This window comes from Apodemus sylvaticus, chromosome 2, assembly GCF_947179515.1.
Source record: "Apodemus sylvaticus chromosome 2, mApoSyl1.1, whole genome shotgun sequence".
Lineage (NCBI taxonomy): Eukaryota > Metazoa > Chordata > Mammalia > Rodentia > Muridae > Apodemus > Apodemus sylvaticus.
In genome coordinates, this window is record NC_067473.1 from 145,660,148 (window position 1) to 145,732,236 (window position 72,089).

Consider the following 72,089-nt stretch of genomic DNA (forward strand, 5'->3'; position numbering starts at 1 on the left):
TGTGCCCCCTTCTCAGCTTGCAGACCTTTGCTCTAGTGATTATAATACCTCAGTTTTTCCATTTTCCCCACCTGGGTTGTATTTGAACAAGAGATAGGAAAATTCAAACCTACTGCTATCAACTGGAAAACCAAAACCAAAATCAGCCCAACTAATTTAGAAACAGGCTTGCCCTGCTCTCTCTCACAGGTGAGGAAGAACAACCTTTGGGAGGACATCAGAATCATGGACCAACATCTTATGTGGCCTCAAGGAATATCCCCCAGGAAAGTCAGTGCCACTGGGTAGGAGCATCTACATCATTCTGCCTGTGAGTGTGACAGACTGGAAATCTCAGCTCCCAGGGCTAAGGACCTGGTCAAAATGGGATGTTTGTGACGCCATCTCCCTCCTCCCAGAATGGTGCCAGTGCTCCTGGGAAGCCCTCACCAGACTGGTAAAGAATTAGCAGCTGCAGATTATTTTTATGAAACACACACACACACACACACACACACATACAAAGTTCAGTTAGAATGTAAATGACCTCACAGAGACTATCCCTAAGACAAAGGTGCAGATGGGGGTTGGGGGGGGGAGGCAAGGAGAAGCACAAAGCCTAATTAACTGGATCCTTCCCGAGTGTTGGAGCCAGAAAGGGCTTGAGTTCGATACTGTGGTGTGCTGGTGCAGGGACTGGGTCTCCAGAGGCTTGACCAACACAGGGCCATAGAAGGTCGATATGGTCCCACCTGCCTAAACCTGTGACTTCCCAAACATGGTCCTGAATATCTGGGCAACCAGAGAACTTGGGAGAGTTTCTAGAAGTGGGAAGAAGGGGGATAAGATGGGGTGCTAAGCTGGAAACCTCACCCGGACTTCTTCAGTGGTGTCTGTGGGTAGAGAATGGATGCTTAAATGTAGCTCTCCACATTGTGCCCAGGACACTTGTCACATACCCTGATTGTTTATGAGTCAGATCCTTTTCTGTCCCTCCTGTGACTAGAGTCAAGAGACTGAAATGCTTGTGTGTCCCTCTCTGGTACATGGCACAGGAGCTGGTGGGTCCCAGGCAGGGATTTTGAACACTGGCTTTCCCTCAGGATCCTTCTACCATGAAGGCTGAGGCCCTGAATGTGAGTAAGCAGTCCCTAGCGTGACTCCCAGTTCATATTCAGAGTGGCCCGGTAGGTTTTGCTGTAACTCTAGGATTTCAGTTTATAGTTCCTCTAAGAACACCCTCTAGAAGAGGTCAATTAGAGTTTATCTTCTACCTAAAGGAAGTTCACTTGCCAAGGCTAGACTGGAGGGTAAAGATGGGATGACCCATATTTGGCTCCACTTCCCTTGGCTGAGCCACCCCAGCTTGTGTCTAGGTCAACTGTGTACTCAGAGACTTCAGTCTTAGTCTGCCAGCGCTGAAAACTCCGTGTTGGTCTCATAGGGCCAAGGTCGCGTCATCCTCAGAGGCATCCCAGTTTCTTGGAGCTCTGGGAGAATCTACTTGGGGACCTTTTCCACACTGTATGTATGCCCTCCTGACTTGTGTCTCCTCTGTCTGCAGAGCTAGCGATGCCACACCTCCCTGACACCCCACTCCTCCATGGTCCCAGCTCTGGGCCACGGTTGGAGAAGTCTCTCTATATCGAAGATACAGCTTGGGTCAGCCTTTTGCCCCCACACCCATTTCCTCAACCCTCGACATACTGTGAAATCCCCTCTGTCACTTAGGTTCATGGGTTCCAAGGGTCAGAGTGCTGATGTCTTTGGAAGATGGTAGTCTATAGCCTTCATTGTGTTTTCTTTGCTTCTGTTTCTTTCCCCCCTTTAAAATGGTCTTGGGGTGAGGACTGACTTGGGGTGCTTATCACAAGCATAGTGTATTTACTTACTTTTCAGTTCCTGTGGTAAAATGACAGGACCAAGACAATTCATCGAATTTGGTTTATTTGGGCTTATGGTTCTCAGGTGTTAGAGTCCGTGATGGTGACGCGCAGGTGTGCTGGCAGAAGCAGGAAGCAGAGATCCTACACCTTGAGCTGCAAGTGTGAGGTAGAGGGTGTGAAGCTTCCATGACAGGCAGCTTTGGAACCTCTGAGGTGAGCTCCGGTGATATTTCCTCTAGTATGGCCACACCTCCTAAATCTAGCCAGGCTGGACCACCTAAGGAACTGAGTGTTCAAATGCCTGAGCCTCTGGGGAGGGACTTTGTCATTCAAACCATCACACATAGGGTTTCAGGTCATGTCTGGACTTAGTGGCAAAGTGTGCATCTGTAAGGAAATCCCCAGGAGACAGAGGTGCACAGTGCATCGGGGATGAGGACTCCATATTGGGATTGAGAGATTGACCCTGTGGGCACTCATCCCAACTCTGCCGTAATTTACTGCGAAGTCAGAGCTGCCTGTGCATTTTCTGATCTGATGGCTGAGGTGATAATGGGGATAATCAGGCACTCTCTAGTTGCATCAGAGAGGGCCCCACATTCCCATGGACATAATGAGCCCCTGGTCCATTGGTTCTGGTTTTTAAAACCATACCCACAGCAGTCTGACCTGGTTTGTCATAGGACTGATTTGCTGCTCCTTAAACAATGGAGTCATTATGAATACCTTTACTAATTTTCCACAATTAAGGGTGGGTCTAGAACAGCCACTCCTCAGTCTCTTTGGCTAAGTGAGCTGAACACGTGGCTTGCTTCGTAGTAGCAAAAGAGTGCCGTGGAGACCCCCTGCAGTGTTGAGTAATGACACTCAACACATGGCAGCTCCCTGGAAGAGCCTGGACTCAGGAGCTTCTGGCCTTTGACCTGGCTGACCTCCCTTAAACATGGCCTCAGCTCCTCCAGTGCCATGATGACTCAGGCTTGAGTGGCTTTGCTTCCTACCATGCAGAGGCACATCTTGTCCCTGAGCCCTGCCCCCCAACCCATCACCAAGATAAATTCTACCATAACTCTAAACCCTATATTGAGGTTCAACTCTATATTCTGTACCAGTGAGTTGACCATCTTCATCTCCATAGACCTCCCTCCCACCCCCAAGGTCTGAAACAAAAACAGGGAAGCCACTCCTCATTTTTATTAGTCTTAAAGCCCACACTGGACTCAGGTGCTGGAGAGGGTAAGGTGTTCTAGAAGTTTCCTTGTGCTATGGTCATTTCAGCACATGCTTTCTACATGGATGTGTGACACTGCTTGAGTCTCCAGCTCCCCCAGGTGTGCAGAAGTTGGACCTTGCCCTTGCCTGGTTTGATGGTTTGTATATACTCAGCCCAAGGAGTGGCACCATTAGAAGGTGTGGCCCTGTTGGAGTAGGTGTGGCCTTGTGTGTGTCACTATGAGTGTGGGCTTTAAGACTCTCGTCCTAGCTGTCTGGAAGCCAGTATTCTGCTAGCAGCCTTTAGAGGAAGTTGTAGAACTCTCAGCTCCTCCTGCACCATGCCTGCCTGGATGCTGCCATGTTCCTGCCTTGATGATAATGGACTGAACCTCTGAACCTGTAAGCCAGCCCCAATTACATGTTGTCCTTATAAGAGTTGCCTTGGTCATGGTGTCTGTTCACAGCAATAAAACCCTGAGACACCTGGTGGTGTCTGGGATGGGTTCTTCAGCAGGGGTGCTGGGGCCTGTGAGAGCAGAGTGTGAGACCAGGGGCACTGTGCCTGGTGGGGTCTAAAATGACTGATGTCTTGAAATAGGGTCTTCTGCCCTGGGTGCAGGTGCCTGAGAGGTGGTGGGTGCAAGGCAGGGACAGGGTGTAGAGAAGACAGACTGGTAAGAGTCTAAGCCTGCCAGGGAAGGTGCCCAGGGAGGCTCAGGACCTCAGCAGCACCTAATGCCAAGCTGGAGGTTCTGGAGAGTTCTACGGTGTAAGAATGGTGGGCACTGCTGCAGTCTAGAAGACTGTAAAACTGAGACATGTCTTGTGCTTTCCCGGAGTCCGCCTGCTGCATGATTGCAGCCGTTCCCTTCAACATGGCTGCCTCTTGCCTTGCGACTTGCTTTTCCTAATGGAATGAGAGTGCCAGCAAGAATCCAGACCTCAGCTGGTCAGGCGAGGGCAGGGTCCATCCGCCCTTGGGCTTGGATCTCACCATGAGAACAGCTTCACAGTGAGCCTGTGACCCTAGGCAAAGGTTGGGAGATGAAGGAGGCTGGCCTGGCCCAGCCAATCCCAGCCCTGCGTGGTGGAGACTTGTGGTGGCTCACGCCCACCATCCTAGCACTTCAGGCGGCTATGAAAAATAACTCTTCTAAGAAGCCTCTTACCCCAAAGGGCAGTCTACCTCAGTGTCTCCTGAACCTCAAACAGTGACTTTCATACTTAGAAATAGCCCAAGTGTGAAAATTGAAGTTATGTATCTTTAACCATGATTTAAAAAAAAAATCACCCAGCCCAAAGAGCTTTCAAAGTGTTAGTAGTGACCAGGCAGCTAGCAGTGTGGGGCCACCATATGCCTTACTACAAGGAGAGACTATTTATGATTAAAGGGAGGGCTGTGCTGCCTGCTCCACCCACATCTGTGAGCAGAAGGGCAGGGCCACTGTGCTAAGAGAATTATGTCTGAGTTAGAGGTCTTTGGGCAGTGTCTAGCTACAACCCCCTCACTGTGGGAAACTGAGGCTCAAAGAGGCAATCCAAGATGGCCCTGTAACCTGGTGGTTGATTTAAAACGTAGAATGTGGGCCCTGGCTCTTGACTGTATGCACTTTTAAATCCACCACAGGCAGTCACACCACAGCTCATTCAATCGTAGATGGTGGAGGTTAGACCACAGTAGGCATGTGGTGGAGGCTAGACCACAGCAGGCATTTGAAGATAGCTTTGGGGACTCTGAGAATATCTCAAGCCGTGTGAACACACACACACACACACACACACACACACACACACAGAGAGAGAGAGAGAGAGAGAGAGAGAGAGAGAGAGAGAGAGCAGGTCCTGCCTGTGGGTTTCTTTGATGCAATGATAATGAGAAATCAACTCCCATCCTACTTCCTCCTCCTTTTTAAAAATTAAGTCAAATACATTGCTGCGTGAAATCTTTAGTTTGGGGTAGGGTTAATTAAAAGAAAAAATACATATTAAAAGGCCAATTTGATTACTGCTGCACATCAGTGAGGCCATGAATAATTGATTGAACATCTATGTTAATTGCTTCCTGAATTTGTGATTTTGCCGCTGAATATCGAAGAGCAATTTTGAAATTAGTAATGATTTCCTTGCACCTGCATAGCCCAGCCTGGCTTGCCACTGTAAGAATACCGTCCCCACGTCCCCACGAGTTTCAAAGCCACCTCTGCTCTCTGTCTGTCCCCCCGCCCCACACACACCCAGCTAGCTCCCTTCCCCTGAAAGCCAGCATCTTTCAGGGTTTTCTGTTGAACTCCCCAGAGCTTGCTGAAATGCTCCTGCCTCTACCCAGACTCTAGGTTGGCAGGTCCAGGTGCCTAGCTCCACACACCAAGGTCAGTGCCTCCTACTCCATGGGCTTCAGTTTACTGTGTCATTTTGTCATGGCTGTGATGGGTTCGCATCCTGGGCAGACTGTTCCTCTAGAGCACAAGTCACCTACACGAATCCATCGCTTTCCTCTCCGTGCTGTCAGCCCAGCAAAGGTGGCCTCGGCCCTGGCCCTCCGCTTAAATAGCCACCAAGAGCCACATTTGCTGGCTCTAATTCTAAACCCTACCAAGGGTCCTTTCCGTGACTTTCAAATGTTTCTTTCCAAGAGCTCTTCGCGTTCTCGCAAGGGGCCTCTTACCGCTCGGCTGTTTCCTGGATGGAGCAGCGCCCTGAGATATTAGCTAATTACTCTGGCATTTAGAACTTATCGTTTGCATCTTGCACGGGCTCTATTTTCTACCAGTTTCTTTTTTTGTCTGTTTCAGTCCCCGTGTCCCTCAGACAAGGGCACAGCTATCTCCTAGTCACCCACTGGAGCTTTGCGGGATCCTGTGCCACTGGGTGCTAGGCATCCACTGAGTGGGTAGCAGCTCTGGCCTGGGCGGCCCTGGCAGTGACCATAGGTGTTTCTGTGGGCTTTCCCACGCATCTGCCTGAGCCCACACAGAGCACACTGGAGAAGGCTTTCCTTGTGATGACCTCTCTTGACCTCTCTCCATCTCAGTCTGCCTGCTTTGAATAATGTAAAGCTTATGGTTCATTTGAAAGTAAACAGGAATGGGCAGGTGGAGAGGGGGAAAAGTGGATTGCCAGGGATCGGAGAGGCTGGATGTAGGGGCAGCCTGAGGAGGAAAGGGGCTCAGATGGGATTCTGAGGCTTGTCTGATTCCTGGACAAGGAAGAGAGAGCCAACTCAGGGATAAGCTATACTCAGTCCCCACGCAACAAAGCCCTGAATTAATCCTCCATGGAGTCTCCTGGTCTGGGGTTACTTAGTGCCTGAGATCACAGTATAAATGATTCTCCCTGGGAGGATCCTGCAAGGAAGGGTTAGAAAAGGGTGGGTGAATCCTCTAGGATCCAGCATCAGGCAAAACCACCCAGCTGCTGGGCTGAGGGAGGGCTCTTTGTAAGGCTCAGGAGCCTTAGGAGATGGAGCCAGGCTGCTGGAGGAGGGTCCCTGGGGACACGCCTTTGCTGTCACATTCACTCCTGGCCCCAGGTTGTTTCCTCTGCCTCCTTCCTGTGGCCGTGTGAATCAGCTCTGCCTCTCGGTTCTGCCACAGGAGTTACAGCCTCCACTTGCTGCCCCTTCCTTATAGGATTGATAGACCCTGAGCCTGTGAGCCCCCCAAATACCTTCTCCACTTTGCATGTGGATGTGTGTTTGGTGTGCATGCAAGTGAGCTATCCCCACTTTTTCCCCTTCCCTCTTTTTTTTTTTAATTTGTTTATTTTTGAGATGGGATATAGCCCAGGTTGGCCTCGAAGTCACCATGTAGGCTAGGATGACCTTGAATTCCTGGACTTTTGGTGTTTTCTTCCTGACTGCTGGGATCACCATCATGTACAACCGCACCAAGTGAGCCAGGCCCTTTTCTCCCTCAGCTTCTTTTAGGATTGACATAAACACAGGAGTTGCTCATACGGAGAGGGGACGCTGACAATTGGGCATCCTGAACAGCCACAGGCCAGCAGCAGCCGTGTCTGCTGGGAGCTGTATAGGAATTTGGGACTTCCAGACACTGCCCACAAAGTCAGTGCTTATAGAAGAGACCCAGATGAGAATCAGATGCATAGGAGAATATGGGTGTGGTGGCCAGGTTGGGGTTGGGTGGGTGGATGTGAGGGGTGGCAGTCCCAATGTCATGCCACAGAAAACCCAAGAGATGACCAGGGGCTCCCAACAACAGCCTGCTTCTTCTCTGTGTGCCATGGGTAGTGGCCAGGCTATGAGGAGTAGAAGGGCAGGGTGTCCTCCTAGGGCAGCATTGGGGCACAGTGGAGAGCAGGTCTCAGATACTGATTTCTGGTGTCTTCTATCCCAGCCTAAGCCCCTGGCACAGCTAGAGGATCCAGAGCTAGGGAGGCCCGAGGCTGGACCACAGCCAGGCCTGTGTCCCCAGTGCCTCCTTGCTGCCCTGACCTCAGAACAGGCTGTTTCCCCGTGGAATGTTCTCAGGCTTGGACATTCTGGGAGGGCCCTAGCTGTGCAGTGTCTGTTCTGACAGCCCACAAAAGAACAGCCTGCCAGGCCCAAGGACATGTGCTGCCAGGGAAGGGCAGGGCAGACCTGGGATACTGAGCCACCGGGAGGGTGCCCCAAGCTGAGAGCCACTGATGGCTTCCAACCTTCGATCGGCTCCTTCATTCTCAGGTGACAGTCACAGGAGTTCCTTCTATCCTGTCGTTCCTTCCAGTTCCGACAGTCCCAGGATACAGAACTCCTAGGTTTCATCCTGCGCTTTTATCCGACACTGTGTGACCTAGGGTGAAGGGCACAGCCTCTCTGAGCCTGTTTTGGCTACTGTGGAATGAATGAATGCTATCATAAACCTGGCGGAGCGGCTAAACTGAAAGCAACCCGTTGTGCCAAGTCTGGTGAGGCCACGAGGAATCCCACCACAAGAAAGAATAAGGAAAGGTATGCGCACACCAAGACTTCCCACAGGAAGGCATTGAGGCACCAGGAGTGTTTCCCTCCCCACCCCCCACAGGCGCCTCGGGTTCTGTCAGCCCTGCCAGTTGATCGGGTTGCCCTAGGTATTGGGGTCTGTGCTTGCTTCCTGTGATCCCAGCACACACAACACAGGACATGGCACACTGAGTTGCTCGATGTCATGGGAGGCAGTCTGCACTGATTTTGTGCAGAATTCAGGGTCACTAAGGGAAGTGTGATCTGCATGATACTTCTCAGGTCCCTCCCTATAGAGTGGCCACCCTCCACCTCCCCAGTCTCCTCATCCTGAGCCCTGCCCCCATAGCTAAGCTCCTCCTCAGTCTAGCTGTCCCTCTCTCCCTGTGCTGTCCGGGCTCTCTTTCTCCCCGCCCCCACTTCCCACTCCCAGTTCCCTGTTCTCTGTCCTTCTGTCCTCCCTCTTGCTCATCTCTCTGTCCTCTCCTCTCATCCTCTGCCTCACCTATGGAGCAGCACAGGAATGAATGTTCATGACAGGCTGGGCTGAGAACTTTGTCTTTTTCTAATCTTTCTTAGCATTCCAAGGAGGCTAAAACAACAGGCCACTGCATGGCGCCCACAGCAAGGCCTGCAGAGCCAGCTGCCAGGAACTTTCTGAATGAGGCTTGCGTAGTGGCTGTGGGTATGCCCTTTATGTGTGTGCTTTTGTACGCCTGCATCCAGCACCGATCTAAACCGCTCACTATCCCGATTTTCCACAGACAAAGCTTCCTGACCTCTGCCCCACACCTGTGAACTGTCAGCCTCCACCCTGCCGTGGAGCACCCAATGGCAGCTCTGAAAGTGCTGCCTCACCCATATCATGGAGGTGGGCACAGAGGCCCAAGGCCATGTCACTGGCTGCCAGCACCAGGCCTGGTGGCCCAGAGCCAACTCCAGCTGCAAACTGAGAGTGAACACAGCAGCTACAGCACGGTGACATCTTGGGAGGAGGGTAAATGGGGCTCCTGGACCAGGTGGAATCCAAGCTGAGTCCCTGAGGAACAGATAAGCCATCTGAGGTGGGCGGGGACTGCAGAGCTGGGATGGTGACACCTGGGTCATGGGTGCAGGGCAGGAGTGAGAACCAGCTGTAATGGCTGCCCACAACTGGGGACCCAGAGACTGCAGATGGATACGCTGAAAATGACGTTTGTGGGTCACAAAATGCCAGTGAGGATACACATGGGAGATTGTTCTCTGGCATTGCCAGGAATCAAAAAAAAAAAAAATTCCACAAAGGACCCATGTCCCTCATTAGATGAGGAAAGGGCAGGAGGACTGGCAGAGCAGGGTCTTTGCTGTGACCAAAATGTCACCGAAACTCCCCTTTAAGGGCACTGCTCATCAGAATTTGGCCAAGCCATTGAACTCTTGACCCTGGAGTTCCTGAGCTCTGAAATGGGGAAGGTGTGCAGGGCTGTGTGTGTGTGTGTGTGTGTGTGGTGTGTATGTGTGTGTGTGGTGTGTGTGTGTGTGTGTGTGGTGTGTGTGTGTGTGTGTGTGTGTGTGTGCAGGCGGAGCTCTGATATTTGCAGAGCTGGCCCAGAGCTGGTCTGGGGAGGGGTGTGCTGGGTAAATACCCAACGACCTCAGCAAATATCAGTTCCCAACTTTTTCACTCCGAATGATTCACATGTTGCTCGGAATCCGCCCAGCGCACATTGTGGTTAATTTAAACACTGCGGCGGCAGGCGGACCTGAGCGGCATCTCAATGCGCACAGACCTTATTTTTAACAAGACATACTTTGGCACTCGAGAGAACATTTAAAAATACCTTCTCCATTCTGAGGCTGCAGTGTTCTGTCCAGGGGGAGGAATCCTCAGTTTGAGGTCATTGCTATCCCTGGGACCTGGACCTGGACTCTTGACCAGAGCCGTTGCCGATGCTACCTTGGCTTCCAGAGGCAGGAAGTAGACAGATTGCAGGCATGGGACCAGAGCCGGGATTGACAGCCACCTCTCTGTTTGACCCTCTTCAAAGAGGGGTCTCAGGGAGGAACTGGGTACCTCTCTCAGTCACCACATGGGGACACCTGTTTCTGGCCTGTGCTGTGAACACAGGGTAAGCATGCTAAAAGGAGGGTCATTGCTCCCAGGGTACATGTCCCGGGGGTGGGGGGACAATGAACGTGGCGTGGAGATGAATGAGCTGTCTCCTTATTCTGAGATCACTGCTCAGGTTTTATGCATGTTGCAGAAAAGAATACAGTGGGACAGAGGGCTGAGCATCTGAGGCAGACAGGGAAGAAGCAGCCTTTGACTTGACCTAGGGACAGGGCACATGAGCCAGCCATACAAATTTGGGGAGTGTGTTGGTGAAGTGAGGAGCAGCAACTGTGATGCTTTGGAAGGGGGGACGTAGAGCTCAGTGACTTAGGGAAAGGCTGATCGTGCGGTGTGACCGAAGAGGACCAGGCTGAAATGCAGTGTGAGAAAGAGGCAGGGACAACCCTACAAGCCAGACCCACCTGGAGGTTCTGAGTGGCCTTTGTGGCAGTATGCGGTGCAGAGGGACAAGGACTAGAGGGGGACACTATGGGATACAGGTGTGCTGGCACCATCTGTGTACCATTTCATGGGAACGAGGTCCCTCGATTGCTGGAGCTACACTCGGCTTGCAGCAGGTGATTCATGAGCGTTTAACGACTATACACAGAGCCCAGCAGCTGCACCTTCTCTTAGCAGACATCTGGGGAACTGGCTCCAGCTGGCATTACAAGGGTGGGCAGAGTCGGAGGCCTCATTCCCAGTGCTGCACCCAGCAAGGCCACTTCTTCATCAAGCAAGCAAGTAAGCGCTTCTTGCTCCTTCCTTCTTCCCCCTTGGCTCGCTTTCATTTGCTCTCAAAACCCACTTGCCTGAGCATTGGCCTAAAGAGCATATAGTATACAAGACTCGAGGCCCTCGCAAAGAGGCCCAGTCCTTGCCCCAACATGGCTGGGAGGGTTGCATTTGGGACCATGCTTTGAGTAGCGGTGGCTGATGGCTGAGCACTGAAGATATGATAAGAAAAGAGCGCCCTCTAATGAAGGGTTTCTCCTGGAACTTTCCATACCATTCAGCCAGGTGCCTGGGGAGTCCCTGACCTTCCTAGCAATAGATCCAAACAGTGCACAGTAGAGCCAACCCCATGCCTTCCACCCCAAGTCCTGTTTCCTCTAGGCTCAGTTCAGTTGTTCATGGTGACAATACTGGCTTCAGGGGTATCTACACTCCACATTTCTCCCTAACATTTGGCATCCCAAGTGGCTGACTCTAAGCAACACACCTTCCTCACAGCAGCAGTCTAAGTCTGTGTTTCGGCTCGTCTAAGGTGCTTCCCAACACCCCCACGATGGATGAAGAGATGAGGCCCCATTAATAGATGGAAAAAAATGAGATCTGGGCCAGTTTAGGGAGGAGAGCACCTGAAGGGAAAATTACAGAGTTATATGGATCTAGAGGACACCGTACAGGGCAGGGACCCAGACACAGGCCTTGCCAGACACAGGCTGGAGGCCACAGTGCCACCTTGCTCAAAGACAACCCCACAGCATGTCCAAGTCTGTCACTGCTGGCTGTGTGCCTGCTGTCTGCTAGGCCCTGAGAACACTGTGACAAGATAGACAGATGCAGCTATGGCCTTCTGCAATGGGTCATGTGAGTGGGTAGTGGCTATGGAGCCACAGGACCCAGTCAAGCTGTGAGGTCTCAGCTGGGACTGCCACTCAAAGCCAGGTCGGCACAGTGGGAGACTAGAAGGGACCAAGAAGGCCCAGGGAGATCCGTGGGAGGGATGCCAGAGGGGTGGGTGAGGAGAGGCAGGGAATCCGGTCACTGCCCTCTGATGGGAGGGGTAGGTATATTGATTGGGCCCAGGTCATCCCTGAGCTGTGAGGTCGGAATTCAGCATTTGTTCTTGTTACTTCTGTGGGTCGCACAGGCATTTGAGCCCTTTGGAGGCTCCATGAGGGAGTGCGCTGATCTCTCTAGGTGATTCCTAACACTCACAGGCCTGTGACACAGGGGCCACCTGCATGGACTTGAGAAGGACAGGCTTGGCTTTGTCTCCTGTGCAGAATCAGAGTGGCCACTCTCTGGACACCGCATATGCCAGATGCTGAGAGTCATAGGGCTGTTGTCCCCATATCTCTCTGTACACACTCCATGCTGTGATCCAGTAAATATCTAGCAGACCTCTCAAAGCGACAGTATTCTTCCCTCTCTACCAATGCAGATGGCCACCACTCTTCCCAGGAAGTCTCTCACTCTCTGGCTCCCTCAGCTTCTGCTTCCAAGCTGCCAGTGAACCTTTCTGCTGTTGTGTCCTGACAGGATTTGAATCCAAACCCTAGGAGGTCCAAACGCTGTTGTCTTTCAGGCTTGCACACTTATCTGGCTGTGGACCTCAAGCATGGATGAAGTCGCCCCTACCATAGTTTAGAAATTCAGCTCATTTATTTGGTATATCTGAATCAGAGAGGCAGGTGTATTATATACAGCCAAAGAAGGAGGCAGGCTTAGTGTGAGCAGTAGGGGAGCCATTTGGGGTTGTAATCATCCAGGAAGAGGAAGGTGCTGTGGACATTTTCTGCACACACTGTCAAGGCCTGCACATGGGTCAGGGCATGTCCTCTGACATCTCTTGGTGCTTGTCCTGGGGAAGGCTCTGCCATTCTCATGGATGTGAGGCTCTGGGGTCCTTGACATGGCTGGATCACGTCAACAACATAATCCACTCAGGGCTTCCTCTGTTTCCCACACTCTCCAGTCACACTCCATACACATCCTAGTGTTCTCCAGTGGTCCCATGATTAGACACTGAGATTGTCGATGAAACTCTTTCAAAGTCATTCCCCAGGACAGCTGACAGGCTCTCTGCCCACCTCCATGCCAGCATGCCTAGCCTTTGCCCCTGCATCACTACAAATTCTAGAGTGCGGGATTTTGGCCATGTGCTCCTCCCCCATATGGTTTCCTGGGGCACAGGTGTGGGTGGCCCCACTGCTCTGAAAATGACAGGCATTACTGCACTGAATCCCCAGTATGATCTCAGTGGGGAGGAGATGGCTTGTCTCTACAGTGACCAGGAAACTTGAAAGGTGATAGAATGTTCATACCTTAATTAGGCACAAGTTTATACTCATACGTATAAAATATGCCAAAATTCATAGAACTGTACATTAAAAAAGGTGACTTTTACCACATGATAAGAGATATAGGGCTGGAGAGAATGTGCAGCAGTGAAGAGGGCTGACTGTTCTTCCAGGGGATCTAGCAGCTCACGATCACCTATAACCCCAATTCCAGGGGATTCAATGCCTTCTTCTGGCTTCTGTAGGCTCCAGGCATGCATGTGGTACACAAGCATACGTGTAGGCAAAACACTCATACACATAAAACTAAAGCAAGTCTGAAAAGTTTTGAAAGAAATACAGTGATTTGGAAGCAATTCTTTCTGGTGCATGCTGGGCTGGCTGAGGACTGTAGCCACACCATTCCCCTGCTGCCCTGGCTGTCCAGAACAGTGAGCCTCGCTTCCCTGAGTGGCCAAGGAAAAGAGGCCTCTCAGTGCCTTGTTCCTAGGGGGAATGTCTATGGCTACCAGTGTCATGTGTACCCCAGGTTTGTGAGTTCTGCTCACAGCCCCAGACACCTCTCCTCCATAACCACACCCCATCCAAGGAAGAAGGTGACTGAGTTCCACTGTTGAGGTGTCTAAAGCACCTACCCTGTGACTGTCTTTCAGCCTCAGAGGTGGGGAACAGTTTCCAAAGACCGGTGAGCTCCTGGGGACCCTGGCTTCCCAGGCCCAACATGCCATAAGTCATAGAACAGTGGCCCCAGGCAACCAGGCTGTACTGTGGATGGATGGGAGGGTCTGAGTGCTGAGCACAGGCAGGTGACATGGGAGTGTGCCAAGACAGGAGTCTGCTGTGCCCTCATCCAAAAGCTGGTCACTGTGGCCAGCCTAGCGCTGCCTTCAGCTGTCCCTCCCTGTGCTTGAAAAGCCCTACGAGTCAATGTTGAGAGGCTGGGGAGATAACTTAGTGAGTGAAGCGCTTGCTAAGCAAGCCCAAGGAGCTGAGGCCGAGCTTCAGAAACCATGTGAAAAAGTCTGGCATGATGGTACATGCTCGTAACCCTGTCACCAGGGAGGTAGGGGAAAATACAGCCTAGGTATTCACTGGCCAGCCAGCCTAGTTACCTTCCTGAGTTCCAGGGTAGTGAGAGGCCTTGTCTCAACAAACAAACAAACAAACAAACAAACAAACAAACAAAAACAGAATGGACATCAATTGAAAAATGATACCCAAGGTTGCCTCTGGCTTCCCCACATATATGTGTTATACACACACACACACACACACACACACACACACACACACACACACATGACTGCCTAGGACATTGGTGCTGAGCACAAGACTCGGGAGCAAGATGCTCCCTGACGTAAAACACACACAGATCTGAGGCTCCTGAGAAAAGAGGGCCCACAAGCTATTTGGCATGCAGAGATATGGTATGGCTTTGGATAGGGTTGGCTGGCCTGACCTTAGGAGGCCCCTCATTCAGCCCATGCTCTTCTGGTGAAATGTTCTAGGCATCCAAAGATCCATGGCTTCATTCCTTTTCCTTCTGAATGCAGAAACTCAAGGAGTGAATGTCACTGCTCTTTTTCCTGACACACTCCAGGGACTCAGCCCTCCTTAGAACAGCTATCTGGCTGGACTCACGACCATGACTGTGGACCCTGAAGCCCAGAAGCATCAGCCTTTAAAAGAGCATGTACGTGTGCCACTACATTGGCTCCTCCAGTGCTTATTAATCCATACCGATGAGAATGAGATATCCATCCCCATAAATAGGTAGATGGAGGTTCTGGGGACCAGATCTTAATGTTGGGTCAGAGTTATTTTCAACGTAATACCTTTGCATACCTGTGCTCCCTCCAGCTACGGGACCACAGTCAGTTCTCTGGCAGTGGCTCCAGGAGATAGCCATGTATTCTCGCTGCTCCAGAATGCAGACTGGTCAGGACCCTGGAGAGCTCTAGGCAGCTAAATATCGATTGGCTCTGGGATGCTGATCTCAGCACTCTCTGAGCAGGATTCTCCTATTCAAGCCAGAAGAGTTGGCATCTTCTGCTATCCTGGGCCTTTAGCTGCCTGGCATTGTTAAGTAGCTTGTGCCTTCTTGGGAAGGAGGGGAGCTAGAGAGGCAGAATGCTGGATAAGAAAGTAGAAGTCGGGGCACTTCAAGGTTGACTTTCCGGGCCTAGAGAAATGGCTCAGAGGTTAAGAGTATTAACTGTTCTTACAGAGGATCCTGGTTCAATTCCCAGCACCCACAGGTTGGTTGTCAACTGTAACTCCAGTTCCAGGGGGATCTGATGCCCTCTTCTGGCCTCTGCAGGCACTGTCTGCATATGGTATGCATGTTTAGGCAAAGTATCCATACCAATTAATAATAATAATAATAACTCCATTTTACTTTATTATGTGTGTGCTTGTGGATGCATGCTCATGTGGGTGCACATGGTGTGTGTGTGTGTGTGTATAGCGGTCACCCAAAAAGGCATCTAGCAGATGCCTCCTTGTTTTCTGTTAGCTCTCTCACTGGGATCTGAACCTTGCCAAGTAGGCTGGGCTGGTTTGCCAGTGAATCTGAGGGATCCTTTTGTCTCCCCCTTCCCAGCGCTGGAATTGCAGACCTGTACCCCACGCCTGGAGTGTTTTGTGGCTCCTGTCCATCAAACTCAGGTACACAGTGCTTGTGTGGCAAGCACTTTATTGACTGAGTCATCTCGCCAGCGGGCATGCCTGTTTCTCTCCCTCATCCTCCTTTTCCTTCTTCCCTCTCTGCCTCACTTCCCCCTCTCTTCCCCCCCCCCCCCCCGTCCTTTTTAACGATTATCTCTGAGCCAGCCCTTCCTGGGTGTGATAGAAGCTCTTATTAGCAGAACTAGCGTTGGTGGAGAGTTCTTACCAGAATCACCTGGGCTGAAGGCTGGGGTGGCTTGTCTGTATACAAAATACCTTATCATGACATTGCCCTGCTCCATCCTTGAGAGACCTTGAGTGCAGCCAAAGAAGGGACTCAAAAGGAATAGATGATTCTCCCGAGGTCACACAGATAAGGTGTTCTCGAGCTAAAACTTGAACCCAGGTCTTCATCACATCACATTTCTAAGATGCATTGGAAGAGACCCTTACCACCCTCCCCCCATGGCTGCTGGTCTCTCTGAGCTGTGGTTTCATGTCTATCCTCCTGGGGATCAAGGACATCTGATATGCTGTTGTCGTCCCTGTGCCCTCAGTACTATCCAGTTTGGGGACCTGCATAGACAAGTGCCACTCAGGGAAGCTCTGAACACTGGGAAGCTCTCCAATCAGAGTTAGCATGGTGTGAAATTCATTTGTTTGTGTTGAGAGTGGAACTCAGGTTTTTGTTACCCGCTAGGCGTGCTTTCTACCACCAAATCACACCTCCAGGCAGGTCACATTTTAGATAGAGTCTTTGTCACCAGCTACTACAAGAGTATTTTCCCCACCATGTCTGGAGCTAAGCAAAGGTGAATAAGGAATACAGAGTCTATGTCCTCAAATGACACATCGCACACAGGGGACAGGGGGTGCGCAAGAATCCAGATAATTACAGGAGATCATTCTAGAGCTGTGTGCACAGTACAGTGTTGGGTGGGAAGGAACAACATGGATTTCATACAGCTTCTTGGCTCCAGGAAGGCATGATTATCTCAAAGCCACAGACTCCGGGGCAAAGTGAGACAGGTGAGGAGGGTTTTGCTCCCCACAGGCCTCTGGGGTTTGAGATCGGCCTGCTCTGCTTGGGTAAGTGGTGTTTGGGTTCTGTCCGGGGAAGCAGGGAGTGGCTGGCAAGGAAGATGTTCTCAGAGAGCAGAGGGGCCAGGGTCAGGGGGCTCTACAGATGTCTGTCTTGGGAGTAAGCAAAAAAGACACCCCCAGGATAGCACCTACAGAGTCTCTGCTGGGTTAGGGATGCGTCAGAAGAAACATCTTTCTCCTGCTCCCCCAGGTATAACTTCCCAGGCCCTGGGTGATCTCATGCTCTGCAGGGGCCTGACATAGTCCCTGAGTCTCCTCAAGTCAGAGGACCAGGACAGCATGTTCAGCCCCAGCACTGCAGAGTCAATTAAAATGGAATCAAAGCACGCCCTCGGATCAGAGGTAAAAACAAAAGGCCCTTTCACAGCGGGAACTGGCTCCCTTTACAGCCCTGCAGTGGATTTATTCTCAAGCCTCTGGTTTCAAACTCCCAGGTCCAGGGCAGATTGTGTTCTCCATCAGACAGTTCTGATGCTGTCTCCTTCTTGCCTGGCCACAACAGCTCTGGCCTACAGGAAAACCCATCTGTGTCTCTGTGCAAGGAAATGGGGTAGGAGCTGGGAAAACATGCTGGGGTGACCACGGGGCGCGGTTAGGTAAGATGATGTGTGCCTGGCTAGGAGTCCCAGGAGAGAGGCAGGGAGAGTAGAGTAGTTCACCCTGCAGCTGAGGATCCCAGACCTCCACCCTCCAGTCCTACAAAGGCTCAGAGATTCTCTGAAGGAAGAGGTACCAACCCTGCAGGGAACCTGAAGGCATGAGTCTCCTTGTGGGCACCATGTACCCACTCTACCTACACAGGTATGGATGGCACTGGGATACCCTTCCCTACCAGGCTGATGTCTTGCCCAGGCTCAGATGCTAACCTTGCACACTGAACAAGAACTCTGAGAGGAAGCCTAATGAGGCAGGGGGCCCAAGAGCTCTGCCTCACACCTCCTCTGAGACCCTCCTTTTACCCTGTCAACTGGAGGTCACTGAAGCCCTGGCTAAGAATCACACTGGACCGGAATGTCTTCAAGATCCTCTCAATAAAACGTCTACTTTGTCATTCAGAATAAATCTGTCTATGTATCTAGCAAAGTCCAGTGGGAATGTCCCCTCACAGGCAAGGAGGGACATTTGCAGACTCTGTCTGCCTCCAGAGCTCACACAGGACAGTAGGGAAGATCACATCTGTGTGGTCCTCTGACCCTGGAGACTGATCAGGGAGGAGGACCCACCCCAGCTCCCTTCTGCCACACCTTCCTCTCAGGGAGAAGGGAACTGCAGCTTTTCTCCCCAGCTAAGCCTGCTCATGGGCACATAACTCATTAATATGGGATTAAAGGGATTCCAGGCCCAAGCGCTGGTCCTTAAAGTGCCCAGGGCTAACCTGAGGTCAAGTCCTGCAGGGAGGCTAAGGGGGGATGGGTGAAGGGCTCCTTTGACACCCCTTCTTTCCTGCCACCCGGCATGGTTTGAATCTGCCTCCCGTTCTCACCAAGGGGCATTCCGGAGGCATCCCCAACTGAAAAGGGACCTGAAAGAGACCTGCTCTAGAATCCAGCCCACTGCTGCCTTCCTCCCGTCCTCTGGTGGAGTTACAAGCCCACTGCTGGCCTTGTTTCCCACACAGCCTGCTCCTGCACCGAGGGTGCTGAGAGGTGACTTGGTGGCGCTCTCATATCTCTGCCACTGCATTTACAAAACCCTGCTGCAAGGTTCTTGCTCGATGGCACATTCAGGCCTGAGATTATGACCCACAGTGTGAGACCTGGATCTAGGAGGAGAAGGGGCTCCAGGGACAAGTGCCCAGAGAGCCCCCCACACTGACTGGCCCTCCCCTGGAAGCAGGAGGCAGAGCAGGCGGCAGGTGGAGGGGACTCCACCTCTCTCCCTCCTTAGCCTTGGTTTTGTTGTGTAGCTTCTATTTGTGATAAGCAATCTCACACCCTATCAAGAAGCATCATAAAGAGTTAAAGAGATGCATGGTGGTATATACCAACATTTGGGAGGCCAAGGCAGGAGGATCACTATGGGTGAGTCTGAGGATAGCCTGGACCTGGTCTCAAAAGACTAACAAATAAAAATAACCAACAAAAAATTGTAAAATTTAGTAGAATCAAATAAAATGGAAAACTGATTAAAACAAAAACGTGAGTCCAGATTGGCTTACTGCAGCTCAGCAGTGCGGCCCTGAGACTGATGTCTGATGCTCTGGGTTCACCCTCAGTACCACAAACACAAAACCATGAATAACCAGCTGGGAACCAGTGCAGGAGCAAGGATGTCACCTAGGTGCTGGTGGCAAAGCTGGGAGGTGACCCAGGTCACACCCACAGGTAGCACCCCACCGCACTGCCTTCCTCCCCGTCTTCTCTCTGAACTCTGCATTGTCCCAGCCTCTCCCCTCTCTTTCCCCCACCTCCCCTCAACTCCTTGTGCCCTATCTCAAGGTCAAGGGGCAGAGACCTACCTCTGTGACCCCCACAGCCACCAGGGTCTCTGTCCCCATTGAGTGACACTTCACAGTAGCTTCTCTTCTCTGGACCCACTATCTTTCGTCTATAAGGAGGTCACAGGGTCACAGGCTGTGGCTCAATTTGTAGAATGATGACCTGGCATGCATGAAGCCCTGGGTCGATCCCTAACACTTTATAAAGGGTGCTTGGTGGTGTGCCTCCAAGAACTGAGTATCACGAGTACTTTGAACTGAGTATCACTGAACTGACTGTTGTTTCTAATGGGGGAGTTCCTGGGTTCAAATCCAGTCTCTTCCACTCTTCAGCTTTCCAAGCCTCAGTTTCCTCTTCCACAAAACAGGGGACGATGGGCCTACTTCCACAGTAAATGTTGTATAAAAAGATAGAATGGAATGCCTGGCCCACGTTTAGCATTCAGCCCATGGTAGCAACTTGTGGAGCCCTGAGTACATGCTTGTACACAATTGTGCACATTCTCGAGCATCCAAACAATTCCATGACACATATGTAAATGTCATGCCTTTTCCCCAGTGTCCACTGTTCCTCACATGTGACCCTGGTCTTGAAGTATGTGGAAGAGAGAAGGAGACCAAACTCCCGGACAGATTACCTGGTGTGGTCACACCCTGGCTGTGTGATTGTGACGAGCCGTTTCACCTCTCTGACTGCCTGTATGAGCACTGGATAGGCCTGGTAGGAGAGCATCCAAGAGAATTCCACAAACTAGGAGCACTTGGTTCGCTTCATATTATGGGAGATCCCCACAAAGATGGCATCGCAGGGCCTCAGAACTTTAACCCCAACCCTAGGTCTTTCTCAAAGCCAAGTGGAAGCCCTGACTCTCTGAGGAAAGGGACAAAGGTAGCTGAGACATGCTAGACCAGCCAGCCTTAGGTGAGTCTCCTGCCTACCTGTTACCTTGCTAGGGCCTCTGGCAAAGGCTCTATGCTGCCAGCCTGCTGGCTCACCACCCAGAGATGCCTGCCACTGGAATATGGGACATGCGCCCTTGTCTACATCTTCTCCTCTGCTCTTTGTGTCCTGGCAGTGATGTGGAGTGCCATCTTACTGTGGCTGGTGGCTGGTGGATGCACGAGGGAGCTGGAGGTAGGCAGGTGACAGCCTTATATTGATTCAACAAGCCCAGGGGTGTGCCATGGAGTCCATGGGGGCTTTCAACATTCTGCCTTCTAAAGGCCAGATCCAGACTCCCCACTCCATACCCCAACTTGTTTCTCCTCCAAGGTCCCAACTATTCTGGAGAAGCCCCTAACCAACCAGGGCCCCACTGTCCACTGAGACCATCCAGACTCTTCCCTTCCACTCACCACTGACCCTTGTCACCCTCAAGCAGGTCTGAGATGCTGTCCCTTCACCTCCTGACCCTGCTGCCCCAATCCCTCATGAAGGTGGAACTGCAGGTTTCCCTCCTATCTTTATCCCCTTTCATAGCAGTTTCTATGACCCACAGGCTGAGCATACAAATGGATTGCTGTTAAAATCTGCTTGAGTAGCCACCAGGATTGAGCCCAAATATCTGGCATTGGAGACCCTTTGTGACACAGCCTTGTTAGTCATCCCACAAGCCTGCTTAGGTCTGCCTAGCCTATTTCCAAACATTGTCACATTCTGTTATGTCCAAGTATTTTTATGTCACACCCACAATGTCTTGGCTTCCTCCTGTTCTCTTCTAACAAACTCCTACTCATCCTCGGCGGCTCAACTGAAATGGCCCTCCTCTGCAAATCTTTAGCACTCTGAAGCCTAACTGGCCTCCATGCAGACCCTTGCCTATCCCACTTCATGCTCGGCACCACAGCTATTTAAGCAGCCATCCTCCTGGTAAGACCAGGGGCATGCTCTGGGCACATGCTGTGTGCTGATCTTTCTTGAATCCCCTGATAGTTTACAGAAAGGCTGGTATGTCTTAGCACCTCAGTACACATCTGGCAAAGACTGAAGGAAGGAACTCGGGACTTTCAGGGAAGCCCTATAGTGGCCTTGCTTTGGGTACAAGCCAAGAACAACCTTTCTTCCCCAGAACTTGGGCACCTTGTATTAGGTAGAGCCAAGTCCCAGGCTGCTTCGCAGAATCACCAGGAACAGTCTATTTCCCCCTTCAGTCCCAGCAGCAGAAGCCCTCACACCAACAGCCTTATCAGCTATTTCCTCAGAAAGTCTTAAAGCTGGTGGGGCTCCGCATAGCTCACTTACCCTCCACAGTGTGCCCCAGGTGCGCTTCGCCAGACCAGTCGACGATACCCTGACTGAGGCTCTGGCCCAGGGGTCTGCAGGGCCTGGAACTGTGAGCTCTGGCTGCTGGTGGCAGAGGCACTCAGAGATGCTGCAGAGATTGCAGCCGCCCCCACCTGGGACTGCGGCTGTAGCAGCAGCCAGGAGCCTCGCCTCCCTCCCTGCATCCATCAGTCCAGCTCAGTTCTGCCTCCTGCAGCCTCCGTGATGGCCAGCCGGCCATAGGGCTTTCCAAGTGCAGGAGAACAAACAGCTATTAAAGGTCCTAAAGAGACCACACATCACCAGCAGCCAAAGTGCCTCTAGAGGGCACGGGATGTGGTGGCAGGTGGCCAGCTCCCAAAGGCAGCCTCTCCACCAAGAAGGACCTCACTATGACTCTGGTGTCTTTTGGTGGGTAGATCTAAGAGGCTACAGGACTCAGTAGATGCTTCCACCGATTTGCAACTGACAGGCTGTTTGACCTGACACAAAAAGATCCCCTGTGATATCTTAGCCCCCACCATCATGGACTACCTCACGGTTCGAGTGTCGATCATATATCTGTTTCCCCAACCCCACTCAAGCATTGGACACCATTTGTTAATCATTTCCCCTGAACCTTTGGTTCTGACACCGGCACTTCCAAAGTGGAAGATTCACTGGTTCATTTGGGGGATATTTCCAGGACCTTTGGGGCCTTTCCTGTCTTTGAGGCCAAAGGATTCCCAAAGTGAAGCAGACATTGTTTTGCTTGGGACACCCAGATCTAATTTCTTCTTTCTGTATGGCCCTGGCTTCTGAAGAACTGCCCTTAAAGCTGTCAGTTGAAGGTGGCAAGCAAGAGGGGGGTCCGTGTACCCTGAATGCTGGGCTCCCCACTTGCAGCCCACAGGCATTGCCAGGCTCAGCACAAATTTTGGACCCCTCAAAGGTGTGAACATAAAAGTGACAGACAATTAATTGTGCCCTGGTCCTTCTAGGATCTCCTCATCCACATGGCTTGCCTCCTGGTCTGTGACTAAGCACTATGCATTCACTGTGTGAGGAGGACTCACTGTGAGTTCCCAGTACAGCAACTGGCTTGACATGTCCCCCACCCAGAATGCTCTGGGCCTTGATCACTCTGAACCTTTGTGGGACTGGAATTCTTAACAGGTTTCCTAACGATAGGCTAGCTTCTAGTCTCCCAAATCCCCATTGCCCTGTATCTAATGCCTCCTGTAATATTTTTCCTCCTTCTTCTCTCACTCTCTGCCCTAGTTAGCTTTAACTGTCAACTTGACATAGCCTAGGGTCATGGAAGAGGAGAATTTCGATTGGGATATGGCCTAGACTGGCTGATGGGTATGTCTTTAGGGGATTGTTTTGTTTGCTAATTGGCATAGGTGGGCCCAGCCCACTGTGGGTGGTACCATCTTCTAGGCAGGGGGCCTGAGCTGTACAAGAAAGCTGGCAGAGCATGAGCAAGCCAGCATCTATCATTCCTGCATGGCTTTCACTTCATGTTCCTGCTTGACTTCCTGCCCTGACTTCCGGGTGATAAACTATGACCTGGAACTGGAAGCCAAATAAACCTTTCTTCCCTAAGTTGCTTCTGGTCAGAGTGTTGTGTTACAGCAACATAAAGCAAACTAGAATACTCATTCCCTCCCTCTCCACCCATCCTTCTGTGCCTTCACATTGTAGGAAATATTTGGAAAAGAAATACATAGTGGTTGCTAGGAGAAACCTTGGGCTGATCTCCCTTCCTGGGCCTTAGTATCCCTCTTGAGAACTTGGTGACATGGGGACCTGGTGGCTTAGCCAGACCATGTCTGTGTATCCTTCCAGAAGACACCCTAACCCATGGCTCAGGACTTAGCAGCCATTACCAGTCAGGCCACTCTCTGTAGCCATCGGACTGGCCATGATAGCACCCACCCGAACCAACTACTCTCATTTCAGTCCCTTCTCCTCCTCCAAAGCTGCTCAGCTCAAGGCTTCTGTGGACCCATCTGGCTACGTCCAGCAGCCACTGCTCGGGCGCCTATAGCCACTGCTCAGGCCTTCCATGTAGTGCTTGGTTGAAGATCTCTCCAGATGCCCATCCCCCACCCCAACCACTTGCTGTGGCACCCCAGGATGGGCACCTGCTCCTTTTCTCCTCAGCTGTATTCGCTCCCAGAGGAATGGCGTCCAGGGTGTGCTCCATGTATACTCTGGTTTGGTTTCTTCCTCACCTTAAATTTTTCCATCTACCTGCTCCTTCACTCCCGTATGTAATGTGTCACCAAAGCCCAGAATCTCCCATGTCCCTGACTTATATCCCTCTACTTTCCCCTGCCAAACTCAGACCCTCCCTTGCAAGACTTCTGTGCTCTTAGAGAATGTTCCAGGCCTCCACCCTGCCACCCAGAAAGGAAACAAACTTGTCTATGTCCCTTAAGGTCCTGAAATTTTGCAAGTGATATGAATGTCCTTGCACATCAAATGAGGTACAAGAAGAACGGAGGAGTGTCCCCTTGTTCTGGAAAGACTCGGTGTAGCAGTATAGGGTAAAACCAGAACAGGGAAGTGGGAAGGGGTGGGTGGGAGAACAGGGGGAGGGAAGGGGGCTTATGTGACTTTCAGGGAGTGGGGGGCCAGAAAAGAGGAAATCATTTGAAATGTAAATAAAAAATATATCGAATAAAAAAAAAAGAGAAAGAAAAAAAATGTCCTTGCTGTCACAAACCTCATAGATAACAGGTGACCTTAGGCTGACAGGCCTGAGACTTGGTAGAGACTGAGTACAGAGAGACATGTGCAGGTGGCAGGTCTGAGTTTAGAGCTGACCAGCCTCACAGGGAGGGCTGGGGATGGAGTTCCATCTCAGGGCTCATGGTTTGTGACACCTTAACACAAACTCAGGACTGGAGAACACAGCACGGTCCTAGCTACCAAGCACAGCCACGTCCCAGGATGGGGAGGAGCCAGACTTGGGCACGGACCACACCTTCAGCACCCACTTAGACCTTATCCTGTCTGGGGGTTAGCACCTGAGTGGCGTGGCTTGTCTCAGACAACGACACTACAGTGTGAACACCCTTTCCTGTGTTCTGTGAGATGTTTCACCAAATTATCTGGCCAAAAGGGTATGGGACCCCAAATTCAGTAACCCAAGGATTTCTCTTATGAGTAGCACCTGTGTGGAGGCAGTCTTACTGGGGACTTAACAAACCTTGAACTTGGGGGATCTACATTAGCTCCTAATGGAAAGTTCTAGAAGAGAAATGCAGGATATCAGCTGATATCAGAGTACCCCAAGTCACCCTTGTCCTCCCGGTTCCCTCTTCTCTCTTATCCAGGGCTATAGCATGCCTCATCAGCTCAGCCTTCCCAGTTGCTCAGAACATGGCTGCTTCCCTCTCCACTGCCCTGGGGTTTGCCACCGCCATTCTTCCTGGGTTTGTCAGAAACACCCCCTTTCCTGGTCCCCTGCTTCATCCAGGAGCCTACAATACACTCTACAAACAGCTCTGGGGTGGATGTCTTCCCCCTTGTAGCCCATCCTGATTCTTTCTAACACATCTCTCCAGTCTCACTTCCCACTGCTCCTCCCCAATCCGTCCCTTCAGCATTTGGCTTCCAAAAGTTTCAATAACCCTTGCTTCAGCCTGCTGTGGGGTTTGCTATTTCCTTTTGCCCCAGTGTTTTTCTGGGTCCTCATGATGCTTCATTTTGGGTCCAAAGGCAAGGAAGCCCATCCAACTTCCTCATATCAAACAGTCCATTTCCCCTTTTGCTGTTCACCCCTGCTCTCTCCTGTCCTCTACTCCTACCCCCTTTCATGAAGACATTCTTCAAGATGATTCCTGGCATCTGACATATGGGTCCTTTTACTCATGGTCTATATCTCTCCAGTAGAAAGTCTGCTCCATAAGAGAATGGCCAACCAATGACTGGTTCAGCCTGAGACCCACACGGTGAGAGGGAACCCACCCCTGACATGCTGGTGATATTCTGCTGGACCTGCTGACAGGAGCCTAGCATAATAGTCATCAGAGAGGCTTCACCAGCAACTGATGAAAACCGATGCAGAGACCCACAGAGGAACATTAGGTGGAGCTTGGAAAATTCTGTGGAGGAGGGGAGATCGTAGGAGCCAGAGGGGTCAAGGACACCACAAGAAAACCTACAGAATCAACTAACCTGTGCCCAGAGGAGTTCACAGAGACTGAGCTACCAACCAGAGAGCCAGACCTTGACCCTCTGCACATATGTAACAGTCGTGTAGCTTGGTCTTCCTGTGGGATTGCTAACAGTGGGAGCAGGGGCTGTCTCTGGATTCCTTTCTCCTAACTGGGCTGCCTTGTCTAGAACCAATAGGAGATGTGTGTGCCTAATCTCCTGCAACTTGACATGCCAAGACTGGTTGATATCTATGGGAGGGAGGAAGACTGGATGGTGGAGGTGAGGAGGGAAGGGGGAAGGACTGGGAGGAGAGGAGGGAGGGGAACCTGCTGTCTGCATGTAAAGCAAATAAATAAATTGATAAAAAGTTTCCTTCCAGAGCCAGATTATCTTGGGCTATTTTTAGGTTCCTTTGAAAGCCATTTGCTGTCCACACTTCTGTCTGACCTTACAATCTAGTGACTTTCAAAATCTTACAATGGATTTTGAGCTGACTATTAGCTTCTACCAGTCCAAAAACTAAAACTATGATTAGACAGCATCAGCAAGCTATAGCAGACATTGCCTTGCTTACTGTAACAAGACTGTGGTCCCCACCAAGATACTCTGTAAACACTCTGATCCGTTGATTTATGACTTTCTTTGTTCTATAAGTACTATAACATTATCATGTTAAGAAAGAGAAAAATAGCCGGGGAATGGTGACTCATGCCTTTAATCCCAGCACTCTCGGAGGCAGAGACAGACTGATTTCTGAGTTGAGGCCAGCCTGGTCTACAGAGTGAGTTCCAGGACAGCCAGGGCTATACAGAGAAACCCTGTCTCGAAAAACCAAATCCAAAAACACAAAAAAACAAAAGAAAGAGAAAAAGGAAGGAAGGAAGGGAGGAAGAAAGAAAGGAAGGAAGGAAGGGAGGAAGGAAGGAAGGATCCTGCTCCCTGAGCACAGGGACCTCCTTGGGGGCCCCATCTGCCTCATTGCCCCTGTGCTTACCATGTGACTCAGGGTGCCAAGGTTAGACCAATAAATATCTTTCCTAGACATGGGTAGCAAAGGTGACTCATGAACAAACTGTTACTCATAATCATGTAAGCAGAACTCTGCTTTCCAAACACTTTTTAAGTAAAGATTTATTCACACAAATGTGGAAGGAATCACAGAAGGACAAGGCAGTTTCTAACAGTCTATACTAAAGCAAAGAATGCTTTGTGATTAGGTGACACTCTGAAGCTGCATTAGTGCACTACACAGGTCACCCCTGCAAAAGCCACTGAAGGATTTGAGTCAGTCAACTGCCACTGCTACTCTAGCCGCAGGATCAAAAGGTCACTATTAACTGGAGGGCTTGTATATACCCTTTTTCTTTATAAAGTATACAGCCTTAGGTATTTTGTTATAGTGACAGAGAATGCCTAATACAACTGGCCCATTCCTTCTTTCTGCCATTAGTTTTAAAAATCAAAATCACTTTTGAGTTGACATAGAAAAAATTACTTTTAAGGTCTGGTTTTTAACTTTTAGATCCCACTGTACGTATTTAATGTCTTTGATGTCAATGCTTCTTACCTCAAAGCACTTCTGAATTTTGTAATGGTGAGTGTACACGGTGAGTGATTCTATTGTGACTCTCAGGTGCCCACCACTGGTGACAGGTTTAGTTGGGGGCCGTTGGTCACGTTGCTGCCTCTGGTCTTGTTATATAGGTTGAGGTCAGCCAGGTTCAGAGTTAGCAGGGGGGCCCTGACATACCTCACAAGAGTTCCTCAGAGTGCACAAGGAATGACCCTCAATCCACACTCACCTCCCTCCTGTCCTTACTCCAAACTCAGGGTGACTTTGCCAAATAAGTGGCCACAGTCACCAGGCCAGGCCACCTCTGCTGTGGACTGAATGCTTCCCCTTGCTTTACATGCTGAAGTCCCAGGTATCTTCTCCCCAGAACCCACTTGGGTGTAGGAGGTCTCTTACTTAAGATAAAAATTAGATTTCCCTCTTTCTTGTGCTTCTGGTTTTGAACTTGGAGCTGCTCCTGTGCTACCCCGGCATGGCCCAGTCTCTAGTCTTGCTGGCCAGGGCTGTCAGTCACAGCACCCTGAGACCAGGGCAGGAACCATGATCCTCTGCAACATGTGTGTATGCTATGCTGCAAGCCAGGATGCTCAGTGGGCGGGGTGCGCTGGTGAATTCTCAGCATCAGTATTTCCATCGGTCGGTGAGTCAGTCAGGATGGAACCCACTGTGAATCATCTTACTGAGAGACAGAGGGGTCTCAATTAAAATGAGGGGGCGATTGCGGACCCTGGAGAGGGTACCAGTACAGAGTCTTCAGAAGAAATCAAACTTGCCACACCTCGAACTTGGACTTGTCTCCAGAATTACAAGAAAACAAACCTGTCCTGCTCCAGCTGCACCTTCCCTGGTAGAGCCCAGCAGACTCTCACTCTCCAGGCCTGTGCCCTCAGAGTCACAGCTCCGGGGGTTGGCATGGAGACCACAGGAATGGACCAGCTCTGGGGTGGGAGGCTGGAAGGATGATGCTCTCAGTGGTAGAGAGTTCTTGGCCTTCTGCTCTTCAGGAGGACCTGAGCTCGGTTCCCAGCACCCACATAGCAGCTCACAACTGCCCGTGACTCCAGCTTCAGGGAATCTGATGTCCAGTTGTGTTGTCTGTGGGCATTGCATACACATGGTACACATATATGCATGAAGGCAAAACACTCATATAAATAAAATAAAATAAAATAAACACATCTTTTATAAAAAAGACTTTAAGTAAAGAAACACTTTAGAAGAACAAGTATCAACCAAACTGTTCATTTCTACAGGGGACTGTAAAATGCCCGCTGGCTCCTATAGGTGAGGCGGATACATGGCTGCACTGTAACTGTTCTGTGAATAGACATGCTGAACAGATCACCGTGAAAAACTGAAGGACCGTGGAGAAGCACAACAAAGGAAATGAACCCCCAGCCCCCCCTTAAAAGTTGCCTATGGCTTTCCTCAGTTCCTTCCGCCTCCCCTCCCTCCTCCTATGGCTTTCCTCAGTTCCTCCCTCCTCCCCTCCCTCCTCCCCTCCCTCCTCCCCTCCCTCCTCCTATGGCTTTCCTCAGTTCCTCCCTCCTCCCCTCCCTCCTCCTATGGCTTTCCTCAGTTCCTCCCTCCTCCCATCCCTCCTCCCCTCCCTCCTCCCATCCCTCCTCCCCTCCCTCCTCCCCTCCCTCCTCCTATGGCTTTCCTCAGTTCCTTCCCCCCTTTTCCCCCTCCCTCCCTCCTCCTCGTCTCTTCTTTCTAACCTTTGTGTTCTTCCCATATATTTACAGAAACATCATTTTGGCAAACTGCCTTTCCCCTTAACTCTGAAATATGAAGGTGTTCCCTACATTACTAAAGGTTCTTCTCAAGCAGTTTTTCAATGGCTGCCTTCCAGAATCTTCCATATCTGCAGGTGGCTGCAATCTGCCCCACTTGGGCATGAACTTGTTTCTATTTTTAACTAATATAAATACGCCCCGATAAACATCCTCCTGAATGCATCTTTGTACACATCTCAGGCAGCTTCCTTGGGGCGGGCAGGCTTCCTGGAAGTGGGATTACTAGTTAGGGGTTACTGACATTCTGAAAGAGGAAGGATTAAAGCTTTCTAGTCATTATGGTGTTTTGCCGGGCCAGGGTGTAACTATTTCCTAGTGTCTGTGACATAATTTAAAACGTTTTCCAAAGATAAGGGGAAAAGAAAGAGACGCTTGGATCATCCACATCCACTGTCAGCACAAGAACAGGGCTCCCGATCACTGACTGAAATGAAGGTGCCCTTTAAGTAAGAACCCCAGGAAGGGGACAGAAGAGGACAAGAGTTGATGGGACAGAAAGGAAGGGGTGACCTGGCTGTTTTACTGATGTGGAGTGAGGAGCCGTCTGTAGACGGAAAGGGGGCAGTCTGAATGTCTGCTATTTGGCTCTGCTAGGTGGGAAGACCATGGGCTCACACTTTACCCACAATGCCCCAGGGTAGATCCATGTGTACTGGTCTCTGGCCCAGCCCCAGGATCTGAACAGATCAGCTCTAGGGGCTTCTCGTACCATCATGGTGCCTTCTGCTGCCTTCTTAATCACGAGCACGACAAGGCTCTGGTATGGCAGGCTAGAGAATGAGGGTTGCCTGTGTCTGCAGCGATTAAGCCAGAGAAGCCCAACCTCTCTAGCGGGGAATTGTGATGGCCACTGTGCCCACCTGTCATGCACTCATCTGGGTTACAAACACTCATGGCTCCGTTACCTCCACTACTGTGGGGACAGCTGTGTGACAGCCAGAGGAGGGTGCACTGATAAGACATGTCACATAGGCAATCCAGCAGAGAGAGAACACACCCCTCAGCATACACATGGGTGAAGCGGGGAGGTGTCAGGCTCCCATCCCCAGGGAGAGTGATGGTGTGTGGGCCCGGGGTCCAGTCCTTCCTCCTTGCTGTAGCCTGACTGATCTAAGCCTAAGTGCTAAGTCAGGTCTTTTCAGTGCCCAGAGAGCAATCATGACCTGATCCAGCGACCACCAGATCCGAGCAGGAGGCCCCAACTCCTCCACTCTCACCTGCCAGAGCTACAGAGCCCAGCTCCCAAAGCCCTGGCCCCTGCTGGTGCCAATCTAGTCAGACCATTTCAATGGCAAATGGTACACACTGTGTAGACTGGTGCAGATGGCACTTGAAAAGAAACACAAGGAGCTAGAGAGATGGCTCAGTCATTAAGAGTACCGATTGCTCTTTCAAAGGCCGTGAGTTCAAATCCCAGCAACCACATGAGGGCTCACAACCATCCATAATGAGATCTGATGCCCTCTTCTGGGGTGTCTGAAGACAGCCACCGTGTGCTTACATATAATAAATAAATAAATCTTTAAAAAAGAAAAGAAAAGAAACACGAGCTTCACCTATGTCAATTACCTGGACTAAAGCACACAGAAGCCACCTGTACTAGTTAGTTTTGTGTGTCAACTTGACACAGGCTGGAGTTATCACAGAGAAAGGAGCTTTAGTTGGGGAAGTGCCTCCATGAGATCCAGCTGTGGGGCATTTTCTCAATTAGTGATCAAGTGGGGAGGGCCCCTTGTGGGTGGTACCACCTTTGGGCTGGTATTCTTGGGTTCTATAAGAGAGCAGGCTGAGCAAGCCAGGGGAAGCAAGCCAGTAAGGAACATCCCTCCATGGCCTCTGCATCAGCTCCTGCTTCCTGACCTGCTTGAGTCCCAGTCCTGACTTTCTTTAGTGATGAACAGCAGCATGAAAGTGTAAGCTCAATAAACCCTTTCCTCCCCAACTTGCTTCTTGGTCATGATGTTTGTGCAGGAATAGAAACCCTGACTAAGATACCACCCTTGCCTATTCTGCTGTGTCTAGGAATGTTCACAGCTATCCCACAGGTAATTGGATGAATGTCTCTAGGCTTCTTCCCTTTTGCCATGAAGTGTGACACAGAGGACCAATTTGGACCCCACTAGTTAGCAGCAGGGTAAAGCCATCCGCCATCCTTCTATCAAATGCCCTCCAGCCACTACCCTTCACTCTGGGATGAGAGACATCTCCGCGCACCTTTACCAGGCAAGGGAGAAACAGCCACACTCAGAGGGCATCCTCCAAGCACAGGCACCGTGTCTCTAACCCGTCGCTAGTAAATAACTCTCTTGAAGCCTCTCAGGCTAGCCCAGAGAAGCCAGTGGATTCCAGGGATTTTCATCAGTCAGTTCCCAAGTCCTTGATGAGCAGGTTCCACGCACAGGGGGTTCCTTTCTCAAGCTCCTGAGAAAGCCCCGCCCCTTACTTTAAAAGCCCCTTGGTATGCTGACCTTATTCACTGACAATGAGATGAATCTGATGCAGTGAAAAGACACTGCAGAGTGAATGACTGATAAGAGGGCCACACAGCACATTGTTCTTTGAGAGACACTGCCCAGGTGCCCCCCAGAACTGCAGCCAAGTCGGAGAGTCAGGTCAGTCCAAGCTGTAGCTTTTACAACCCCTTTGCAGGTTCCCTCTCTGCACAGGGTCTGAGGGAAGGAGCGGGGTATCCAGGGGCGAGGCTACACACACAGAGGTTTGCAGTTCCCAGTCGAGGCTGGCATCACTAGACCTGGCATGCCCTCGCAGGTGCAAGCCGTGCACACTCACCTGTCTCCTCGGCTGCCGTCAGTCCACACTCCCAGGGTGGCAAACCCTGCAGGAAGAGAAAACCAGAGAAGCACATCAGGGAACCTGGCAGCCAGGGGTTCGGCTTTAATTTTAAATTTAAAAATTAGCCATTTATTTTATGAATGTTTATGATTGTCTTTGTTAGGGATTCTATTACTTTATAGACCATGACCAAAAGGGACTTGGGAAGGAAAGGGTGTATTTTGGCTCACAGCTCTTAGGTCACACTTTGTCACTGAAGGTAATCAGAGCAGGAACTCAAGGTAGGAACCTGGAGGCAGGAAGTGAAGCAGAGGCCATGGAGGGGTGCTGTGACCCCCCCCCAGGGGTGGCACCACCCACAGTGGGCTGGGACACCTATATCAATCATCAATCAATAAAACACAAAAATGACAGGGGTATTTTTCTCAATTGAGGTTCCTTTTTGCAGATGACTCTAGCTTGTGTCAAGTTAGGAAATAACCAACCAGGACAATGATGTAGTTATAGGGATCACAGGCGCCACTGTCCCCAATTAGAGGTCAGAAGACAACCCGAGGGAGTTGGCGCTCTCCTTTCACCATGTGGTAGGGGAGATAGATCTAGCTAATTTGGCACCTCAGATTTCAGGAGAGAGAGGGCTGGACCTGTTCGAAGGGTGGGAACCCATGAGAACCCACCCTTCGAGTGTGCCTGTGACCTGACACATGTTAACCTACTCTGAGGGCTGAGGGACCGAGCCAGTCAGAGTCCTGGGGCCACCATGTCATCTGGGGAGGGCTGAGTAGAAGAGCTGTTGGCACAGATGTAGCAGGAGGCCACTCAACAGCACTGGTTGGGGACTCCTTTTCTGGTGGCACTGATTTGGATGGGGTGGGAGGAAGTTCCAACTGAGGCCCAGAGAGGGGCGTGAGGATGCCGGTTGTCCACCACAAGCATCCTCTCTCAGGTGATCCCCAGAGAAGGAGTAGACTGTAGACTTTAGTGTCTCTCTATCCATATCCTTACTCTAATCTTTCTAGAGCTTTCCATCAGCCAGACACAGCAGGAAGAGGAACAGGACCAGAGTCTGTAAAGCAACCAGCCCAGGACACTTCTGCGTATATGACAAGACTGAGGGGTGGGGCACGGAGCTGATCCTGATGGGCAAATACCAGACCTCTGTCCTTGTGTCCCCTGCATCCTTGTGTCCCCTGCATCCTTGATCCACACAGAGCCTACCCTCTCCACACCCTTCAGGGAACAAGCATGGAGTCATCAGACCCTTCAGTGCCCGAAGCTGGGTTCTGCCCTGTGACTGCCTCAGCGCTGGGCACTTTGTCCCTCTTGGCTCTGCTCGGTGGCCTCAGCCTGCATCACCAGTTCTTTTCTTCACTCGTCCCCACCCAGAGTCTGTCCTTCAATCTTCCTTGTTGCCTCACTGCATGTTCTCTGCCATGGCGCCCCTTTGTGTGTCTCTCAGACCCGAGCCAGGCTGGCCCCTTGCTGGAAAAGCAGCCTGGCCCGCATTCACAGAGAATGAGCTGCAGTCACAGGAACATAAGGCCTCTGGTGGGCAGGGTGGTCACGGGAACATAAGTCCTCTGGTGGGCAGGGCGGTCACGGGAATATAAGGCTTCTGGTGGGCAGGGTGGTCACGGGAACATAAGGCCTCTGGTGGGCAGAGTGGTCACGGGAATATAAGGCCTCTGGTGGGCAGGGCAGTCACAGGAACATAAGGCCTCTGGTGGGCAGGGCGGTCACGGGAATATAAGGCCTCTGGTGGGCAGGGCGGTCATGGGTCGAGCAGGCACCCAAACAGCCTTCTTAGATCTCTTCTGGACAAATGCTGAGTAGACAACCAGTGACCACCTGCCTCTAGAACCCACACCAGAGGAAAGCCTAGTGCTCCCCACACACTTGACTTCACAGCTGGGAAAACTGGGGACAAGGACAAGGGTTGCGGTGGCCAGGAATGGCAGAGCCAAGGGTCTGTTTACCTGCGGGCTGTCCCTCCCTACTGACTGTGGCCACCTGGGTGGGAACTGACTTTCATTGCCCCAACAAAGCTGCCCCTCAAGTGCTGGGCTGAGTCTCGGGCAAATACTGCTGATCTCACGATACAGAGCAGAGTTCCAGCATAGCGGTGGAGCATATGCAGATAGGCCAGGCTAGCCCTGCAGCATCAGAGACATAGCACAGTGTGCAGGCAGCTGGTGGTACCAAGCCTGTCTCACACAGGGGGTGGCAGGAGGGGTCCTTACATGCGGGTGCCCAGCTGAGATCTACACACAAGAAGTGCTATACCGAAGCATCACAAATTTTGACATTTGCTCTCTACAGACAGACTAGAGGTTCATGGGGTACAGTGCGATGGCTTCAATACATGAATATCACTGATGTTCATCTGATGGGGTCACCGCCGGGCCCATCAGCGTAGGCATTCATTGTTTCTGTGTTAAGAACATTCACCATCCTCTCTGCTAGTTATATCAAAATACATACGATGTGGTTGTCAGTCAGATAGCTCTCTGTAGGCATTGGGAGATGCCCCTACCCACTGGTACCCTATGCCCATCAAATCCTGTCTCCTTCCCCTACCCTCCCTAGGCTCTGGTAACTACTACCTCATTCTATTCTGCTGGATCGACTTCTAAAAGCTGAGGACAAACAGTGTTTGTCTCTCTGTGTGTGATTTATTTCACTCAACGTTATGTTCTCCTGTTGCATTCATTTCAGCATCAGTGATGGGAAGTTCATTCTTCTTTATGGCTGACTAATATTCTATCCATGTGTTCCTACAGCCAGTGGAAAGCATGGAACTGGCCTCTTGTCCTGCCTAGCACCCTTTCTGGGAAGCCCCATTGACTTTATTTGCACTGGAGGTCCTGAGCTCATGGGGATGAGTGCTGACCCCAGGCTGCAGGCAGCCAGTTCTGGTCTCTGTGGTGCCCCATCTCCCCCAGCAAGGACCGGGATGAAAGATTGATGAGTTGTCTGCCTCGGCTGGTGAATTTTTCATTATGAAGGAAAGAAGACCCTGTCCCTCAGCCCAGGAGAGCAGTTCTTGGGTGTCATCTCAGCTAAGGTTTTGTCTTTGCCTACCATGGCTACGAACCTGTAACCACATTTTTCTGTCCATGAGTAATGACAGCGGCTGGGAGGAGAGCTGTTCTTCCTCCTTCTAGCATGGAGGATTCTGGGAATGACCCAGGGAATGACCCAAGGAAGGGAGTTAGGTCCCAGCGTGGGGTAGTAGGAATGGAGCCAGAGGTTGTCACAGCTGTCAGTCCGTACCCTATGTCCTTGTGAACTGAAGGTGAACCCTGATCAGCCAGATCTTCTTACAGTCAAGCGGCTGAGGGGGCTGGCAGCCTTGGAGCCCAGGAGGAACACAGGCCTTGACCCCAGCCTTGACCTAGCTGAGTCAGAGCTGGGGAGAAGCAAGCCCCGCCCCCCAACCCATGGTATCAGCCAGAATGCAGGGACCAGCATCACAAGCGGCCAGGAAGAGAGACAGGGCAAGGCTGGGGGCCTGCCATCACCCTTTGCCGGCCTTGTTTTTAAGTGGGCTTCCTCTCTCCAGGTGCAGGTTTCTCCTCCATGCACCGGGGCAGAGATGCTGCTGCTGCATCTGGGGGAGTGGCAGACCAGGGGCTGCAGGGAAGGTACTCCATGAGGTTTCCGTAGCAACTACAGGGGATCTCACAGGGGTTAAACAAAAAAAAAACCTGTAGGGAAGAGTGGGGTACAGACAAAAGTCACAGAATCCACCTTGGATTCCTGGGTAGGTGAAGTAGAAAGGCTGTGTGCTGCCAATCAGGAGGCTTCCTGGAAGAGGGGGCCTGGGGATACAACCTCCGCAAGTCCACGGGGACTAATCTTGGGGGAATTCCTGAGGTCCCATCTGGGCAAACAGAGAAGCAATGAGGTCCCAGCATGCACCTGGCTCTCTTCTGGATGGTCCATCAAATCATGGGGCATTCACGCCCCCTTCAAGATTGCTTCAGCCCACGTGAGTCGCATTTCTTCATATGCTAGTAGCACCCATGACCCAACCCATAAAACCCCAACAGCCCGTTTCCAGGAGCCCTGGGTTCTTATCTCAGGGCTGCCCTCTGATTTTGATGGGATTCTGGGAAGATGGCGTCCTGCCTCTGGCTTGAATGCTCCTGTTTGTGAGCTGGGGGTTTGGGGCTACATTCAAACTGCCAGAATGAGCCTTGGGGGTGCATTCTCTAAGTCTGACGCCACAAGTGGAAGTTTCCGAAGGACTGTCTGATGCTGGGCACCTGAGCCCCTTTTGTTGATTTTCCAAGAGACAAGTCCTGGCTTTGCTCGGCCCAGCTCAGCCTTTCCCATCCCTATTGATCTCAGAATCTCTTCTGGAGTCACCTAGCATTCCTCAGGATGCGCTCCAGTGAGAGGCGGCTCCACTGATGTCTCAGGCACCTTGCCCGCTCTGCCAATAAGAATCTGGGGTGTGGAATTTCACCTCTCTGGGTAACCCCTTCACAATGTTCCTGTTTCATTTCTGGCCAAGACGTGTAGATTTCCTCTCCCTGCCTCCACCCTCTCCATCCCCCAAATCTTTGCATCCCACTAGCATGTATGTTTTCTCTACAGAACAGGCCACATGGTGCTGAGGAGGGACTGCTGGGTGGGGGGACACTACCTCAACATGATTAGAATGTGAGTCTAGGACCATGGAGAGTGATGAGCTCTAGGTAGTTCACAGGGCTCTGCTGGTCTCGCATGTCAGACATCAGCCCTGATGGGATGGATGGACGGAGAATGGACTGAGGTATGTCCCATGCTGCAACTATTAGCCCTTGCCCATCTGCCCCACCTTCCCTAGCTGGGCTGTTTTAACTGGGGTAGGGACTAAGCAGGGACAACCCTGCTCATGGCTGGCACCTGGCAGGAGCCAAGGCCCAGGAGAAAGTGGGCCTCTTTGTGTCTGAACAGAGCCAGCAAGTGGCAGCTCTCAGACCCCAAATACTCTTTTGAAATCTGAGCCCATCACGAGGCATTTTTTTTTCAGATAAGGAACACAATTGATACTAGGTTTATTGTTCCAGAAGGGGGTGAAAAGACATGGGGGGTGCTGGAGCCCAGCCCAGCCCAGGCCTGGGGCTTCTGGTTTTTCAGACATGTGTTACCAGAGGAGGAAGGGTCTGCATGGGTCACTGGGCAGTGACAGGGCTGAGCAAGACTCACTCTCTGTTTAGAGTTAGCTGTACCGTGAGGCATTCAGAAGGCCAAATCTGGGGTCCTGATACTCTCACGAGCTTTGGGGACCAGGGCTGTCATAGTCAGGGTCAAGGTCTTTGGGACAAAGGGTTACACCTGAAACCCTCAAGGCTTCCGCTTTCTGTATTGGTTTTCCTTCGAGGTCAGGGCCTGCTGTACACCCACCAGGTTAGGTTACAGAATCCATTCCACTTCCTGACCTCAGGCTCCTGGAGGTCTCAGTGGGGCCAGATCAAGAGTATCCACAGGAGTCTGACAACAGTGGTTAGGGTGTCACTAAGGGCTCCCAGGAGTGGCCCATGTCACCCAGGGGCCTTCAGTGGTGACCCATCTCCACTGTCACCTAATGACAGGTGGTTCACTGCAGGAATGTAAAAAGAATGTGTTAGCTCAGTGGGCATCCCACTTGCCAGCTCCTTAGAAAGCACTCTGAACTAGGGGATGTGACCTAAACACAGGAAGCAGTATCCACCCAGAATTTAAGCCTTCTTCAGTCAGGGCCTCTAACCCACTCTGTAGCAGAGTAATCTTAAACAATTGATCTTTGTGCCTCTGCCTCCGCCTCCCAAACTCTGGGATTAGAGGCCCCTCTTCAGATTTCTTATTTGCTATTTTCTATTTATGATTGCTGCTTTGTCCATTTATGGAAGCACAATGAAAGTTTACTCTAAAATAAAATTGTTTTGCTAACAGTGATGACGACGACAACAACAAGCTAAGTTTATCTGAATAAAACCAGGCAGGAGTTTCAGTGTTGGCGCTCTGATTGGCAGCTATAGAGGGAGGGCTAGAAAAACTGGGCTCTAGGAATCTGCCACCACTCACACTGGTACACCAAATGCGCATACTGGTGTCAGAACCCTTGACAGACACAGCAGCGCTGGGACAAAGCCCTCAGGGATGGTGACTGCACCCTTCTTGCTTGGTTGTCTCTTTGTGAGGCCAAGAGCAGAGCCCTCTGTTAGTGCAACCGCTCAGCACAGAGTAAATGCAGACTTCTGGCCCTGGGCTGTCAGGGTCCTGCAAGCTCCAAGGAGACTGAAAACAAGCCTGCTCATCTCCTAGGAAGCTGGTCCTGGAGTCAGCACTCAGTGACAATCACAAAGGGCATGGCTGAACGCCTGGATAGAAGACAGATATACAACAGAGAGAGAAGGGGGCAGGTGGATGGATAGATGGATGGGTGAGTGAGGGTATATACAGACAGTGAAAGAGATAGATGGGTAGATAGATTCACTTGTACTCTGGAGACACAGTAGTGTTACATGGCCGCAGAGTCTGGCTTTACAGAGCTTATTTATGCTCCAGAGCCCGTTTAGCAAACAGCCACTCAAATAAGTGAGAGAGGTCACCAGGAGCAGGCCATGTAAGGAGGAGGTGCAATAGAAGGTACATCGGGGACCTGCTTTTTCTTGGGGGCATTAACATCAGGGAAGTGACAATGTAGGATTCAAGGATGGACAGATGGAGCCGGAAAAGGTGTTGGGGTAAGATGAATGGGTATGGGGTCAGGGGCAGGCTTGTCATGTGCAAAGGCCCTGGAGCAGATGGGGTGCGTACAGTATATTGGAAGAGTTGAGTGACCATCACGAGTTAGAACCAAGAATGAGGAAGCATGTGGTATCTGTTGAGAACAGAGATATGGGCAGGGACCTGTACCCAGGACCTCACAGGATGGACATTGGGCTTTTTCCTGGGAAAGATGGGGAGCCGTGAGAAGGAAGAAGATAGAAAAGGGGGAGCCTGGCTATATCAGCATTAAAGAGTGGACACAGGAAACTAGTGTGAAGTGACTGTGCCAATGGACAGCAGGACGTGACAGTGGCTCCCGAAGGAGTGCATTTAGGAGTGGCTATCCCCCAGTGGCTACTACGCAGACTGAGGCCTCGGAGCCAGCTGGTACCCACCCTAGTCCTATGTCTAAAGCTCCACTGAAGCTCTTAGACTGTGACAGCTGTGGAGGGGACATTCATGGAACAAGAGGATAGCATTGACAGTGTCGGCCACAGATGCCATGCTGCGTCCTCCCTTCATGCCCTTTGTGAAGGCACTAAGCCATCTTAGGAGCAGTCAAAGTGTGAAAACCCCAACGCCACTCTTGTCAGATACCTCAGATCATATCCCCAGTCAGGGTATTATGTGGTGCTGGCTGGCCTCAGACTCACTATGGAATAGAGAATGGCCCCGGACGCCTTGTCTTCCTGCCTCTACCTCCCAAATGCTGGGATCACAGGTGTGCCCTAACTGGGATCACAGTCGGCCTAACTCCCTTTAGAAACACAAAAGTATTTAACACCAGTATGGTGGTGTAGGCATCCAGTCTTGTCTATAATAATTTCCAGTAGGCCAGACAGAGATACAGAGTGAACCCCTTATGACAAAACCAAAAGAAAAGCAACCAAACCAAATCAACAGAACGGCAGCCTTGGAAAGCCTCCTGGTCCTGTGAGCCCTCAAAGGTAAGAGAGTGCTGTCCTCTGAAGTTCCTGAGAACAGAAGTGGAGAGTTCAGGCCACTGTTCTCAGGGGACACAGGCCCCTTTGGTGCTACTGAAGAGAACATTAACTCTCACCCTTTGTTGTTTAAATGCACATTATGCTGGTGTTGAAGTTTGTCTCCAAGTCCTGCTGCTGCTGAGGAGTGCTGAGGTGACATCATTAGGAGCTGGAGTCAAGTGAAGGAAAGCCGCCCTCCCTCCCTGCCTCCCCCATTGCAGGTGTGCTCTGGAAGGGAGTGCTGGGTCCCTGGCTCACCCTTATATCTCTTTTATGGTTATGAGGTGAACAGCAATCTCTGTCCTTTGTCCCCTCCCCCTCCCTCCATGATGTATTGAGCTACCACTGGCATAAAGCAGTCAGGCACTGAAGTTTCTGAAGCTGTGAACTAAAGCAAGACTTTCATTGTTTTGTTTATTTTGTTTTGAGATAGGGCTCTTTATGTAGCCCTGGCTAGCCTGGATCTCATTATGTTGAGCAGGCTGGCCTTGAACTCACAGATCTCTATGTGCCTTGCCTCCAAGGTGCTGGGATCATAAGAGTGTGCAACCATACTCTTATGGGACAAGGCTATATACACTCAGTCAAAATTTTGAGTTTTTATTCTTTTTTTGTCCTCAATTTTTTGTATGTGTGTGGACTTTGTGCACGTGAGTACAATGTCCATGGAGGCCAGAAGAGGGCGCCAGATCCCCGGATCTGGGGTTACAGGAGGCTCTGAGCTATGCAGTGCAGGTAGGTGCCAGAAGCCAAACTCAGGTCTTTCGCAGGAGCAGTAAGCACTCCTAACTGCTAAGCCATCTCTTCAATTTAAAGTAACACTCTGTAGTAGTTATTTGTCTGTTGCTCTGTCAAGATTCCATGGCCCAAACAACTCAAGGGACAGTTTATTTTGGCCTATAATTCCAGTGGTCTAGCTGCCCATGATGGTAGGTAAGGCATCGAGGCAGGAGCAGGATGCTGAGAACTTACAATTCAGTCACACACAGGAATCCCAGAGCTCAAAGTGGGACAAGGCTATAAACTAACTCAAAGCCTTCCCTGCATAGCGTTCTTCCAGCAAGACTCCCCTCCTAAAACTTCTGTTCCCTCTCCTGATTGTGCCTCCAACCAGGAACCAAGTGTTCAAATACATGAACCTATGAGGGACCTTTTCCATTCAAACCACCACGCCCTTCTGGATTGTATCAGACATTTTATGATTCCAGGCATAGGGGATGTACACAATGGCTTTGAGCTCACAGCAGCAAGCACAGAGCCTCTGTATGAACATGGCCCACCTCCCACACACTTTTTCTGTTTGCCTGAGCTGCGGAACAGCAGCCACACCACCACCGTGAAGCACAGAATGAGGAAACACTGGCCTAAGGTAGACTGCCGGAAGCACACTTGTCCTCAACATGAGAGCTGGCCCTGCAGGCCTCTGTTCAGCTTCGGGTGGGAACACGCTTAGTCTGCTGACTCATCTGCCACTCTGCCTGTGCCACGAATGGCCAGCGCCGTGCCGTGCCACTTGCCTGGGATGGCAAACCATGCACATCAACTGGGTGAGTTTACAAATTCAGATATTGTGAAGCCTAGGTGAGTGTCTTAGGTACGTCATGTCACCTTCTCGGTCCCTTTGCTGAGTCATTTTTAGAAAATTGGCTGCAAGTTTAGGATTTTAGTGCTGAGAGGTGTCTGTGGTCAAGCTGGGATGGGACCCAGGACACTTCTGGGGATTCTCGGGCCACACCCTCAGCCTTACTTGGGCACCCTCCTTCTAAAAGCTGTTACCACACACACACACACACACACACACACACACACACACACAGCACATCAACTTTCTTCAAGCTCTGTTTATTTTCCACCTCCTGCCAAGCAGGCAGCTCAGCTCCCGAACTCTATTAATCCCTGGCTTCAATTCATTGAAACAAAGTGTTGCCAAGCAGCAGTCCTTTTACAACCCACACGGGTGGGGGCGGGGTGCACACAGGGTGCTCAGCTCAACACCACACTGTAAACACACCCACGTAGGCTCGCCAAGACTGCAGGCCAGGCCAGAGGGCCAGAGGGAGTGCTACTGGATGCCACCAGGTGCCCCAGCCAGCCCCCACCACAGGGATTGGCCAGGCATTCTCACGACTCCATGTGAGGCACTGTGCTGGTTTGAGCCAGTCTCGTGAACGCTCATTGGCAACACTTGAGGGCCTTAATGGTAACGGCTTCCCAGCCCTGACTACTGAACTGCCAAGGCCCAGTTTCCTCAGCTCAGTGGACATCGCTGCTGTGAAGGCTGGTTTGTTGAAAACTTAAAAGCACTGCCACACTTCTTGTGGACTCCACTTTCCTGTAGTTGATTGGCAGGTGGGCGGGAGAGGGATGTGGTCAGTCCACTACAGAGGAGAAGGAAGGCAGATTGGAACCTACGCCTCCCTCATCTCCTCTTCCTCTGAGCAAACTCATGTGCTTCGGAGTAAGTGGAGCAGAAAAGAAAGGTAAAGGTGGTTGTGAGCAGAAGTGGGGCCCAGCCTGATTGGCAGCCAGCTGCTTGTCTGGTGGGGGTGGCAAGGAACACCCCCACCCTCACCACCACCTCCCCACATTCCCCCACCCCCACCACCTCAGTGCCTCAGCTTTCCTCAAATGGGTTTCCAGCTCAGGGTGGTGGCAGAGATCAAATGGTCTGAGGCTGCCAAATGCTTAGCAGGGGGTCTGGCTCCTGGTGAATACCTCTTAGTGCTCCTTCAAGCCCTTTAAGAATTAAAGCAGGGGTCATGCAGAGCAAGGTATTCTTAGGACCTGGTGCTGTTCCATTCTTGTGTCTTAACTGGCTGAGGGACATGCCTATCTGTTGTCATTAACATTATTATAAACAACAAACTGTGGGCTTTTATCATCAGCCCATTTCACAGATGAGGACTCTTGAGGCTCAAGAAGATGAAGGGATCTGCTCCAAGTTGCACAGCTGGCAAGGGGGAGAGGCAGGACTGGCATCCAGCTCTACCCAAAACCCACAGCTCTTCACTCCTCTGCTACTGTTCTGGAAATCAAGAACGCCTCAGCATCTGGCATGCAGGACAGGCCCCCTGGAGATGCAGGATTTGGGGAAGATGGGCATGAAGATGGGTTGCTTCGTGCACAGGGAGGATCTAATGCCTGCCCAGGTGGTCCTGCAGCCAGGTGGATCTGAGTCGGAAGCAACATACATGGCACGTGTGCTCTGTCACATGCAGGAGGAGGCGGGGTCCTCTTCATGTTGAGCAGGACCTGAAGCTGCATGTGGGATTATAGCCAGGATTGTCTGACTCTCGGCTTCTGGAAAGTGCTGGAACATTAATATCCTAGCTTCTTTTCTTAAAAAAAAATAGATTTACATATTGTATTTTATATGCATGTTTTGCCTACATGTATGTTTGTGCACCATGTGTGTACTTTGTGTCCATAGAGGTCAAAAAGGGTGTTGGATCCCTTGAAACTGGAGTTACAGGCCACTGTGAGACGCCATAGGGGTTCTGGGAACCGAACCCAGGTCCTATGGAAGAGGTGTCAGCACTTTTGACCATCGAGTCATTTCATCCTCTTTTAGTTTCCTTTTTGGCAGATGAAGGGTCAGGAGGACTATCACACCAGGAGGAACGCCCCGAGATTCTGTCATACCACAAGAAGAGAGGGAACCCAGAGCCGAATGGGCCAGGACTGGGTTGAGCCAGCAGCAGACAGATGTCGGCCCTGGTATAGCTTCTATCTGCTTAGTAGTTTCTGGAAAATTCTCTGTACTGCAGGAGCAGTAGGTTGGCCCCATAGAGCAATCTACCGTGCACATAGTTTTGTTGTTAGCTTGGAGAGCCTTCAGGGCTTCTGTCACAAGGACATTGGTGGGCAAGTTTGTCTTCCCCACTATGCTGAGCCATGCATAACCTCTGTAACAGCAGGTAAAGTGCTCCTGAGCGTCACACAAGGCCACTGTCATTGGTCTGGATGGTGCATGTGTTAAAGACTCAGGACCCAGCTGGTGGCCCAGTTACAGAGGTGATGGATCCAAGGGGTTCTGCCCTGATCAGTGGATTAAGATGAAGCTACCGCTGAAGCCATAATCTGAAGGCATTCCTGGGAAACGCAGACTATTTAGGGGAGCCAGGTTGGAGGAACTAGGCTACTGGGGTGTATTGTGGGGGTTTTATCTCTCCTGGGCCTCTTTCTACATTCTCTCTGCTTTCTGTCCACCATGGAGTGAGCAGCTGTGCTCGATGACACCGTCTCTGTGTAACACAACCTCACAGGCTAGCAACAATGGAGTCAGCTGAGCTCAGATGGAGACCGCTGAGATGGGAGCCAAGGAAGCTTCCCTTCTTCTAAAGGAGCTTCTTCAGGGCAGGGGAGATGGCTCAGCAGCTAAGGATGCTGGTGGTTTCTGGAAAGGGCCTGTGTTTGGTCCCTAGCATCCATGTCTAGTGGGATAAAACTGGCTGTAATTTCGGTACCAGGGGGTCCAAAGCCTCTGGCCCTTTGTGGGAACCTGCACATACCACACACAGACACTTAATTAAAAATTATAAAAATAAATCTTTTTCTTAAAAAAAAGATGCTCCCCCGGGCACTTGCCACGGTGGCAAGAAGCTAACCTATGCAGCCACTGGGGTCACATAACCAGTCTATGGCCACATCATCACGAGTTGGCAGGAGCTGCACAGTGAGACATTGACTTCCAGGATTCCAATGCCTGTCACAACACAGCAAGGTGATCCCATCCACCTCAGCCCGTGTGTCATCCAGGAGGTAACCTAGGACCTTGTGCCCTCAAAACATGGCACCCAAAGCCTCTCACGGGCATTCCAAGTCACCTATAATACACTCAGAAGACCAATCTTCCCAATACTGAGACAGGACCAGGATCTTCCCTAGCCTTGTGGGGACATGGCTCTTGGGGGTTACTGGAGAGGAAGCTTTTATCCCAGGCTTAGAAGGCTGGGAGCCAAGTACAGGCCATTGGGGTAGCTTACTGCTTCCCCGTAGTGACATGATGGCATGCCTTTCTGCCCACTGCTAGCACACCAGACTTTCTGGTCTTCCAGACAGCATCTAGGGGGTGACATCCTGGGGTTAGAAAGTGGGAACAACCATTGGTCTGGGCGTGGGGTCCTCAATGGAGGAGCTGGAGGGTGGTCCAGAGGAGCTGAAGGCGTTTACAGCCCCATGGAAAGAACAAGGATGTTGGCTATCCAGATGCCCCAGGACTCCCAGGGACTAAACCATCAACCAAGGGGTACACATGGTTCCAGCCAAAAATGTGGCAGAGGAATGCTTTGTTGGGCATCAGTGGGAAGAGTGGTCCTTGTCCAGGTGAAGGCTCAATAGATGCCCCAACAAAGGGAAATGGGGGGGGGAAGCTGGGAGTGGGTTGGGTGGAGGGGCATATACATGGAGGCAAGGGGTGGGAGGAGGGGTTGGGGGTCTTTGGGGAGGGGGAAAAATCAAGAAAGGTTTTACCATTTGAAATATAAATGAAGATTATATTCAATAAATAAAATAAAAAAGAAAAATGGGAACAAGGGGCTAGATGAATAAGAAGCCCCCCAGCCCACGTACACTTGAGGCTTTGTGTGCTGAGGATCAGTCTTTGGGGTACATTAGTAAGGCATCATCAAGTACAGTTAGCTCCATGCTGTCCAATGGACATCAGAGGACCATGGTCCTGTTTGAGAGAATATGGCCTTTTGCAGCACTCAAGAGTCTTAAAGTTGATGCCATTGTGATCTTGATGGCAGCAAGGGTCAGGCAGGCAGCTGGAGTGATGGGTCCTGTGATCTCTACGCAGAGGTTGTGGGGAGTGGTCAGTGGGAGCTGTAAGGATGCGGCAAGCGCCTGGTGAGCTTGGGTTACCTGGCTTCTACGTCTCATGAGAGTAGGAAACACTGTGGTGTATGCCATCTTCCCACCAGCAAAGGATGGTGGTACCTGTTACAGTTTTAAACCTTAGGTAGAAACTCCCCACTACATATATAATGAAACATTCATGCACAAGAAGGGGCTTGAAGACTTCCAAGTAGACTCCAGAATCATTGCAATCAGAATCATAACAGCATGAACCCATGTGCATCTGTCCCATGACCCTGTGGACAGTCTGAGGACACCCAGGCTGTATGATCGCCTAGCCCATAGGTGACTGCAGAGTGTGTGTACATGCTCCATCTTGCCTGGAGCTAAGAGATCTGCTGTGTATCCCACTTCCAACTCTAATACTCTGAGAACCAGAACCCAGGGGACAGAGGGAGTGGTCTAGGATGTTCTGCCAAGTCTGGTCCAGCCTTGGTCAACCTCGCAGGTAGTGTAACCTCTGCAGATGTTCCCCCCCCCCCCAGTCCTACTCCTGACCTCCCAGCGTGGCATCATTGGTTGTGTTCATCAATCCTGCCAGGTTTATGGTGATAAGGCAGGCAGCCACTGCAAAAGGTGCCCCGAGGTTTCATGGTATTCTGCCCACAGCTTCCTGATTCCATCAGTGAGGGTTGGAAGGGGTGCAGCCACAACATGGGTCCCAGGCTTTCCTTCTCAGTCTTAGGGAGTGGGGGGAGAAGGAGCAGGGGAGCCCTGGCATTCCCAGTGTGACACAGACATGCATTCTGTCCCTCAGTAGCAGGGAACATATGTCTCCAAACTTTGACGACAGGGATAAAGGTCTTGCCAATTGACTACACAGGGATCAGGGAGAAGATCAACCTGACAGTGGCATCCCATCCAATCCCATAGGCCCACGTCTGCAGCCTACACCTGCCTTCCAGCCTCACTCCTAGATCCTGAAACACCTTGCCCTTCACTCAAGCTCTCCCTGACTATGAGAGCCAGGGCCCTGAACTCAGGAACATAAATGGAAACAGAGGAGCCAGGGCAATGCCCAGGAGCCACCCAGCTTCTCACCTCAGGGCTGGTGGAGAAGGGCTGGCTTCAGGCCTTAACAACATTCATACATGCAGAATGTCAGGGATTCATCTCACTACAGCCAAGGGCCTCAGATACCAAAGGCCACAGGAGACCCGAAATCTTCTACTAACAAAGATTGCCCCCAAAAAGACAACGTTGGTTCATTGATATCCTAACTTAAACAACTCATAGAATTCCCATACCATCCAACACATTTCAATCCCTCTCTGTCTCCGCAAATAATCCAACCAAACCAAACCAAACCAAACCAAACCAAACCAAACCAAACCAAACCAAAACAAAACAAAACAAAACAAAACAAAACAAAAGAACAACAAAACCAAACGAAGGATGGGCAACACACATGAACTGAGAGTTAGCAGGATTTCGAACATTAAACAATTCGGTCACTGGAAACAGACGTGAAAGACCAGTGCCTGTCTAAGACAGAACACCGGAGGTGGTGGTGGCAGCGGTGGGGAGAGCCACCTAGCCCTCTAGACACCTTCAGCAGGAGAGTTGACAGGGCCTCTGTGCAAGAAAGTAAACCAAGGCTGGGAAGAGCCACATGACAGTGCTGTGGGCAGCAAAGTCTGACGAGCAGACAGTGTTCATCACCACTAGCCAGACTAGGAAGGCTCAAGCGTCACGGGCCTCAAGTGCGGCTGCCCATCAGTGTCCACAGGGATGGGCTCTTGGACCTCTAGAGGTGAGAGGTCAAGAGAACTCAGGCCCATTTTATAAAATGCTGTGCTACTTCACGTATTTTCAGAGACCCTGTGTAATCTCCTCTTATGTCTCTCATGGCCTCCTTATTTAGATCACCTCATTGTTACTGTTCTATGTGGCCAGGGTGCTAGCTTCATTTCCATTGCTGTGATAAAACATCCTGACAAAAAGAAAACTAGGAGAAAGGCTTGATTCAGTTTACAGTTCCAGATTGCAGGCCTGTGTGGGAGGGGAAAGTCAAGGCAGGAACTCAAGCAACCAGTCACACATAATATCCCAGGCAAGGGCAGGAGACGTGAATGGAGACAGAACGTATGCAGTCCTACATGCTTGACTCAGCTAGTTTTCTCCTCTGTTGCACTGTTCAGGATACCCTGTCTAGGGAATGGTGCCACCCATGATGGACTGGATCTTTCTACATCACTGAGCAATCAAGACAGTCCCCCACAGACATGTTCTCAGGCCAAGCTGCAGTAGATGATTTTCTCATTAAAATTCTTCCCAAGGGATTGTAGGTGGTGTAGAGTTGACAATTCAAATCAGTCAACAAAGCTAGGAATTGTCTCTCTCACACTTATGTATTGACCCTTAGTTAGTCCCCAGTGCAGAGACTATATATGGATTTTAGGGAAGTGGCTGGCTTACAGAAGCTCTAACCTCACCATTAATCCGTTGATGGACTCATAATCTGATGATGTTGCCTAGCAATGGGAGAAAATGGGCTATAGAGCCTAGTTGGTGGAAGAAGTCACTTGAAGGGTATAATTTTTCTCTTGTTGCCTTCTCTCACTATGTCATCAAGTGAGAATCTTTGCTCCACCATATTCAACCCTGTCATCTTGAGACTAAAGCAGTATGTCCAACTGAGCAGAGATTGATATTTCACAAACTGAGTCAAAATATGTCCTTTATACTTTAAGGTGTTTTCCTCAGTTGTTTTGTCAGTCAAGAAAAGTAAAATAGAGAAATTGGTACCAAGAGTGGGGTTGTATCTGGGTGATTACCCAGGAATGTGGTCTAGAAGCCTCTGGGTTGGTTTGCAGAAAGGAGTTTAGAAAGTTATAGAGGAGATGGCTAGAAAGTCAATTAGGCTTAAGTGGTGATTTAGGTGAGATCTCAGAAGACAAGAATGCCGGCAGGAATTCAGTCAAGTGCTTAAGAAATTTCAGGTGATAACAGGTGTTAATTTGGCTGAACAGAGGCCGCCCCTGTTATATTTATAAAAGAACTTATACATATTGGCCATGTCCTGAGCTTTTGTAGGAAGCTGAATTTAAAGGCAACACACTAACCTGGTGGAGGAAATTTCAAGGATTTGGAGTGGGAATGGTTGCTTTTGGCTGATTTTATCCAGATTTATAGTGGGAATCAAAAAAAGCAGAGAAGAAGGATTAAAAACCTTGGTCTTTGCTAGAAAGGAAGAGTGTTTAAGTTTAGGCCCAAGGAAATTGTGGCTGCTGGAGAGATCAGAACCATTAAAACGAAGCTAAGTACTGCATACCAGGACAACTAGAAAGGCACCATAAGGCCATTTTAGAAGTCAACAAGACACCGCCCACTACAGGCTCAGGGATGTCAAAGGGTAAAGTCCCTTGAATGGCTGCTTTGAGAAGAGAGCACTCTACTCTCACAGTTCAGACCGTTATTTCCCCAGAATTCATTTCTCACGACTCAGCTGTCCAAGCACTGAACAACTGTTTCAGGAAGCTTGGTTACTGTGTGCTGACTTTGTGGGTATGCAGAGCACAGGAGTTACAGGTTCACAGGGGCATCCACCAAGGATTCAGAAGGTCTGTGAGGCTGAGCAGTGTGTGGCAAGGTCAGGGTATGAGCAGTGAGATCCTGAGATGGCAGGCGATGCCTGAAGCTACAACAGGGATGCTGAAGATGCAGAGACCCAGGAAGCAGAGAAGTCCAGGAACTTGGAACATCCACCAGGGAACAGTGGAAAACCACAGGAAACAACCAGAGCCAGCCCAGGAGAGAGGCTGCATGGGCTGCAGCTGGTTGGGCCACAGAGGTGGGAATGTATGAGCCTTTGAAGTTTACATCACACCAACGTGAAACCCTGGGACAATCCCTGGAGCTACAGGATTCAATGCTAGTCTGGTTTGGTTTCAGTCTCAGTTCTGCTTGATCATTTCATGGGATTTTTAGTCCTCCCTTCTAGAGTAGAAATACCCACTTTCTGTGTTATATCTTGGAAGTATGTAATTTATTTTAAAATATTTTAAAGATTTGTTTTATTTTATGCATATTAGTGTTGCTCTGCATGTGTGTATGTGTACCGTGTACACGCCTGGTGAGTGTGAAAGCTAAGGAGGGTTTTTGATCCCTTGAAACTGGAACTATGGATGGTGCATGTGTGTGCAGGAAACCAAGCCCAGCTCTTCCATAAGAGCAGTCAAGCTGGGTACGGGACTGCACACCTTTAATCTCCCAGCACTTGGGAGGCAGAGATAGGCAGATCTCTGAGTTTGAGGCTAGCTTGCCCTAACTAAAGAGATCTAGGATATCCAGGACTACTTAGGGGGGCTCTGCTACATTTTTTTAAATTAAAAAAAAGGAGCAGTATGTGTTCTTAACTTCTAAGCCATCTCACCAGCTCCTCGTAACTTATTTGTTACTATTACAGAGCCTTGCAGCTGAGAGACGGCTGTGAGTCACAGAGGACATATGGACTTGGGTTTCTAGGACATACTTTAGGAACTATTCAGACTTTAGGGTGTAGGAGGGGAATCAATGCACTTTGTATTAGGAGGTGTCTGAGAGCCTTAGGAGGCATGGATGGATGCTGAGGTTTGGATATTCAGTGCCCCCTAAAAGGGTCCCAGCTGGTGGCACGAGTGAGAGTTGGTTGGATCTAGGGTACTAACCTCATCGGTGGGTTACTCCGTAGCTGAGCTCAAAGCTGATAAACCACTGGGAAGTGGGACCTGGGTGGAAGAAGATCAAGGGGGGTGTGCCTTGTGAACCTCTAGATGTTCTCTCTGTTTTCTGGCTGCCAAGAGGCAAGCAGCTTTCTTCTCCCCTGACACAGCTGGTCATGATGTTCCCGCCTCACTGCAGGCCTGAAAGCAGTGGCCAATGGCTACGCACTAGAGCCTCTACCTCTGTGAGCCAAAAGAAACCTTCCCACCATTAACTTTTTTGGCCTAGAGCATTTTATTACAGTAACCAGAAGTTGCATGACATGATAAAACCGTAAATGCCGTGTAAACAGCTGTGACTCTGTTGTTTCTGGACAAGCACACAGTAGGAATTCAGCATCGATGCAAGCAGAATATCTGTGGTTGGCTGAATCCATAGATGCAGAACTCTTGAATAAGAGGCCTGAATGGAGCGGGTGGGCATGGGTCTTGCTCCTCAGTGGAGCACAATTAGTGCTCAGATGAGGGCTTCTCTGGTCCCACCTAACAAACATGGCTGCACAGAGCACAGGACTTTCAAGCAGCTTGATACAAAGCAGACAGAGCACACAGATATTTATAAGAATGAAAATTGTCTCATAAGGTTAAATCAGAGAATTTTTTTTTTAACTTTACAGGTCCTTTGTACATCTATTATGGCTTGGTTTGGGTCCAGGTTTGGGTTTTTATGGGATTCCTGTATGTGAATGTGAACGCATATGTCTCTGCATCTATACACGTTTCCTGTGTCTTTTCTTTGGATCCCAATGTCTAAGAACCAAAAAGAGCATAAAACATACATAATAGTGTTAAAGAGATAGCCCAGTGGTGAAGTGAATCTCTATAACCCACATAAAACCTACGTAGGCACAGTGAATTGAGTGCACCCCAGCTCTTGGGAAGAAGACAGGAAATCCTGGAGTAAGCCCAAACAACTTCAAGTGTGGTGCTTTGAATAACAGTGTAATTTCATTACAATGGAATAACAATGGCAATAACATAGGCTCTTATATTAGAATGCTTAGTTACTGGAGAGTGGAACTATTTTGTTCCACTGAGGATTAGAAAGATTAGGAGATATGGCCTTACTGGAGGAAGTGTGCCACTGGGGATGGGCTTTGAGGTTTCAAAAGCTCACACCAGCCCAGGTTCATTCTCTCTCTCTCTCTCTCTCTCTCTCTCTCTCTCTCTCTCTCTCTCTCTCTCTCTGTGTGTGTGTGTGTGTGTGTGTGTGTGTGCATGTGCACACATAAGCATACAGCTCTCACCTGCTTCTCTAGCACCATGTCTGCCATGCCTGTTGCCATGGTCCCCACTATGTAATAATAGACTAAGCCTCTGGAACTGTAAACCAGCCTCAACTAAATGTTTTCTTTTATTTATAAGAGTTGCTTTGGTCATGGTGTCTCTTACCCAGCAATACAACAGTGGCTAAGACACAAGTTAGTACCAAGGAAAGAGGTATTGCTGTGCCAGGTCTGACCATTCTTTGTTGGCAGAATCTAGACTTTGGATTAGGAAAGCCGTGAGCACATTAATCAGGGTGTGATGAGCCACCCTAGAAGGAACGTGGAGGACAATAGTGGTGAGAACCATGAGGTTCCCACCTCATGAGGTTTAAGGGAGAGGATGACTGATATTAGTAAGTGGTCTAGAGACCATTATTGTGATATGTTGGCAAAGTGTGGCTGCATTTTGCCCTTGTTCTAAAACTTCACTGGAGGCCAAATTGAAGCATTTGGATTAATGGCATTGACAGAGGAGATCTCAAGACAGCCTAGTATTGACTGTGTCACATGGCTGCTAGCAATCACTCATACGCAGACCTATAAAGACAAGGAGCAAACTGAGCAAGGAGAAGTGCAAAATGAAGTTCTGAGGAGAAAAGGAGCACCAGGAAATGTTTTGTTGGAGCCAAGTTCTGTTTTCAAATAGATAAGACGTTTAAAGAGAAGCCTGGTGCTGAACGGAGCGAAGGCAGTGGTGACCTCAGGGCAAGACCCTGCCCCGCTAAGCTTCCAGCTTATAAACTGGAGTCAAAGGAAAGCTTAATTGGGGAAGGGAGCAGTCAGCAACAGAGATCTGGTGCAGCCCTCACCAGCAGGCCTGGCAGCTTTGGCCACCTGGCTTTAGCAATTGAACATACACAAGAGGGTCCTGCTCATTTCTTCCTCTTTGCTTAGCTCCAGCTAGGTGCAAGAGCTCTTTGTTCTTGAACATATCCAAGCTCCCTATTTGACGGGATGGGTGTGGGGCCTGGATGCTTCTTCTTGTGGCATTATGATGCTCAGAGCACAGTTCACACATTTCCCAGGATGCCTTGTGAAGGAACCCTGCTGCAGTCATATGACACACAGAATTCTGCCAGGTTGGCAGAAGACACAGGCACTCAATACTCATGGTGGACCGTTGCCATGGTGTCCTGATGCTCCCAAACCTGAGTATGCTCAAGGCTCTTACACAAAATTGTGCAGTCCTTCAACAGAGCCTCCGCAATCCTCTTCCACACACTGTTGTTGCTACTGTTAGCGTGTGTACACACTCACATGTGTGCTCACATGTATGTACATAGGCACATGTGGAAGTGTATACACAGACCTATGGTGGACAGAGGTCAACACAGGAAGACAGAGGTCTTCCTGCCTTGGCTCTCCACACTGTTTTTTTGAGATCTGGTCTTTCCCCGAACTTGGAGGGAATGTCTGGACAGCAAGCCCTAAGGACTGCCTCCTCCTCCTCCTCCTCCCAGCTCTGGGATATGGACATACATACGCTGCCATATCTGACTCTGTGTGGCTACTGGAGATTCAAACTCAGGGTCCTTTGCTCAGCAAGCCCTTTACCCACTAAACTGTCTCCTCGACCTCCTACAATGTACTTTAGATAATCTCTGATATTTTTACAATTTTTCTAAGTATAAGAACCATTTGCAATTTGCATGTAAGTATGCAAATTATATAAATAGTGGTATATAAATGTACTATAAATTACGTAAATAGTAAATGCCATATAAATAGTGGTTGGGAGTCATGACAAGAGAGGAGTCTGTTTATGCTGAGAACTATCATGGTTTCTTTTCAAATATTTTCCCATGGGTTGTGAAGATGGATCAATGGGTAAAGGGACTTGCCACCAAACCTGAAGAACTGAGTTCAAGTCCCAGGACCCATATGGAGAAAGGAGAAGACTGTTTCCTACCAATTGTCTCTGACATTTGCACACATGTTGTGGCACATGCATACACACACACACACACACACACACACACACACACACACACCACACCACACCACACAAAACACACAAAAAATTACAAATATTTTCAGTTCCTAGTAGGGTAGGTTAGACCATAAGATTCAGGATGATGCCAATCATACATTCTTCATGGGTGACTAGGTGCCTTAGAAGACGGCCTTTCCTGTAGATGACACCGAATTCTACTCTTTGTTACTCTGGCTTTAGTAACAGCAAGGAGCAGAAAGGCTGGTATCTGAGGGTGTTGACATTTAAGATCTAGGGAAATTGCCTTCTTAGGGACAATGACAACCTGACTGAAGTAGACCAGGGTGGCTCTGGACCTTTCTCTCTGTACTGGGGCTCCCTGAGAAGACATGGAGGTCACAGTTGTCTTAGCATCTGAATTGCTTTGCTCCTTAAATATTCCCCACCTGAAACGCCTTTGTGTCTCCTTATTTCACCCAAAATACATCATCCTGGAGACCTACTCAAAGTTCTTTCACCATCCAAGGTCAGCCTCCAGGCCCAAAGCTACAAGGCTCCCCACTTCTATAGTGCCTTGCCGTGTTTGCCAGCTCCCAGATCTCATTTCTCATCTCAGGAATGCCATGAGTCTGATCATTTCTTAAGCATGCAGGGCCCTGGGAAGGGGGGTCCCTCTGCATCCCCAAGCTACCGCCCACCCAGGAGACTCAGTGTACGGGCTGAGTAAATTGGAGAAACCAGATGAGTCAGATAATGAGAACAATCTGCACAAAGGTTTCTTGACAGCACAATTAAGGATGAGCTGGAGGAAAACCAGCCACCACCCCATCCATCATGACGCAGGATCAAGCTTCTCCTGAGTGCAGAGCCCTGTGAGGCATCCTGCCTACTCCCCCTCCTGAACTAGCAGGTGAGACAACATGCACCTTACACAATAGCGCCAGGCACGAAGCACCCTCCTGCACAACATCAGAGGCCCGGCAGGATGCAGTTAATTGCCAGGTGAGGGAAGCATTAGACACAAAGGAGAATGGTTCCATGCCATGATGCAGGAAAGCACGGTGGCTCTTTGTGAGGAAGGAGTTTTCTGAAAGCAAGGATGCAGGAAGGAAAAGAATGGAGAATATCTGGCTTGAGGGAAGGGTGGTACCTAACTTTCTGAGAGGAAGAATATAAGATGCAAGGTGTAGAAAGGCTTCACCAGGCAGACAAGGGAGAGGCCTTAGCTTCGGGGGAAATGGACTCAGGTCTGCTCAGGGCCTTCATTTGGCAGTTGTGAGGTAGGCCGGCAGAATGGCAAATAGGACCTCTGACTTCTTGTGTTTTTTCTTTCTCCTTTGATCATCTACATTAGAAATCAAAAGATGGATGATGGCACTGCCTCCTCCTTCTGCCGTGTCATACCAGCAACTTTGAGGTAGCAGGGAAGAGGGATGTGAAGAGGCACCAGGTTGTCCCTAGAAGAGAGGTAGGCTCAGCTGAGGGTTCAGAGGGTGAGCAGGAGCAGGCTTGGATGTAGAGGCCTCCTGCAGAGTGACCAGATGGGAAGGTAAGAAGAGGGTACAATGGGCCAGGCCAGTGAAGGTGACATCTTTTCATCTATTTGAGAAGAGATGACAAAAAGTCATTGTGGTTGAATAGAAGGGGGACAGGTGACTAGGGGACAAAAGGGGCAGAAAGGAAAGAAAGCTGTCCCAGGGAGGGTGGGCAGCCACTGTCCAGATGCTAGGATGAAGGACAGATGACGAGTTTACAAGCACCTTCTATTCCAGCATGCTCAGATTTGGCTCTCCGATGCATCCTGAAAGATGTGTGCTTGGAAACAAGGAGGTGGCAGAAGGGGGGGAATTTGGGAGCATCAGGAAATGCAAACTTCAAGGAGAGCGCTGGAAGCAGCCTGGCGAGCGAGGATGTCAGCACAGGCACTTCCACTCAGAGGTGTTTCAGAGCCAGTCTAGAGTCTGGGTGAATGCGGTGTCCGGCACTTCTTCCTGCAAATTTGAACCAATTTAGGAAGGGCTATTGGCGTATGAGGCAAGCACTCTGGCGGAGCATGTCATGGTCCACGTCTGGCTGGCCAGTCTGTCTTCCTTTTCCCTGTTGCTGGGACAAACATGGGTGAAAGCAATTTAAGAAAGAAAGGATTTATTTTTGCATCAAGTTTGAGGGTAAAGTCCATCATGGTGGAGGAAGCCACAGCCATGGAGCCTGAGGCAGTGGATCTTTCTTGTTTTTACACAGTCCAGGATCCCAGCCCTGGGAATGGTCACACCCACAATAGGCAGGTCTTTCCACCTCCGTTAACAGAATCAAGGTAATCCCACAGGCACGCCTCTTTGGTGATTCTAAATCTCATCCATTGACAATTAAGATTAGACATTCATCATCTCTCAAGCAGTAAACAAACAAACAAATAAACAAACCTTGCAAACAGCATGGCCCCACCTTGGGGAAGGTTGGCTGGTTCAAGGGTTAGCATCTGGCACAAGCTAGATGCTAGTGGTTTGAATGAGAAAGGCAGCCTTAGGCTCACATACTTAGATACTTGGTTCCTACTTGGTGGATGTGTCTTAGAAGGGTTAGGAGTGTCACCTTGGGGTAGACTTTTAGGTTTCAAAAGATACCATTCACAGTTAAATCTCTCTGTCTCTTGGTTGTGTCTCTAACACACTTCTGTGGGAAACAGTAGATAGTCCTGGAAAATCTTATGGAATTATCACATGACACTCTAGAATATACATTCAAAGGACAGAAAGTTGACACTACAATGGATAGGAGGTGAAGGTCTTTTTAATTTGATTTTAGTCCAGACTTGTCCTCAAATTTGGGACTCTCCTGTCGCATCCTTTCCAGAGCTGGGGTTTTAGGCACACACCACATCTGCCCACAGAAGAATTATTAATAATAGCCCCAAATCAGGAACAACTTTGTTTTTACACACACACACACACACACACACACACACACACAAAAGCTCCATAGAAGGCAAAAGGCAAATGCTGGGAGTTTTTCATGGTGAGTGGGTTTCAGTGTTTTAGATATGATGGCTACACAGTATACATGTATATTTTATGCCCCTGAACTAAACACCTAAAATATTTTTTATTAGATATATTCTTTATTTACATTTCAAATGATTTCCCCTTTCCTGGTTCCCCCTTCCCCCAAAATCCCATAAGCCTTCTTCCCTCCCCCTGTTCCCCAATCAACCCCCTCCTGCTTCCCTGTCCTGGTATTCCCCTACACTGCTGCATGGAGCCTTTCCAGGACCAGGGGCCTCTCCTTCCTTCTTCTTGGACATCATTTGATATGTTAATTGTGTCTTGGGTATTCTGAGCTTCTGGGCTAATATCCACTTATCAGTAAGTGCATACAATGTGTGTTCTTTTGTGATTGGGTTACCTCACTTAGGATGATATTTTCCAGTTCCACCCATTTGCCTAAGAATTTCATGAATTCATTGTTTTTAATAGCTGAGTAGAGATGATAAATTTTATGCTCTGTATATTTTACCACATTTAATGACAATCAAAGCCAAAAAACCCACAGGGAAGGTCTTTTTAAGTTTTTCAAGGGATTTTTCTCTCATTAAGCTTTTCTCAACCTAGCACTCAGAGCCACAGGCCAGCTAAGGGTCCTCCCCATGTGTAACCAGCTAGTCAGGCAGGTCAGTGCTGACCTCTGTCTAGTGGGTATATGTCATGGCCAGGAGGCAGCTTCTGTTACTGGGCTAGAGTCACCTGTCTTCCCTGCTGGGGACATTTTGTCTGAAATATACAAGGCCTGGTCTTTACCAGCTATGGCATAAAGGTGTAAGTATCCATGCCACATATGATGTGTGGTGGACTGTGCCGGAAGGGGAAGAAATCTAGCCAAGGGGTTGGAAACAGGATGGAACTAGGAGGTGATTAGTCATATCTTCCTTGCCTCCATGTGGCATGTTCAGCGGCCTTCCAGGCTGGTTCCAAGGAAGGTTTCAGAATGCTTTGCCAAGGGCAGGATCCTAGAACTAAGTACATTCCTAGCAATGGCTTCCTAGAACCAGCAACAACCCTAGCTGCCCCGGCTCAGCTCTGGTGTGTGCTTTCTGTCTGGTCCTATGTCCTCTGTCCCCTCATGGCACTGAGGCTTGGCAGACACCCAGACTTCCAGAAGGCAGTCTCCACCCACTGCCTTCTCGGCACATCCTGATGACATCACTTCCTCCTTTGCGTTCAGTGCTTAAGCTGTTCTGTTTCCTGGCACACCCTTTATACTTCTCTGCACAAACATTTTCTTGGCTGGGTCATCCATGTGTGATATCCGCCTTGCCCCCCGGGGGTGGGGAGGGGGCCTTCCTGGCTACTTTGGATGAGTTAGGAAAGAACCTCTCCTCTCCTAGGACTTCTCTACATAGCACCAACCCTGCCTCACTCAATTCCTCCATGCTGGAGCCTGGAGTGAACTATACTGCTAGTGGCCTAGCTCCTCACTCATCTCTCACACCAGCCCTTGGGGCAAGCATTAGTACCAGCCCCAGTTTATAAATGGGAGTACTGGAACACAGATTGGTGAGAAACAGCATACCTAAGGCCACAGACATTGAGGGTGGAGCTAGGGCTTAGATCCTAGCAGCTAGACAACAAAGTCCCACCTGGAGTTCTTGATGAGGGCGTCTGTGGGTCTGTCACGGTGTTGAGTGTCTTTGGGGACAGTGTGCTGTCTGTTTGATAACTCAGCATCTAATTAGAACAATGATTATAAGAGGTGTGACTTTTAATTTTAATTGTCAACTTGAGATCTAGAATTGCCTGCAAGATAGGTCTCCGGGTGTACCCATAGGGGATGATCTTGATTAGTTTGAGCTGGGAAGACCCCTCCCCCGGCCCCCAGCCCCCTGTGGGCGGCACCATCCCCTGGGCTGAGGTCCTCAACTGTATGAAAAAGAGAAAGCAAGCTGAGCCCGGGCACCCATCTGTCTCTGCTTCTGAGCTGTGGATATAAAGCGACATCTCCCTCACACTCCTGCTGCTGAGACTTTCCCATCACTAAGAGCTGTGCATAACCCCGAGTTCTGAACGCAAACCACTTCTCTCTTGTTACTTTGTTTAGAGTTTTTTGTTTGTTTGTTTTTCTTTTACAGCAACATAAAAATAACAACTAGGAAGTTCTTGGTAAATATTTGCTCAATGACTGAGTGACTCGAATGGAGGAGGTGGCAATGCCATTTGAGGATCTTGCAGAGTACTACAAGGCTTCAGAGGAGATGGGACAAACGCTATAGGGAAGAGAAGTGGTCAGAAGGCTGCTCGTAGGAGGCAGGTCTTAAAGAAGGGTCTCAGTGGGATGCTATTAGGGTGAGAACAGGGAAGATATTCCCAGAGGACGGAGGCTCAGAAGGGACCCATGGGCCCTGCTTCCTGCAGTGTGTATTTATCTTGTGCCATCTGGGGCAGAAGTTTCTAGAAGGAGAGTGGTAAATAGACGCCAGGAATTTTGCAGCAGGGTTCCACAGTCCCCATGGCATATCAGAATCCCCCAGGGAGCTGGGATTAAGACAAAAAAAAAAACATATTCTGCTAATTCCCCAGAGAACGGAGGCTAGGCGGGGAATCTGCACTTTCACAACGTGGAACAACCAGACAAAGCCACAAAGACAATTAGAGCAATGTGGCCACGGAGTCTGTAGTATGGTCCCCACGAATAAAAAAGGATTATAATCCACAGGGAGAGGAGTTCCAAAATGACCCAAGGCTGGGTCCATGTCTCCTTCACACATGAATCCTCTCTGTAGTCAGGAGCACCAGGGAGCAGTGACACCTTTTAGGGTGATGAGCCCACTCATATGACCATTGCCAAGCAGAGCACCTGCCATGTCTGCTCTCTCCTTCCCTCCTCTCCTTGCAACCAGCTGAGGTGGTGACCTTAACCAGTAGCTTCCTGTTTGCTCAAAGGATGAGGTTCAAATGCCTGACCTTGGCATCCAAGGCCTCTCAACACCTAGCTTTCTCCCAGCCGGATCCCTACACACACACACACACACACACACACACACACACACACGCGCACGCACCAGTCAAGGACAGTCATTTTCAAAAGTCTGTACTGTCACCAGGCACAGCTAAAGGCAGCTGGGATTGGGGGGGGGGGACACAAGGTCCCTACCCTCAGATCACTCACAGGACTGGAGAACAAGGCCAAGACAACAAGGAATACATGTGACTGGAGTTGTCACAAGGGCTTAAAAGAAACAATCTATCAAGGCCATGTCCTAGGTGTGACTTTTAGCACACGTGACATCAACTGAGCCTCCAAGGACAAGATGTGAGGATATGGAGGAGCCACCGTAAGTGCCATGATCCTGCAATGAGCTTCAATCCAGAGACTGGGCAGCCAGAGCGAGCAAAGGGAATCAGACAGAGGTGGGCAGAAGCTGGCTGGGCTGGGCCAGGTCCCCTGGGTTAGGTGGACGTGGAACAGCATTTAGATTCCTTTTTCCCCAAAAAGAAGAAGAAGAACTAATGGAAGAGATGGCTTTGGCTGCTCCTGCAGTACAGGACAGACCTGGGGTTTTCAGAGCAGCCACCCTGGGTACAGGCCCAGCTCAGGTCAGTGGGTCCTACAGTGCGGTGCTCTAGAGAGTGCCTAGAAATGGGGAGGTCACCGACTACAGCTCCCACAGGCCCACTGGGGCTGTGACCCCTGTGGGAGCTCTGCCTGGCGAGGGTCAGGCGAAAGGAAGGAGGAGGGACAAAGCCCTTCCCAGTATTCCCTATCATAGCCTAGGGCCACACTGCAGAGGGAATCCCTGCGCAGGGTTCCCCTCTGTTTACCCAGTGAAGCCCCACTCTGCACAGGGAGAGTGAAGAGAGTCTCTCTCCGTCTTTGTGTATTTCTTATGCTGTCTGTGGAAGGCCATGGTCAAAAGAGGGAAGGCCTCGGCTTGTTTTGGGATGCTGCCAATTCATCCCCAAGCTCATGAATTTGGGCAGACGCACAGCATCTCACACTAGATCTATGAACCTTCGAATGGGGCCCTTGGGGGAATCAGACACTTGCTGACCTCATAGACAGGAAGTTGAGCACAAGGCCATGGGTGAGGAAACGAGATTCAAACCCAGCACGGCTTTGCCCCCTCTTCCCCATGTGGATATCACATCGTCTTTCTTATGGGGGATATGGCGTGTTCACAACATAACAGCTCTGAGGTCCCTACAAACGATACCCCTCATGCACAACACACACATCTCTTCCACCAGTACAAAGCTCCCCTCCCTGGCTGAGACTGGGTCACTGAGCCAGTCCCAGAGGCCAGGTTCAGCTGTCCTGGGAACACCAGGCACCCCCAGCACTTCCATCCCCACAGTCCTTGATCATGGGACTCGGCTTGCAGGCGGGCTAAACTCTGCTGGCCCCAGCAGCTTTGCTGGAAATTAAGCACTAATCCTGGTCACCAAAACACATGCGAGCCTTGAGCCCAGCACTGGGCTTTAAGAGGCTTGTTCTCAGAGAGGCCATCAGACTGTCGGAGACACATGCACAAAGGCCTGGGCTCCCTGGGGAAGGAGGACGCAGCAGGGACTCACAAGCCATGTGGGGAAGAAGCTGGTCTCTTCCACAAATGTACTAATCCTTTCCGCCCTCGCCATCCCAGAAGCCAGCATGAATGTGCACGCAAAGGATAGAGCCAAGACTCTGGGGATAACAGTCTCTTTACCTCTTCTGCATCTTCTGCACCCAAGCAGCCCTCACTCTTGACCCCTTCTTTGTCCCCCATTACTGCTGCCCTCCTCCCACCCCAGCCACTGGCACCTCTCTCTTGGGCTTGCCACCTAGTCTTCTGACAACACAAATCCATCACCTCCTACACCTGCCTCTCAAACATCCCTTGACAGTAGAGATTGAAAAAACATCTGGTTCCCACCCACTGAACTCAATGTCCTGACCATGCTGTTGGACTGGGTTTCTGCCCTCACTGTCAGAGAAATCCAGAGAGGGTTCCTGAGAAGGGAAGGGACCACCAGAGCTGTTTGAAGGGTCCCATCTATCCCGTTCCAAGGAGAAAGGAAGCAAAAGTCAGAGAACTTTAAAGACTCACTTTATGTTTTTAAAAGTCTAGTTGGCAGTTGCATACAACCTTCCTACTGGACACAGCAGTCCTGGGCTGCCTACCTTGGGTGCTTGGGTGCTGGTTCTCCAAAGACATTTACAGTTATTTCATACACTGATGACCTGGTATTTGTGCTGAGGCTAAACACAGTTCCTGTGTACTTTATGTCTGCCTAATACTATATAAAGAGTCTGTAGGTTGCTGGGCTGTAAGAATAGCAATGGAAAAGCCATGTTGAGTACAGACTTCTTTTGGTTTTGGTTATATTCTGCCTGAGCTTGGTTAGATCTGTGGGTGCAGAACCTGCATGTGTGTGGGAGGACTGTAGCTCATGGTAAGGGGCTGGAGGTGGGGGGTTTGGATGCTCCCTCTCTCTGCACCCTCCCCAGCCAGTTCTAAAAGCAGAGCCTCTGGGGGAGGCAGCCAGAGGACTGTGACTAGCCCTGTAAGGAGAGCCTGAAGTCTGCACTGGGCCCCGCACCCTCCAATGCTTGCCACAGACCTCTATTTCACTCTTCCTGACAAGCTTTTGCAGCCCTGTGTGATGTGTTCCGTATGCATAGGTTGAATATCATTTTCCAAAGGAACACAAAGTGAGTTGATAAACAACCTTCCCCACCCACCTCGAGCACACATGTGTGGGCACACACACACACACACACACACACACACACAGAGAGAGAGAGAGAGAGAGAGAGAGAGAGAGAGAGAGAGAGAGAAGGAGACAGACAGACAGACAGACAGACAGACAGACAGAGACAGAGACTCTCTTTCATATAGAAGAACCCAGTTTTGCATATACAACTCCCTGGGTTTTAAGTTTCCACAACGCGACTGGCTTCAAGCTGGACTTCTGGGCTCCCTATATTGTGAGTTCACCAGGCAATGAGGATACCTCCTTTAATCTGTGCAGGTCTAGGAGAATCTGTGGTTTCTCCATGCTTCTAGAGGTTCAGAATCCAGAAGACACAGTCAGGACACCAATACATTAGTTGTGTATTGGTGAATATATCCTTTCCCCTTTTTTAAGCCGCAGTTTTTCCCTCTAGAAAATGAAGGGACCAGGCAAGACTAACTCAGAGATGGTCTCTACCAGTTTGAGATGTCCCTCACACATTTTGAATACTTAGCTCTTGGTTGGTAGCACTATTTTGGGACATTATGGAAACTTTGGGAGGTAGGACGTACATTGAGGAAGTGGGTCACTGAGGGTGAGTCCTGCGATACACTATTCTAAGGGATATAGCACCCATAGATGCTTTTGGTCTCTTTGAATCTTCTCAGCCATAATGGAACTGCTCTGCCCTGCACTCCCCTGCCCTCCCACCATGATGAAATCAAACTTCTGAACAATAGACCTCAATCCATCTTTCCTTCCATAAATCATCATCATTTCAGCCACAGCAGATGTGAATGCAACTGGAACACTCACTGTGGTGAAATTCAGAGACTGCCCCCATTTTGCAGGTGAGGAAAACGAGGTAGGAACGCAGAGGCATAGCCCTGGGGCTGGTGAGTGTCAGGCAGGACCCTCAGCCTTGGCAACTGAAATTAAGATGTCATGGATGCCATGGACGATTCTGGACGTCACTGGGTGAGGCGTGGCAAGTGGGTCCCCAAAGCTGCATACTCTGGGTGTAAATGCCTCAAGAATAAGCAGAGGTGAGCTGGCTTGAGAGTGGTTCTTCTGCCACGCCTATTCAGATCATTCTGTCCCAGGGAGTCCCACCAATGTGCTGTACGTACCATGGGGATGCCCAGACTACACAGTGGCCATGGCTGTGTCCACACATGGTCTCCTAACCTCCCACAGATCTCAGAACTCAGCACCATCTGGGGAGAATGAGTTCCTGGGCACATGGTAGAGAGGGCCAGAAGGTCAGGAGATTCCTGGTTTCTTTGTAAAGAAATTGCTGGCCTGGGATATTTGGGGTAAGGTGGGTTGGGTAGGAGACCTCATTTCAAGGCCTCCTGGTGCCATGGGACCTTGGGCACAGAGGTTGTAGTATCGTGGTGAGGGGTCCTAGCCTGTTAAGTAGGAGAGCAAGGCTGGGGGCTCATAGCAGGTCACAGTTCCTATACTGCTGGTCAGTTCCTTGCTTCAGTGTATTTGATCCCAGGATAAACTGCAGGGATCATCATTATTGCAGCTGGAGGAGGTTCAGACAGGCTGAGTGACTTGGCTGGGACCACACAGTTTAAGAATTATAGAGCTGGGATTTGAACCCTAGTTGAATTAGCTCCTAAGTCATACCCTGGTTGCCCCACACTTTCAAACTGGAATTCTAGGACTCTTCTTGGAATAACTATACTAATTACCAAGGCCGATGATGCCAGAAGTAAGCAGTTGATCTCTGACATCCATGCCAGCCCTGTTTCAGGGTCTTTGCCTCCTTCCTGATTTTGCTTGGCCATCCTTTAGTGGAGAGCCTGGGCCTGAACTCATCTCCCTGCCCTGTCTTCAGTCTGAGTTACAGCCTCTGACTTCACATATAGGAGCAAGCCTTATAGACTTTGGGTCAGACGCTGGAGGCTCTGATGCCCTTCACAAACTCTGAGGCAGTTCTAATGTCCACAGCCTTCCTGGATATTAGACCTTGACCTTTGTCTCTGCTCACCCCGTGGAGGTTAGCTCCTACTCCACAGCCCACTGTCAAGCCCCATGAGAGAGAGGCTAACACCAGGCTAGGTTTGACCTCTCTCTGAATCTAACTCATAGTAGGTGCTTAACAAATCCCAGTGGGGCCACTGAAGTCACTCCAGCTGGGTGAGATGGCTCTCAAGGTGAAAATGTGGCCAACAGAATCCTCCCCGCTGGCCAATAAAATCCATCCACTGGCCAACAGAATCCTCCCCACTGGCCAATAAAATCCATCCACTGGCCAATAGAATCCTCCCATTGGCCAATAGAGAGAAAAAGTTAAGTTCAAGGAATGATGCCAGCCAGGCACCTGGACTTCAGGAGTTAAGTATAAATGAGGAGGTAGAGGGATTTGCCTAGAGTAGCTTCTGTGAGGAAGACAGGAATCTGAGAGGCATACTTCACAGGTTAAGATGAGCTAATGGCGGTGCCGAATGAAAGAGGCACATCAGGAGGAGCTGTATTATAGGGGTAGATCAGAGCTGACTGTTTGTAAGAGGAACGTTGACAGGCAGCTGTCACTCTGAAAATAATGACCAAGATAACAATAGGTGGCTGAGGGATGGGAGAAGAAATATAAGCACAATTTCAACAAAAATACAAAGTAAAAATAAATTGAAGTTTGACTTGTACTTGTATTTTTTTTTTTTTAATAACTGATCATTGTGGAGGAGGGCCTGGGCAGCTGAAATTATTCCAGAAGGGAGAATCTAGACTGTTGTGTAGAAGTTGGATCAAGAAATAATTAAATCTAATATTAGAAAAGGATGTCAAAGCAGTCTGTGTTTTCCAACAATACACCTTGCCATGTGTGGTGGTGACCTCCCTGTCACTACAGGTATGCAAACAGGGATGAGGGGAGTAGGATGTAGGGTGTGCTGTAAGGGGTTCTGGCATTAGATGGGGGGGATGGTAATCAAAGGACCTCGAAGTTCCCTCTCTCTAAGGTGCCAGGTGAGTGAGCCTGGGATGGGTTATTTCTGGAGTGAGCATAGTGGCCTCTCTGGGCAGCAGGTGAGGTCAACAGGCCTTGGGACAACTTGGAATTTGGGATTGACCCTGTTCTGGGAGCCATAGAATATCTCAGAAAGCTACATGGGAATGTGAAGGAGAAAGGCAGGGGCCAGCATCCATTCAGCCACTGGCTTGCTCTGTGCTTAAGAACCTCAGTTTTCAAACTCCACACCAAGGGTATATACACAAGGCAGTAGCCTCTTAAACTTCCAGGAACCCACCATTCTCTGGGGACCCTGTGGAACGCAGGCGCAGGCTCAGGTTGGGTATTGATTTCAATTTGAGCACCAAAGCCCTATTCCTGGAACCCCACACCATTTCCCCAGCCTGGGCAACCTTAGGTCAGCTGGTCACCCAGGAGAGACGCTGAGATGCTCCCCAGAAAGCAAATCCATGTGTAACTGTGAGAGTTCTGGTCTGAGGTTCACCCTGCACTTATGGACCAAGCTGTCAGAAGGTCTGACATGTGGACAACCTATGGTAGAAGATCTCCGTTTCCTCCTCCATTAGGGATAGATGTCTTAGTGACTTGCAGAGTTCTCTAAGTAAGAGGCTGGAGGCGGCATGTGCACACTTAACTGCTTAGCAAATGGGACCTAAGGACGTTTGGAGTACTCCCGAAGTCTGCGACTAGAAATTTCCACAAATAGCAAGTAACAGAAGGCTGAGAGGGCTGCAGGTCTTCATGACACTGTAATATTTAACCAGCCGCATCCCAGCAATTTCTGTGGCCTAACAGTCAAGTGTGCATCTGAAAAGGAGTTACGGGCCTGTAGTGGGCTTGACCATCATCTGAGATACCACACTTTCTTGGAAGATTAAAATCACAGGTTGTGACTGGGGAGATGATTCAGTCCATAAAGTACTTGCCACACAAACATGAAGACTAGAGTTTGACCTCCAGAACCTATGAAAAGCCAGGTGTGATGGCCCGCCCTATAACCCCAAGGTTGGTGAGGGGAGACGGGGACATCTCTGTGGCTTTCTGGCTAGCCAGATTAGAGTACTTGGTGAGTTTCAGGTCAGTGAGAGGCACCATCTCAAACAAACCAAGATGAATGGCTCCTAAGGGATGGCACTCAGGTTGACCCTGACCTCTCACATCCTCCCACTAACTCCAACCCATCACACGCAATTAATAAATTAAAACCCCAAACCTCCTTTTTCCATGAGAAACCTGGGCCAGACATGATCCAGAGGCCCTGGCCTACTTGACTTCTCTGCTTCCTGTTTTTATCCCAGAGGCAGTGGTTGGCACATCCATATGTCTAGGAGAGTCTCTGTCCCTGGCCTGGGTCCTATCTGGGGTCAGGCTCCCCTGACTGCCTGTACAGGTGTGAAAGTAATGATGGTTCCCTGGGCTTGTGGGTAGGATCCCCAGCCAGCAGCCTGCGTCACAAGCCCAGCTCCTCCTTCCACAGCAGTGGGAAGTTGGGATTAATCATTACTAGGTCACTGACATCCCTAGGAGCCACCCCTGGCGAGGACCCAGGCCACTGTCCCCAAGCTGCAAAGGCCGGCAGATGACTGGCTGGTGGGTGGTAATTTGAGCAGGGTGTGCAGAACAAGATTATTAGGGTCATACATTTTTATTAAAGGCCACTAACAGATTTACAGAGAGCGCTGTAAAACGACACTTGTTTTTTATTAGTGCAAATCCTACCACTTGACAGAAGTCCCTGGGCTGAAGCAGAATTCCTAGGCTTCCTTGGGGACAAACAGAGCAGCCTTTGACTGCAGTTCTTTTTTTTTTTTTTTTTATTTGTTTTTTTCGAGACAGGGTTTCCCTGTGTAGCCCTGGCTGTCCTGGAACTCACTCTGTAGACCAGGCTGGCCATGAACTCAGAAATCCGCCTGCCTCTGCCTCCCAGAGTGCTGGGATTAAAGGTGTGCGCCACCACCGCCCGGCTTGACTGCAGTTCTTATAACCCACACCTTGAGACCCCAGATGTGAACAGGGGGGCTCAATCACCTGCTGCTGGCTGACTGCAGAGCCTTTTCTCTTCTAAGAGCCTCAGTTTCCTTCTCTGAGAGCTGGTGTGGGAATGACTTCCCTGAGGACCCTGTGAGGGTCTGGATGTGAGAGAGGATAGGGGAAATCTGGAAGACAAGAGACTCCTCTGCCAATTCTGTCACGGGGCTTTTCTTCCTCCAAGGATGAGTCAACTATGGGACAGCTCTGGTTAGCCACATGGGAAAGGGTTAGCCTGAGCTCAGGTATCTCTGGGACTTTGGATATTTCCAGATGGAGTGTATCCAGGTGACTGGCAGGTCTTGGGAGGGGATCTTATGAGAACATTTAATTTCAATGTTCCAGGAAGGAATAGTGGGGGAGGGGGCAGGGGGGAGGGAGAGGAGAAATAGGATGGGATGGGAGGGAGAGATGGACCTTTGCAGGTGAGAAAGAACATATCTCATCTGTCTGTTGGAGGTCAGGTATTCTTTTCCTGTGTTTTTGTTTTTCTAGGAGTCCTATAACAAGAGCAAGGGTTCTATAAAAACAGCCAATCTACACAGCCCAGATTCATATAACCCCAGAGCTATCCTTTTCTCATAGTTTTAGATGGGCCACACAACCCCGACTGAGTTCCTGAGGCACCAAGGGAATAATAAGGCCATAGGGCTCTCGGTCACATCCTGGTGCAGGGCGGCCTTCCAGCATCTGCTTGCCCTCCTTTGGGGCCAAGAAACACAGCAGAGAAAACGGGTCACCTATTTTGGTCCTAGATCAAACCTGACCTGAAGCTGTTGCTTATGCAGCTTGCTTCAATATGTTGGCCCACAAGATGGCTACTTCCAGTATTTTACTGGATTTTTTTTATTAATTATAAAACCTTAACTAGCTTATAAGATTATCATGATATATTAATTGTCTAACATGACAAAAATAGTCATAGCATTATGGGTGATTTTTTAATGGAAATTACAAATTTTCTTCTTTCTCAAAATTTATCATGAAGAATTTTAATCCTAGAGGTTTCCAAGAAGAGTTCAAGGAATGCTCATAAACCACACACTCTTCAGCTACAGACATTGGTTGTTGACATTTACTTATCAGGTTCTCTTGCCCCCCCTCCTCTCCCCTCCCTTTCCCTCCCCTCTCCTCCCCTCCCCTTTACTCCCCTCCCCTCCTCCTACCTTTGCTGCTCTTGGGTTGCCTGAGACATTAGTCCACTTACACTACTACTTGGACTTAAGAACTAACACAATCTCCTGCTCAGCCACAAGCCTCCGCCTTAGCCCAGAAGTCCACCTCTGACACGGGCCTCACCTCAGCCTGCAGAGTCTCCCTTCTCCCTGGGATCACACACTGTACTTGGCTGCTCCCACTCACAATCCTCTCACTAGCGTGATTCTCCAGGTTTCTCACAGAACGGGCAATTGAGGAAGACCCTTTCTCTAGGCTTTCCTCATTGTTTTCTCATATGCACGTTCTTCTGAAACACTTGGCATTGTGGGAGACATGGTTCAGGTGATGCGAACTTTAATGGAACTATCATAAATACACAGGAGGGTGACCAGGTGCTGTCTCTCGATCAGTTCAGCTCTGATCTTGACCCTGACAGGGGTCAGGCTACCTCTCCACCTCTAAGAGGCCTTGGTGACTGCTGCCTCCTTTTTCCTCCATACACCTCTCTCCTGAGCACACCCAGTGGCCCCGGGCTCCTTTCTACCCTCACTTCAGGGCCTTTACACATGCTGAGCTAGTGCTGGATGGCCTTCCCTCGAGGTTTCATAGATTCCTGTTTGTTTTCCAGGGGTCAGCACAAGTGTCACTTCCTCCAAGAGATCGCCCCCAAAGTCTATAGTCACCCCAACCCGGCCACACAGACTGGCCCTTGGTGATCTGACCACGACATGCAACTGTGTTTGAAATTTAGGTGCTTTGTGTCTGTCCATCTCTCCTACCTGCTCTAGGGGGGCAGAGGTTTAGGTGGTACTTTTGGCACCAGATCTTCCGTGTTCTAAGTTCAGTGAAGGAGAGATGTGAGGTAGATTGAGAGAAAGGAGAGAAACCGAGGAAGCAGGACGCAGCCCGCGCTGGGTGGGAAAGTGCGGAATGCAGGCTCCTTAGGTGTGTGGTACCCACTCCCACTGTGGGACTCGGATGTCACATGCCCTTAGGGACCCATGACTGCCCCAGTGGTGGCCTCGATGCTTCCACAGGTGACACCCTGACAGGCTTGTGTGAGACACTAGTACATCCAAACAAACAAAGAAAACACAAAATCCCTGTCTCCCTTACTCATCCATTATATGTCAAGTTTAGAAAATGATCCTGTGGGGGCTGGGGGGAGGTGAGGGACAGAGCCCCGTGCCCTCCTGGTAGGGATGGGACTGGCAGCCTGCAGGCACCATCCAGCCCTCATTGGAACAGTGAGACTGCTGATGTGCTGAGGGTGTATGTGAAGACATCCCCAGTGAACTGAATGGGGGGTCCACTCTTTCTAGAAAACTATTCAGAGGAAAACAAAACCAAGGGTGAGGGTCACAGAGGCCTTGTCTCCCAAGGTCACTCTCACTGGTGCCACTCATAAAAGCAACAGAATGAAAACTCATCTGGGTCCAAATGAAAGCTGGTTAAATAAACTACATACAGAGTGACACTGACCTTTGACCCTATAATGTGACCCACATGTATTAGAGAGCCAGAGTCCAGCACTCTGACCCCACCAAATGCTGGTAAGGAAGTGGGGTGACAGAAACTCTTTCCCAATGCTGGTGGAAAGACACTGTCCAGGGACCACAGTGGGGCAGTTTCTTATAGAATCAAACACCCATGCATCAAACAATCTAGCAATCACGCTCTTGAGCATTTCCACAAGGGAGTTGAAGATTAATATCTTCACAAACAGTAGCCTGCAGGTGTTTACCTAGGCTCTGATCTTAATGGCCAGAATCTGGAAGCCACTGACAAGTGGATACGTGTACTGTGGTACATGCGCACTGTGGTACGCTGAGTAATGATGAGCCAGCAAGATGCTGTGAGGAGACACAGAGGAACCCTACTAATACTAGCAAGTAAAGAAGCAAGTCTAAAAAGGCTGTGTTCTGCATGATTCCAGCCATAGGGCATTCTGGAGATGGTGAAGCTATGGCCACAGTAGGAAGATGGTGGTTGCTAGGGACAGAGGAAGAGATAATTGGCAGAACGTGAGACTCTCAAGGCAGTGACGTTCTGTGCACTGCTATGGTGACAGAGATCATGACACAGTCATCCAAGAGCTGTACAGTGCCAAGAGTGAGTGAGCCCTGATGTGAGCACTATGGAGGACAGACACCTGTCATGTGACTTCAGCCATGGTGACCAATGTGCCAGTCTGGCAGGTGATGTTGACGGTGGAGAATATGGGTGGTAGGCAGAGTCTATGGCCACTGTCTGTGTCATGTCAACTTTCCTGAGAAATTAAAATTGCTCTGAAAAGATAAGACAGGAGCCAGCAAGATGGCTCAGTGGTCAAGGTCCTCGCCACCACGCCCCATGGCCTGAACCCTGGAATCCACATGGTGGAAAGAAGAAATGATTGTGCACAAATTTTCATCTGGCTTCCATGCTATGGCACACACATAAACACACACACACACACACACACACACACACACTACACTACATGAATACATGTAAAAATTAAGAGCATAAAATTTGGAGTGTTATCAATGGATACTTATTGTCGAGGAAGTACACTTGATGTGAAGAAAGACTGCCTTGAACATGACCCCCTTTTACCAACGCGTCGATGATCAAGAATCCCAACAAAGGCACTGACCTCCAGGCAGCACACCAAGGCTCTCTAGCCTGCTAGCTTCCCCCACATTCCACCGTGGCAGATGCTAATGATATGCTCATTTAACAGATGAGAAAACCAAGGCATGAGGAGGTTAGAAAACATACCCAACATCTCAGGTAAACCAAACCAAGAAAAACCCAAACCCAAGTATATATGGCCCCATGTACGTGCTCCTCACTATAGAGACATGCCACCAGCCAGAGGAACAGAGGTGCCAACAGGGATGTAAGAGTTTAAATAATTTAAATTACAGTTGACCCCTCATATTCCTGCATCCTGTATCTGTGGATTCTACCATGCAGGAAAAGTGGAAAAATCTCTGGGGGAAAAACCCTGCATAGGCTGTGCAGATGCTTTGTCATTAGTGTTTGTCAGTGCAGTGGACCAACTGGAGACCCAGTGCTGACAGGGCATTAGGCAGTGTCATGGATAATCCAAAGATGAGGATGCGCACAGGTCCCAGGGCAGGCTTACCCTGTCTCATCTAAGGGACTTGTACATTTGTGGGTTTTGGACTGCGTGAAGGTATGAAAACCAATTATGATGCGAGTCCTTCATGATGCTGTAGGAAGGATAGGTAAGAAAGGTGGTGGCACGAAGCGCTCTGGCCCTGGGGGACAAGCAGAAGGGGACAGGGATGAGGCTATGGGTGACAGAAGCAGATGAACTGAAGGGGTCAGCACTGAGGCTGTGGCTGGAGAAGCAGGTGGGAACATTCGCTGGGCTCTGGCATGGTTAAGTAGCAGCTGAAGGTATGAGCACACCCTTCTATATTCGCCACACCGCAGTCATTGCACAACCAACCAGAGCCTCCCAGGGCTGTGTGAGAGCATCTTCAAACAGCAGTGAGTGCCGGAAGAAGTGCATTTGCACTGTGTGGAGCGTTTTAACTGCACGAGGACCTGATGGGTGGGAACAGCATGTCCAGGTGGGGAAAGAAGCACTGGGAAAGGGAGAAGATTCCATGATTTCAATCCTTTTCTTGTCTTGGGTTTTTTGAGACAGGTTCACACGTAGTCCAGGCTGACCTCAAACTCCCTGTGTAGTTGAGGAAGACTGTGAACTTCTGATCCTCCTACCTCCACTTCCTAAGTGCTGGGATAACAGGCATATACTATCACACCCAGGTCATACGGTG